Source organism: Pinus tabuliformis, chromosome X, assembly GCF_031772625.1.
Source record: "Pinus tabuliformis cultivar Carrire ecotype Pingquan chromosome X, CPIR1, whole genome shotgun sequence".
NCBI lineage: Eukaryota > Viridiplantae > Streptophyta > Pinopsida > Pinales > Pinaceae > Pinus > Pinus tabuliformis.
In genome coordinates this window covers 667708520-667780608 of record NC_142308.1, presented here as the reverse complement: position 1 = coordinate 667780608, position 72089 = coordinate 667708520, and the positions used below count along the sequence as shown (strand labels likewise).

The 72089-nt window shown below is 39.1% G+C and overlaps 1 pseudogene across 1 annotated transcript; it reads left to right on the top strand.

The window, feature by feature from the left end:
* Positions 1-56413: 56413 nt before the first annotated feature.
* Positions 56414-71208, top strand: LOC149141732 (65-kDa microtubule-associated protein 1-like; annotated as a pseudogene). The gene is made up of 12 exons (XR_016264191.1): positions 56414-56753; positions 57929-58071; positions 58487-58690; positions 58994-59248; positions 59519-59734; positions 68888-69043; positions 69197-69356; positions 69437-69588; positions 69926-70013; positions 70094-70167; positions 70341-70415; positions 70504-71208. The product of XR_016264191.1 is annotated as a 65-kDa microtubule-associated protein 1-like (transcript).
* Positions 71209-72089: the final 881 nt, after the last annotated feature.

The window sequence follows — 72089 nt, the reverse complement described above, 5'->3', positions numbered from 1 at the left end:
TGCAAGGGATTTAGCAGCATGCATGTCATTATGCACATGCATGCGATCCATCCCATTCAACACACTCACCAAGGCGAAGACAAGAAGCAAGTCCAACTGGAGCTGAGCATGTAGTTGAGAGTTGATGCGCATGACCACCAGCACACACTTAACGATCAACATGGACACTCTGCATCAATGTGTTGCCGGTTCAGCCGCATGTTAGAAAATTATATATTACAGAGCAATGGAACACATAAAATATTGTAGAAATATAAACACAGAAAACACATCAAAACAAGAGAGACACAGATATACGTGGTTCACCCAATTTGGGCTATGTCCATGGAGAAATAGCCAGTCCCTCTTCGCTCTCAATCTCCTCTCTCTTCCTCTCTCAGAATATAGATCTACATAGACGCAGTACAATTCCATTATATATAGTGAGGGGTTGCCTTCCAGGGAAAAAAACCCTAAATTAAACATAACTTCTACCGTCAGATCTTTGCCTAATGGACGGCCCAGATTGACTATGAAATTACAACATTTTACAAGCAAATTTTACATCTATTTTTAGCTTCCGGGGCACTACCCCCGATCCCCCGCCAGGGGGGGTCCCCCCCCCCCCTTGGACCCCCTTTGCAGCGTACATTTTACGGGTAGCGTTGCCTCCACATTACGAACTGGGGTCCAATGTGGCGATACCTCTAAATAAAGAAGATAATCAAGCTCCACACCCAACAATCTCCCACTTGGAGACTGATTATAGCAACTCCACTGTTGCTTCATTTGCTGGACAATGACTCCACTTTGGACCTAGCTATTTCTCATCTTATTCATCATACTTGAAGACCAATTGAAATTGATCAGAATCTCAGTTTCTCCCTGGTTACAACTTTTGTTAACATATCTGCAGGATTCTGGCTAGTGTGTATCTTTTCCAGCTTCAACTGTCCATCTTCCAATGCTGACCGTATGAAATGGTGCTTGAGTTGTATATGTTTAGTCTTGGAATGAAATGCGGAGTTCTTTGCAAGATGTATGGCACTCTTGTTATCATTGTATAACCTTCCCAACTCCTCCTTCTTACCCAATTCATCCAGAAACCTTTGTAACCAAATCATTTCTTTACTAGCCTCTGTAGTGGCAACATACTCTGCTTCCATTGTTGGGAGTGCAACAACACTTTGCAGTTTTGATACCCAACTGACAGTTGTTCCACCGACAGTATACACCTACCCTGTGGTGCTCCTCCTGTTATCTCTATCACCAGCCATATCTGCATCAACATATCCCTATAGAGCAATGTTTGAACCACCAAAGCATAATGCTTGATTTGTGGTACCTCTCAAATACTTGAGAATCCACTTCACTGCCATCCAATGTTATTTTCTTGGATTGTTCATGTACATGCTTACAACTCCCATTGCATGTGCAATATCAGGCCTTATGCAAACCATTCCATACATTAAGCTTCCAACTATTGATGCATATGGAACTTTAGACATATAATCCATTTCTTCCTGAGTCTTGGGACACATTTCCTTACTTCGTTTGAAATGGCTAGCCAAATGTATACTAATTGGTTTTGCATTCTGCATATTAAACCTTTTCAACACCTTTTGTATGTACTCACTCTGAGACAATGTTAATTTGCGATTCTTCCTGTCTCTAGTTATTCTCATACCAAGGATTTGTTTTGCAGCACCCAAATCCTTCATTGCAAATGAGTTTGCCAATTTCCTTTTGAGCACATTTATTTCCTGCATGTTAGAACCTGCAACAAGCATTTCATCTACATACAATAACAATATAATATAGCTACCATCATTTTGCATTTTGAGATAAACACAATGATCAGAGTGACATCTAGTATAACCTTGTTCAGACATAAACTTGTCAAATTTTAGATACCACTACCTTGGAGCCTGTTTTAATCCATACAAGCTCTTCTTCAACCTGCACACTAGTTTCTCCTTCCCTTTTACCTCATATCCTTTTGGATGTTGCATATATATCTCTTCCTCCAAATCCCCATGGAGAAAGGATGTCTTTACATCTAACTACTCAAGATGCAAATATTCAGCTGCTACTAGACTTAAAATAGTTCTGATTGAAGTCATTTTAACAACAGGAGAAAATATCTCATCAAAGTTTGTACCCTTTTTCTGTGCAAACCCCTTCACCACAAGTTTAGCTTTATACCTTTTTCTACCACCATCTTCTTCCTTCAACCTCTAAAGCCATTTATTATGCAATGTTGTTTTACCTGCAGGCAACCTGACTAAGTCCCAAGTCTAGTTATGTGCTAAGGAGTCCATCTCTTCTTTCATGGCTTGCTCCCACTTCTTCTTGGTTTCTACCTGCACTGCTTCTTCATAACATTTTGGTTCACCAGAATCAGTGAACAATACATAATATATTGAAGGAGAGTATCCTTCAGGGGGTCTACTTATCCTGGTAAATCTTCTAACACCACTTTCAGGTGTTTGAGGTGCTTTTTGTTGTGTTGTTCTGGCTGTTGATCATTATGATTTTCAGACACCTTCACTTTTTTTGTGATGCCATCAAGAACTGTGTATTCTCTGTTTTCTTTTTCCTGTTTCTTTTCTTGCATCTGATCCTTATACAAAACCTTTTCATTGAATATGACATCTTTTCTCCTAATGATTTTGTGTTTTTCATAATCATAAAAGCGATAACCAAAATCATTAACACCATATCCAATAAAGATACATTTCTTTGATTTTGCTTTAAGCTTTATTCTATTTTCTTTATTAATGTGGGCAAAGGCTTCACAACCAAAAGTCTTTAAAAATGAGTAGTTTACCTTTTTACCTCTCCATGCCTCCTCCGAAAAACCACCATCCAAGGAACTTGAAGGCCCTCTGTTTATTAGATAAACAACAGTATCTGCAGCATCTACCCAAAATTGTCCTATTCATCCTTTCTGACACACCATTTTCTTGTGGTGTTCCTAGAACTGTCTTCTCTCTACGAATTCCATTCTCTGAACAATACCTATCAAACTCTTTGCTGCAATATTCACCTCCATTGTCTGATCTGAGACACTTCAACCTTTTTCTTGTCTCATTTTCAACCAAAGCTTTCCATTTCTTGAAAGTATCAAATACATCAGATTTATTTCGAATACAATAAATCCAAGTTTTTTTAGTTGCATCATCAATAAAAGTTACATAATAATGAGAGCCACCAAGAGATGATACCAAAGCAAGTCACCATACATATGTATGCACAAGCTCTAATTTTTCGCTCTTCTTTTCTTTCCCAACTCTGAGGAATCTGGCTCTCTTCTGTTTTCCATAAACACAATTCTCACATAATTTTAAATCAACATGATTCAAACCTAGCAACAAATTTCTGGAGTGAAGAATCTGCATCCCCTTCTCACTCGTGTGCCCAAGCCTATGATGCTGCAATGTCATATCTTCTCCTGTAGAGGTTAAAGCATTAACATAATTAGAAATACCATTGCATAAATACAATGTACCAACCTTTTCTCCTTTTGCTATTACCAAGGCTCCTTTAGTGACCTTCCAGGTTTTATCTGTAAAAGTAGTTACATAACCTTCACCTCCCAACTACCCTGTTGAAATCATATTTTTCTTCAGATCTGGAACATGCCTTACCTCCTTTAATAGCCATTGATTTCCATTTTTTTGTTTTATGAAAACTATACCCATTCCAATGATTTTAAAGGGTTTATCTTCACCTAATCGAACCTGTCCAAAATCTCCTTGAACATAATCATGAAAATGTTTCCTATCAGGTGTCGCATGGAATGAGGCCCCTGAATCTACCACCCAGGCATCAATAATATTTTCAAATGAAATAATCAAAGCATATTGCAACATATCACCTATCACATTCACTTGATGATTGTTTTCTTGTTGTGCGTCTCCTTCTTTTCCCTTCCAAGACATGCAATCTTTCTCCAGGTGTCCTTTCTTCCTGCATTTCCAGCACACTATCCCCGATTTGGACTTGGATCTTCCTTTCCTTGACTTACTGCGATATCCTAGGCTCTTTCCTCTTTCCATTTTTCTTCCCCTAGTCTCTGCAGTCAAAGCATTACCTGATGTCTCACCGGAGCTTTTCCGTCGCATTTCCTCGCTAAGGATTTCAACGACAACATCATCAAACTTTAAAGTACTAGATCCAAAGACAGAGTTACCGATGGCTATAACTAAACCATTCCAACTTTCTGGCAATGAGCATAGAAATAACAGAGCCCTAACTTCATCATCAAAAGTAACTCCTACAAAACCTAATTGACTGGTAATTGTCACAAAGGGGAATGTCAAGGGTCACCCCACCCTTTGCTATAAATAGAACCTCATAACTCATTGTAAAGGCTTTTGGTCAGCCAAGCTTATGATAAGACGATCTTGGAGAGAGAGCTTGGACAGTATTGTAATGAACCTTGGCTTTTCCACTGCACAGAGCTAGTGCATCTCTTTGGAGGAGCAGGCGGTTGTGGTTGTAACGTTCCACTATTGGAACTAGTGGTGGACATGGATGTATTGTATGACCAAAACTTACACTTCTTAATATAACAAGAGCCAATACGTTTCATGCATATGATGTATTGTATTCTATGTTATTTGCTTTACTCTAAATGATATATGTATTTTCTTTCTTACACATGCATGTATAGACTATTCTGTATAAGTATGTATGAATCTTTCTAAAATGTGTTGTTGGTTTAACCATCACTTTGGATTTCTCGCTAACTTGCCTTCCATGTTGTGATGTATCTTTGCTCGTGTGTTCCCTTCCAAGCCGAGTGCTATCACAGGTTTCCAAGGGGCGCACTCACCTCACCCTCAATGTGTTAGAACCTCTCATGCACCTTCCTTGTCTTACTGTAGCTGTCACACCCTTGCTACCAACATAGTTATCTTACTTGCCTCTGTGCGAAATCGCGGTCAAGGCATTACCGTACAACCCACTGCTGGGACTCCTACACCAAACGGTCTGAGGTATAATTGGGACTTCTTACCGGGGATATCCCCTTACATGTTGACGGGTCCAACACTGTCAACATTTTGGCACTAGAAGGAGGGCCAGATGACAAGCTGAGTCCTCACATCTGTTTTGAATATCTACATATCTATCATGACTAACTACCGAGTTTCTCTTCCGGAGTGTATGTCTTATGGAAACGATTTCATTATCTTGGAAAAGCTCTCGGATAACTTGTCTCATAAAACATATGATGGTGGAGGCCATGTAGCCTTGATTAGGCATGCAGTCGGTGTTGTAGGCTCATGCGAAAGGCATGGAATCTTTAAATAATACATGACCTGCGTGTTATTCATCTACACACTTCAAGGGCACCCAATGCACTGGTGTGCCACGCTGCCCGGAAAATCTATTCATTCTCTTGCTCATCTAGTCGCAGAGATAGACCGTGCTTTCAATCACTTTAACTATAAAGCACTCAACAAAGAAATTCTGGAATTACAAAAAGCACCCGATGAATCCGTTGAACAATTTTACACATGATTTTGTAATCTTGCATACCGATTCCCCGAAGATGATATTGATTGGGAATTTCTCGATGGGAGATTTGAGTATTTGCTTTACATATATGAAAATCCGCAATTCTTGAAATCACTCAAGTCCCGCTCATAATCCGATGATGGAACTGCGCAATTACGAGTAGGAATAGTCATTGTCACAAGTGACTATCTGCCTTCACCTCATCAAACAACTCCACCACCGTGGAGTGATGTGGGATATCATGCACATACATCTGTTGAATTGTCACATCCTCCCACTCCACCTGCGCTTGATATTTGCGCAGATTTTGCTTGCAAGCCTATTGGTTTTCACGTGGATTCGTTCCCTCAACTTCCTTCCTTGCGTTCTATTGATCCTCTAGATTGTACTATCTTGTGTTCTTCCATTCTGGACTCCTCACCTGTTGTGAACGAGGATCAAGTTGTCAACGGAGTTGGTTTTATGCGGCCAACCTATGCCATCATTCATGATGAGTGTGTGCGGGAACCTAAAGAAGAAACCATGGTGAAAGATGACTCCCTTCCAGCCATGCCTCATCCGCTTTATCCTAACTTCCCTTGTGATTCTGTCATTGCTGATTTCCCCTATCAAAACCCTTTTTCAGACATTTCTACTTCTGATCATTCACAGGACACCTTGGATGTCAGTCTGTCATTACAGTGTGGAGAGGACACATCTTCCTCGGAAAATCCGTCCAATCTATCATCTATCTTTTCTGAAAACACAGAGGGTGAACATCTTTACTTCCCATCTACCCCTCTGCCCGATTCATCAAATCATGAGGATGTCGACGAACATCCTGAATATTATGATCTTGGTTGTCGTGATCTACCCACTTCCTCATCCGATCACGATGTTGATTCAATCATTGTTAATCTATCCAAGACACTGGTCTACGATGATTTATCTGTCAACGAAGTCGAAACCCCGCAAAATATCGAGGCACTTCAACCCGAGCTCATGGTTATGTTAGGCCCTCGCTGTCCTGAGGTTGGTTTCATTTCTGGTCAGGAAATTATTGAAACACTCAAGGCTCCTCATCACTCTCTGCTTTGCATTGAAGATCAATGAAAGACCCAGATTTCACTTCCTCCACTCGAACTACACAACCCCATTGCTCATGTAGTGGAGGAATATTACATAGCAAGCACACATGCACAATGTAAGTGGTCTACCTATCTCACGTTTGCTTGCATGTCACAATCAAGAGAATGCATACACTCAACATCTGCACGTAGTGTAGCACAACACCATTGTATCTCCACAGAATGCATGTCATGCACTTTCACTCATTTTTGTTTTGTGGACGCTTTTAAACTCGGAATGTGTTTCTCTTCACTATTAAATCTTTCTTGTTTGCTGGTTTGCACAGATCTCTTGTTCATGAACCATGCCTTCACCAACATGGGTCAACGAATGCATCGGTGGTTGCATTAGAAGTATCAATTCACGTGAAATGGCCCATGCATCGTTAGCTTAGGAGTAGGAGTAGTATTTACTTTCAGCCTATTTGCTTGTATGATTGTTTGCTTGCTTTCTTACAGTTTGTTCACTTACTTTCTTGTTTGCTTACTCGCTTTGCTTTCACTTTTGATTCTGCTTCTTCCTTGCTTCGTTTTTTGTTTGCTTGTTTTGCTTGTAGGTTAGTTTCACATGAAACCATGTATGACTCTTGAAACAAGCTGGGTAAAGTACGAGAGGACTTGTACAACTATCAACATTTGGTTATCTGTTGTCTGCTCTCTTATGTAAGAACTTGTTGTCTTCAGTCCATGATCCATTAATGGAAAATACGTATTGTTTGAAGTAAACCTTGGTGAAAACACAAAGCTTGCACGCTAACTAGTATCACCTACTCTAGTTGGTTGTTTTTGGGTTAATCCTTGTCAGCTCAGTCAAGTAGGTTAAGGTAAGGGGGAAAACCTTAATAGACACGTCAAAGGTATAATAAACTACTCTCTGCAGGAACAACCTCTTATGCTCTCCATAAGTTAGGATCCCTCTTCTGCCTCTGAAATGAATAAGTGTTATGCACAGTTATGAAGATGAAAAAATGAAAAAGTGAAAAAAGTTTGAAAAAATGAGAAATGAATAAGGCGAAAGAAGAGAAAGGCTTCCTGCGCAGAGAGGTGATGCAAGTAACTCAGCCAGGGTACTTACCAAACTCGCTGGCAACAAAGCCATGCTTTTGTTCCTATGTGACTCTGTCGGGGTACTCTCCAAGCCTGATGGCAGCGGAGCAACACCAGAGATGAAACTAAGACTCTGATGACTATACTGCTTGTGCACCAATATACCCCTCAACCCCAATCGAAACAACTGTGTTGTCTTGCCTTGGAATGTGTGTCAATTGACCAAGAGCTTGGCGGATGCTGCATCTTACAATCAAGCTAGTGTGAAACCAAGACAAGTTGAGAACTGAACAATACTTCCGGAGGTGTTAGAGTTGTTTTCATGAACAAGGTCCATTCAGAGAGCTGGAGTTCTACTAGTGTGTCACCAAATGTTGTAGTGGCTACAACCACCCTCCAAAATTTTGCCTTAGCTTCGTTTTGGAGCCTCCGTACCAACCTTTCACAGCAGCATGTCATGCTTCATCAAATACAAAAGCTCCAGTGATTTTCTTATAGAAAGATAGCCTGTCAATAAAACCTTGATGCATTCCCCTCCCAGGATTTTCATCCAAACTTGGTCCAGCAGCAAGCTGAGCAGCTCCTTCAAGAATTTGGGAAAATCTAGAGGGAAACCAACCTTCCCTCCAGAAATTCCACAATCTTGACCGGTAGCCTACTGAGCCCCAGAATTGTGCAATTCTACTAAGCAAGCTTCACCCAGAAAATTGTGCAATCCTTCCCAACTAGGCTGCTCAGCCCAGAATTTGCACAAATTTAGGTAGAAGTCAGTTGCTTTGTCCAGAAATTGTGCAAATATTTTGAGCAACCAACCCAGCTCCCAGCCAGAAATGCGCATTTTCTCCCAACAGTTGAGCAGCTGCTTGCATGTGCAGCTGAGTTGACCGGTTCCCTTTGGGACAGAGGAAAACAGACTTGCATGCATGGATTGCTTCTCCTTGGGCAGCATGCAAAGGTATCCCTTGTTTCAAGGATCTGTTTTTGGCAGTTGGAGGTTACATGCAAGGATCATTTCAGAAACCTCCCACCAAGTGTCGATTTCCCTAGATTTGTGGCATGCACGTCACAACCTCGATTTTATCAAAACTCATCAACCAGACATTGCAGAGCTCATTCCTCACATCAACCTTGCAGCTCTGACATCCCACATTGCATCTAGGAGCTGTCGGCACATTCAGCTTAGTTGTTTTGGGGTAAGCCTGCTTTCCATGTCTTGTGTTGCATTTCTGGCACTTTTTGTGTTTCACTTCGTATGAACGTTGTCTACTTGATTTCAGTGAGCGCTTGCTGTCGTTTTGATACATACTAGCTTGTACAAGCACCGTTTCAGTTTTCATTAACATCTCACTGTTGTCGCATGCATGAAACTATTTTTCATGAACGGTCGCTGATTCGACGACTCGCCTCACTCACATGCATGTTGTTCCATTTTCTGAATTTGTCATTCACCATTTTCATGCACAATCATTCACTTATGCTTACACTCAGTATCGCCATGCATCTGCATTCACTTTTGCTTTCAGTTGCCCATCGGCGAGTCTGGGCAGCCTTGGCCTGGACTCCGCCTCACCAAGACAGCATTGTGCAATCCTGAGAGGGAAGGCTCTATCTTCCTCTCAGGAAATGTGCATTTCTGCCCAGTGACTATCCTCCAGTATTGCATTGTGCAATTCTGAGGGACAGTGACTGCTGGCCCATAAAATTGCGCAATGCAGTCACTGAGCCTGCAACCATTTCCAGCTGAGATTGCACATTGCGCAATTCTAGCAGTTAGCAGCCAGACTGGACTGTGCATTGCACAGTTCTAGCAATTAGTCAACCTCCCAGCAGCCCAGACTGTGCCTTGTGTAGTTTTGGCACTTAGTCTCCCGACCTCCCGATCGAAATTACGTGACCTTCATAATCAGTCACACAAGTATGTTGTAAGTCAATTCTCAAGTTCATTTTGGTTTTCGATTGACAGATTGCTTGCCATGAGTGTTCCCATGTATCTAGGTATAGCAGGTGTTCATCTGCCTCTCAGCAATATAGGTACAATGGTTTCAAGAGAGAAGAGTCGAAGACACATTCAGAGCACACTTAGGGATGCAATCAATCAAGTGTCGATGAGCTTGCCTACTCACGAAGACATCAAGTTGTTCATAGACAAGGACATCAAGATATGACAACAACAGCATCACAACGAACATCATCATGAACAGCAGTTGAAGGCAGCATACCAGATGCAACGAATGCAAGAGGAAGGTTGTTGACAACATGGAGATGGAACAAAGTTGCAAGCTCAAGCAGATCCACTGATGATGAAAGCAGCTTTGGGACTCGGGCTATGAGGTGAAGGCACGATCACACGAAGACAGAGAATGGAAAAAAGAAGGGAGTTGCATGTGTTGAAGCAGCAACTCAAGGAAGAACATGAGTTGCATAGACAATCGAATTAGTTGCAGCAGGAACATGAATAGCAGGGGTCGTAACATACACTCACGGATGAAACTGTGCCTGTACAAGTTACAGATCTATCCCAACAGCTGGCACGGAGCAGACATGGTGAGAAGTGTTGTTGATCACATGCAAGGGATTCAACAGCATGCATGTCATTGTGTGCACACATGCGATCGAACCCATTCAGCACACTCACCAAGGTGAAGACAAGAACCAAGTCCGACTGGAGCTAAGCATGTAGTTGACAGTTGATGTGCCTGACCGCCAGCACACACTGGAAGACTAGCATGGACATTATGCATCAGTGTGTTCTCAGTTCGGCTGCACCCAAGAAGACCATGTGCATGTTAGCAGACGAGTTGGATGGAGGAGCCACACCAATGCACCTGGATGCAACAGAGGCAAGAGTTCACTTCAACAAGATGTCACCATGGAGTGCATGCACACCATCACGGACGACCAAGCTTGGCATCATCTCACCACCTTCACCATCACAAGCATGTCAAAGATTTGGTCTCACCACAACAGATCGAGTGTCAGTGATGTCTTGCATGGCTTGCTCAAGCCATTTTGTCTCACATGAGCACATGTGCATTGTAATGTAATGTCTTGTCAAGTGGAAGTTCAAGTGTCAATAGTTGGATGTAACAGTCATAGAGTAGATGAAGAGTCATGAGGGTAGATGAACTATCACAAAGGGGAATGTCAAGGGTCACCCCACCCTTTGCTATAAATAGAACCTCATAACTCATTGTAAAGGCTTTTGGTCAGCCAAGCTTCCGATAAGACTATCTTGGAGAGAGCTTGGACAGTATTGTAACGAGCCTTGGCTTCTCCACTGTGCAAAGCTAGTACATCTCTTTGGAGGAGCAGACAATTGTGGTTGTAACGTTCCACTATTGGAACTAGTGGTGGACATGGATGTATTGTATGACCGGAACTTACACTTATTAACATAACAAGAGTCGGCACGTTTCATGCATATGTTATATTGTATTCTATGATATCTGGTTTACTCTAAATGATATATGTATTTACTTTCTTACACATGCATGTATAGACTATTCTGTATAAGTATGTATGAATCTTTTTGAAATGTGTTGTTGGTTTAACCATCACTTTGGATTACTCGCTAACTTGCCTTCCATGTTGTGATGTATCTTTGGTCGTGTGTTCCCTTCCAAGCCGAGTGCTATCATAGGTTTCCAAGGGGCACACTCACCTCACCATCAATGTGTTAGAACCTCTCATGCACCTTCCTTATCTTACTACAGTTGTCACATCCTTGCTACCAACAAAGTTATCTTACTCGCCTCTGTGTAAAATCACGGTCAAGGCATTACCGTATGACCCACTATTGGGACTCCTACACCAAACGGTCTGAGGTCTAATTGGGACTTCTTACCGGAGAGATCCCCTTACATGTTGGTGGGTCGAGCACCATTAACACCTCCTCAAAGGAGCACTTGAGTAATAAGATGTATGCAAAGGATGTACCTTGGGGAAGTACACAAAATTCACATTCCATGATCAGGACAACAAAGCTCATGTAGTCATGGAAAGGATCCACTCTGATGTCTTTGGAACTTTCTCGATAACCTCCACTGCCAGACACAAATATTTTGCTATTTTTATTAATGACTTCTAAAGGATGCGTTGGATCTTCTTCATGTGGAAGAAAGACGAGACATTCTCCAAGTTCGTAAAATTCAAGGCATTGGTTGAGAAAGAAATCGGCAAGAAGGTGAAGGCTCTTAGGAGAGATAATGGAGGTGAGTACATGTTGAATGAATTCAAGAATTTATGTTTGAATGAAGGCATTTGACAACACCCCACAACCCACAACATAATGGGGTGGCTGGGAGAAAGAACCATAGCATTGTGGGAGAAGTGAGGGCGATGTTGCATGACCAAGGCTACCTCTACATTTGTGGGATGAGGCATGCAACACAACAATCTATTTGAAAAACCAGAGTCTTCATTAAATTTTGGGCATGATTATAGTAGAGGAGGCTTTCTCGAGGAGAAAGCCTGATGTGTTGCACTTCAGAAAGTTTGGAACTTTTGTTTACTACCATATCTCCAAAGAATCAAGGATGTGCAGCTGAGTTGACCGGTTCCCTCCAGGACTGACGAAAATAGACTTGCATGCATGGGATGCTTCTCCCTGGGCAGCATGCAAAGGCACCCCTTCTTCAGGGATCTATTTTTGCAGTTAGAGGTTACATGCAAGGATCATTTCAGAAACCTCCCACCAAGTGTCGATTTCCCTAGATTTGTGGCATACGCGTCACAACCTCGATTTTATCAAAACTCATCAACCGGATGCTGCAAAGCTTGTAGTGGCCAATCTAGGGTGCTAGATTAGACTAGATTTATTATCAACCAGGATCAGTAAACTTCGAGGCATGCGTCTACAGTCTATAGACATAAAGGATTCCTAACTAAGTGTTTATTGTGATAGGTCGCAGTACTTCTTTACAGAAGGTTAAGATATGTTTCCTCTCACCTTAACACTCAGATCACCTAACTTATCTAACCATCCTAAGGACACAACGCATCACTAGACTGAGATTTTGATCCCCTTACAGGGATGCTATGCATAAAAGCTCTATCTAGTTAACACTTGAGCATTCATGGAAAATCAAAAGCAATCAAAAGCACATTAAAATTTAAATGCATGAAAAACAGAGTTTATGGAGATGCTTCAAAATATAACGACAGATCAAATCTCTTACAAGATATGGTTCAATGATCTTAACGATGAAATCTTCAAGCTATCACCATAAATACCATTTGTGAGAATTTCAAATCAAATCAACAAAATCATAAGCATGAAAATAACATTAAACACTATGCGTTCTATTCAAATTCAAAAACTACTAAGGAAATGAAAATGACAGTATACCAATCCACGCAGGGCCCGTCCACGTTTCAATGGTACATTGAAGTAAACTCAAGCAACGAGAGATCTAACGCATAAACACTTCTGGAGTAAAACCGTGACTATATTCAAGTACTGTAGATTGCAATTACATACAAAAAGTTATGTTCTCAAACGATGTACATAGATAGTAATCATAACTGTTCCGTTAACAAAATAATACACAGTCTTATCTGCTTCTCCCTATCGGGATCGAATGTACATTCATTGAGCAGTTGTTTCCGCTTTTACAAAGGAATGATTTTTGGTCATTTCTAATCTAAACCGATTTCCAAAAAGAAAACAAAACGAAACCGGTTTGGGAAACTATGGCTTTTACTGCCTTTGTAACCAAAACGCTGAGGTTTGACCAGCGTGGACCGCATAACTAGGAGCTTTTGATTTGCTGTAGAATCGATTTTTCACCATGCTTGTACATTCTAGTTTTCGTCCCTATCCATTGCTTTGGCTTGCCTGTCATGCCACGTGTCAGATGATAAACCATTTACAGGATGTTGTGACTTCCTGTAACCTTTTTATTGAAAATTCCTAATTTCTAACATAAAAACTCATAAATTAACTTTAATGCAAACTAACAACTATAATGCTATTAATTAATCAATTTCAAGGATTATAAAAGATCTATGGAGGAAAAGGTAGACAAATGATGGTGTTTTTAGAAGAAAAAGATGGTAATGGAATGGTACCAACATCTCCCCCAAGCTTAATGAATTAGCATGTCCTCATGCTAATCCTGATGTGCTGCCTCTAAACTCTGTCCATGCCTGTACCTCTGCTGCTTTCAACAATGCATCTATGTTCTTCTTAGCTTGGGCATCTTTCTGAATTTGGAGCTCATGTTTCAAACTCTTGTATTTCTCCTTGAGGGCTTTCTTTTGGGTATACCATTTGGTTGCCCACTTGCAAATGTCAGTTTTTTCAGACTCGAGTTCCTTGATTTTCTCCCTCAACTTCTCATTTTTCTGTTAAGTCTCTTTACTCTGTGCTCTTAGCATTTCATTCTCTTTCTTGATGACTTTCTCCAGCATGTTGGCCTCCATCAGTTCTTCTTTTAACTTTTCAATTTGCTTTTCCAGCCTCCTTTGTTTCTTAATTGCGGGTGGTGATTCTTTTTCTTGCCTATTGTTGCTCTCAACCTCCATTTCAGCTTCTGGTCCAGGTTGTGAGTGAGCACTGCTCTCAATGTCCATCAGTGCAGGTGCATTTGATTCTGGTTGGTCTTCTTGTGGCTGGGTCTTTTGTGCTCTCCTGGATCTTCTTGTATATGTAGTAAAAATTTTATCTTGCTCCATTTTTTGGGCATCCTCTTATCTCATTTTTCTCGTCCTCACACTACTAATGGGTGGAGGGACATTACTTGATTTGCGCACAGGAATCTCTTCATCAATGTCATGCATAAATCCTGAGTGCTCTTGTTGTTCTTGCTCATCCTCTTCATCTTTGATTTGGTTGGTAGCCAAGAATTCCTTCCACGTTTTTCCCCTTTTCTGTAATTCAAATTCAATGAGGATTTTAATTAACCCAAAATGACATAAGCTTTTGTCTTCATTACCCTTTCTCTTTTGGATAGTTTTTGACATCTTGGTCAAGCTCTGCAAGAGGAAATATGGTAAACTAATGGTGCATTGTCCTTTTAGATGTAACAGGAGTTTGATATGGTATAAAAATACTATGCTGTAGCGACCCTCACACGTAACAAATTTTTGGATGATATACACCATTTCGTCCCATGGATGCATCAGCCAGCTCCTAGGGACACCCTTCTTCCAGTTAACAGATGAAACCCTCGACCTGGACATGAATTGGGTCCATGATTTTTCTTTGAATTGTTTTGTTTTGGAGTATTTTTCTCCTTCCGGGCTGATCCCCAATGATTGTGCTATGGTGTCTTCTGAGATCTTGAATGAAAAATTGCCTATCAATGCCTTCTCCCCATTAAATGTAAAGGCAAACTCTTTGGTTACTTCCTCATTGCTCCCATTAAACTTCTCCAAGAAGGATAGCCATTGTTTTTCTTTTAAAATTGCAATGCAGTCATCGTGGTACTGAGAACTGTCAAATGTGCTTGGCTCTACCCTATTAGTCATTTTGACAAAGAAACCCCTGCTCTAACCCTCTTCGTTTATGCTTACTAATTTAACAAGGGTATTTTGGTGTGTTACCTCTGCTTTTCGCTCTACACAATTGACCTGGTGGCGCCCTCTATTCTTCGAGATCAGCTCCTTCAATGGCTTGAGCAGTGACCGGGTGACTGTCCTTGAATTATGGCGGAGGTGGAAACTTGTGAGCCCAGTTACTGTGCTTTCCTTTCGTAGCACTTGCTGTTCTCGGCCTTTGTTTTTTTAAAATCACAGCACTTGAATTGCTTAGTATGGAACACCCTTTTTACAACTGAAAATGAAATAGAATTTTAACAACCGACTTGACCCATTTCGTTATAATGATAACAGAGCGTACTCATATTTCTATGACAGAGGAGTGACTATACTGGGTTGTATGAATATTATCATGAGAACGCCGCGAGCATGTATGGAGTACTGGAGTATAACAACGGATAGTTGTTTGCATGAGTCGACTTGGTCGAACAATCATGTTATAACTCAGCCAATTCAAAACACAATGAATGAAACCGTGTAACATTTGGCTTTGTAATAGTTCACCACCTGTCCCTTGCTCATTGGTATTTGGCCGAATAAGGAGATGTTGGACCGATAGTAAAGTTTGATGGCCGATAAGGAGTTAATAACAAGGCTGGGAGGGTGGTATAATAGAGGATTTAAAAATCATAGGAGGAGGAGTATGGGGATAGGCTAGAGTGTTGGGAAATGATAGGAATTAGGAATATGACGAGGGTGATGGATATGTGGGTGGTTTTGAAATTGATATCATAAGCAGTCATAGTCATCACATTTAACACTAAAGTAATCTAAGAATTTAAATGTTAAAAATAAAAATTACAATAATACATTACACTTTTATTGGTTGATCAAGAGTTGAGTTGGCATGCATAGATAGGACTAGTCTTTCTTGTTTAGATATGACTAATCTTTGCTGTCCATAACAGGTCCCTCTGAGATAAATTTAGATGCAACAGGTCCCTCTGAGATCTGGAGAATATGTGTGCAGCTTCTTTGAAATCTGGAAAAGAACTATATATGTGCAGGTTCCTTGATCTTTGGTGTTTGATGGAGCTTTGGTGACAAGCAACCTTTGAATCTCTGTTGAAACTTTGTTGAAGCTTTGCTGAAGTAGCTTGAGATATCAGTCTCTAACAGGTCCCTTTTATGTTTGCTGAACAGGTCCCTCTAATGTTGATGCTGGTAACATGGTCTTCCGAACAGAACAGGTCCCACTGCATAGTGCTTTTAAACAGGTCCCTCTGATTAGAACAAAGACAAAAATAACTTCTTTATTGAAATCTGAAGTGTTGAAACAAACTCTTTAAGAATTTACAATGAGGAGATGAGATAAGAACAAAATGTTGATACTTCTCCCCCACTAAAGCTTTGACTTGTCCTCAAGTCATTATTCAATCGATGAATCAAACAGGAAACAAAAAGAAAAGGAATTCTTACTAGCCAAAGAATTGGTTTTCAAGTAAGAATTCTGGGTTAGAGTGTGCCAGAGTCTGGTTTTCACATCTAACCCATTATTATTATTATTTTTATTTTTTATTTTTATTTTTTATTTTTAATTTCTTTTGAATTTCTAAATTGAAATGAAATGAACTAAGGCAGAGATACTACAGTTGAAGGCTGCAATATCTCAACCTCTCTTTATTGAGATACAGTTTGAAGAAAATTTTGCTTGTTGATGGGCCTATTGTAAAGTTTCAAGCGATGGCCATTGACAGTAAAGGAGTGGCCTTCTCCATCAATGGTAATGAGCTTGACTGATCCATTGTCATAAACTTGAACGATTTCGTATGGACCCATCTAATGTGTGGTAAATTTGGCTTTATGATCTCTGAATTTAGAATCAAAGAGTAAAGCCCAGTCTCCTTCTTTGAACTGCTTCTTCTTGATATGTGCATCATGCCACTGCTTCCTTTGTTTTTGCATGAGGAGTGTTGTCTCCTCTGCTTGCTGCCTCATTTCATCCAGCTGGTTCAACTGCTGAATTCTTTCTTGTTGTGCTTCATTAAGATCAATTCCCAAATCTGCAGCCATCTTAAAATTATGTATTTGAAACTCAATAGGAAGCATTACCTCTTTGCCATACACCAACTGATATGGTGTAAATCCTGTAGTATTCTTCCACGTGATTCTATAAGCCCAAAGTGCATCTTTGAGCTTCTCTTCCCAATTCTTTATGTTCATTGCCACAGTCTTAGTGATCATTCCTTCCAAAGTTTTATTTGTGGATTCCACCTGGACATTGGCCTGTGGATGGTAAGGTGTACTTCTTCTATTCTTGATTTGATATTTTTATGTGATGTCCTTAACTAACTTTGAAGTAAACTGAGTACCTTGATCAGTCACTATCTCTCTTGGTACTCCATACCTTACAAAAATCTCTTCAAAAAGGAAATTTACCACTGTTTGTTCAGTTGCTCGAACTAGTGCTCTAGCTTCAGCCCATTTTGTTACGTAATCAGTACATACTAAGATGTACTTCTTACCATTGGAAGTTGGATTAATGGGTCCTATAAAATCTAGAGCCCATTTTTCAAATGGCTCTAGGTGTACTTGAGGCTGAAGTGGCATCTCATCTGTAGCTGTTGGCCTACCCATTCTTTGACAGCGATCACAACTCTTCACGTACTTCTTCAAATCCTTAAAAATAGATGGCCAGTAGTATCCAAGACTAAGAATTTTGAATGTCGTTCGTTTAGCTGCAAAATGCCCACCACACGGTTCATCATGGCAAGATTTTAAAATATCAATTATCTCATCATTTCTTACACATCGTTTAATAATCATATCATAACCAGTGTAAAATAAATTGCCATTAATCCATGAGTATCGAGCACTTTGTTTGACTAGCCTCTTCTTTTCCTTTGGAGTAAAGTATGGAGGTGTTCTTCCTGTGGACAAATAATTGGCCAAGTCAGCATACCAAGGATTCACTATTGAAATTGCAAATAGATTTTCATCTGGAAAAGAATCTTCAACCAGAACAACCTCACCTTGATTTTGCAATCTAGAAAGAAAATCTGCCATCTGATTCTCCTTACCTGGTCTATCTAACACTGTGATGTTAAATTCCTATAACAATAATAACCATCTGGTAACTCTGCCACTAGTTACTGGTTTATTCATCAAATGCTTAATGGCAGAATGGTCAGTATGTACAAAAACCTCATAACCAGTTATATAATGTCGGAATTTATTCACAGCATGTATGATGGCAAGCATTTCTTTTTCTGTGACTGTGTAGTTTAATTCTGCAGGTGTTAGATTTTTGCTAATGAAATAGATGGCATAATGATAAGACTCCTATTTTTGGCCTAATGAGGCACCTACTGCAGTATCAGATGCATTTGTAAAGATGTGAAATGGTAGGTTCCAGTTAGGTCCTTTTAAGACTGGTGTGGTTGACAACTTTTCTTTGAGTGTTTCAAATGCTTGCTGACAATTCTCATTCCAGTTGAAAGGTGTATCTTTTGCTAGAAGTTTAAACAGAGGTGAAGCTATTTTACTAAAATGTTCAATAAACCTTTTGTAATAGCTTGCATACCCAAGGAAACTTCTTACCTCTTTTTGAGTCTTCGAAATTGGCAAATTGACAATGATCTGGATTTTCGATGGATCAACTTTAATGCCTTGAAAAGAAATATAGTGGCCTAATACTATCCCCTCATTTAACATCATAAAACACTTTGCATTGCTCAGGGACAGATTAGCTTCAATACATTTCTTCAAAACTTTTTCAAGGTTCTGTAATGCATGCTCAAATGAATCACCATACACTGAAAAATCATCCATGTAAACTTCAACACAATCATGAACTAAATCAGCAAAAATAGCTAATACAGCTCTCTGAAATGTAGCTGGAGCATTGAAAAGTCCAAATGGAAAAACATTATAAGCATAAGTGCCCCAGGGACAAGTAAAAGTGGTTTTGTCCTAGTCCTCTAAGGCTATCCTGATCTGGTTGTAGCCACTGAAACCATCAAGAAAAGAGAATGATGATTTCCCAGCTAATGTGTCTAGCACTTGGTCAATAAATGGTAGTGGGAAATAATCTTTGAGCGTTGCTTTGTTCAATTGTCGGTAATCAACACAAATCCGCCACTTACCATTTTTCTTGGGCACTACTACCAATGGGGATACCCACTGACTGTTAGAGATAGGATAGATAAAATTGACTTTCAACAGTTTTTGTAATTCCTCTCTAACAATATCCTGGAGCATGGGGTTCATTCGTCTCTGCGGTTGCCTCACTGGTTTGATATTACTATCGGTATAAATATGGTGAGTGCATGTTTCAGGGTGAATCTCGTGCATATCGGTGTAGTCCCAAGCAAATGCTTTCTGGTATTTTCTCAATAATTGAATCAATTTTTCTTCCTGAGATGAGTCTAGGTGAGTGTCAATATTCAAATTTTTTCTTGGACTAATCCCTATGGTCTTGCTCTGTGTGTTTGTGATAGATTGAATGGGAAAAATGTCTTGAAATGTTGTTTGCAAAGATTGAATGGTGCATGTTTCCTGAAAATTTTGTGCCAAAAGTTCATCTGCAGCATGGTATTGGTCATTTCTCAAATTTTCGGAAACATCAGGCTGAGAAAGGAACAACTCTACCAAATCATCATTATTATGTTCTTGAAAATCATAGATTTGGTTGATGCTAAAAACAGATTGAACTTCTTCTTTGTCATTGTATTTATCGTCAAGCCATAAATTGTGTGCTACTGTTGGTGATTGTGCTGATGGGTAAAGAGTGAGTTGTTTTCTTTCAGTTCCTCGTGAAATAATCATATTACCCGATCGACATCCTATGAATGCATCAGCAGTTGCTAACCATGGTCTACCAAGAATGATAGGGTGTCCTCCTAAATTGGATTTTGGTTGAAGAACTAAAAAGTCCACTGGATACTCCCAAGAGTCCAGTGAAACAATTATGTCCTCCAAAATCCCTTCAGGAATCACTTTAGACCTATCAGCGAGTTCTAGAACAATTGTTGTGTGTTGCAAATTTGTGAGCTGGAGTGTTTTCATGGTTTCAAGAGTCATGACATTTATTGCGGCCCCAAGGTCAATTAAGGTGTTTGGAATATGTATGTTGTTAATGATTGTAGTGACTCTGGGAATACCAGGATCAACATACTTTTCCATTGAGATGGTGTTTGTCATAAGGCCAGCTAAATGTCCAATAACATGAATGGTTTGTGGATCAACTCTTTTCCTAGTAGGCTTTTTAAGGCACAGTTCTTTGATGGCTTTAGTATATATGGGAATGTCTTTTATGGCTTGTAGTAGTGGAATTTTTATATAGACATTCTTTAGCTCATCTAAAACATCAAACTGTGGTATAGACATTGGAAGTTTTGTTTGGACCAATCGGTCCGGAAAAGGTGGTGGATGCAACGGTTGCATTTGTTTATTTTTGGTGTCATCGTTTTTTTTTCTTTGAATTGAAGTTTCATTTTCATTTTCTTCGTTTTCTTCTTGTTTATCAGCTGTTGGAGATTCTTTGTGAAGTACCTTACCAGACCTCAAATTGATATTTTGCAAGGGTAATGTGGGATATGAGGTTCCCTCATCTACATTGTAGGCTGGTCTCTATGCTCTGTTATTTGGATTTGGTATAGGCTGAGCAGGGATTTGAGTAGGTCTGGGAGGTTGTGAGTTATATGGAAGTTGTAATTGTGGTGGATTTATTGGTGGAGGAGCAGGCAATGCTTGTTGAGTGGGTTGAGGTTGATGTGGGTAAACAACTTGCTGCTGAGGATATTGCTGATATGGTTGAGGATATGGCGAGTATGGCTGATGATATTGTTGATATGGTTGCGAGTATGGTTGGTATGGTTGAGGATATGAATGATATTGTTGAGAGTATTGCTGATATGGTCTCCATTGTTGTTGTGGGTAATTTTGGTGCTGCCATGGCATGGGTACATTCCACGAATTCTGAGCATATATCTGATCATGTACAGGAAATTGCAAATTGTGGTTTGGGAACATACCTTGAGGTGCTGGTTTTGGCTGCCATGGTCTCTTTGCGCCCATGTAATACAGATTTTCCATATCTACATTAGCTGCCACATTACAATTCTGCAAAACCTTGACTTTAGAGCAATGAAATATATCATGATTTTCAGTACAAAAGGCACAAACTTGAATGTTTTCTAATGGGCAGTGTTTTAAGGCATGTTTCTTCCGGCATTTTGGGCAAAAGATAGCCATCATCTGATCTTCCTCTTCTTGTCTCTTCTTAGCTTTTAAAGTGTCAATTTGAGTTCCTAAGGTACTTAATAGATCTGTTTTGAATTCCTCTAACAGGTTCCCTATTTCAGCCCTTGTGACACTTGCTAAAGCAGATTTTGTGGCTTTGGATGATATGGTTCTTTTTCCAATTTTGGCTTTGCTCCTAGAATACTTTTCACATAACTCAGCAATTTCTTCAAAAGGTAAAGTAGAAATATCACCTTTGCCCATCAAATTAAGATCATCTAAGTATTCCTCTCGAATGCCTTTCAAGAATATTGTTCGAATCAAATCAAGAGGCATGGTTCGGTGTTTTGATTTTTGTAAATTGTAAACAAACCGCTCTAAGTACTCCTCTAAATTTTCATCCTCTTGTTGGTTCATCCTAAAGATATCATCTTTGGAATCTTTCGATCTACAATAAGGTTGGTATTTCTTTAGGAATATTCTTCTCATGCCATCCCAATCAGTTATCGCATGTTCACCAAGCCCCATGAACCATCTTAATGCTGATGCTTTTAATGTTGCTGGGAAGAGTCTAAGCCTATGGGCATCATCTGTGTAACCATATGTTCGACATACAATGTCAAACTCGAACAAGAATGAATCTAGGTCTTCTGAAGCCATGCCATAAAAGTTTTATAGCACGGATGGGGGTATGCTTTTCATTTTTATATCATCATCCTCCTCTGGTTCTTGGATAGGAAATTTAAAAGTTGACTCTTCCTCTTGACCTTGATTTGGTGGTCCTCTTTCTGATCCATGTCCTTCTTCAGCCATTTTGATAGGTTCCTCTGTTCATTTAATTTCTTGTTCAGTGTCACTTGTTTCAAAGAGAAGTTCAAGGAAAGATTGTTGAGTTACTGTGTTACTTTCTCCTTTTATAGAGGATTCAGGGGAATGTTTCTTCTGTAATTTGTGTGCTAATAGAATTTGCCTCTCGATTAGTGTGAGTCTTTGCCTTGATTTTTGTTTATCCTCTAACTTTTGTATGGTGACTTCCTCAGCTGATGTTGTGTGTTCAACGTTTCCTAAAGGGTCTGCTCCTGATAGTAGGTTAGTTTTTGGATGGGGGGTTTTTATGAATCTACCTTTAATATCTCTAGATCTAGGCATAAGTAAACATGACTTCTAAATCTATGTTTTTGCTTGTTTTTGTTTATTTAATTATTATTTTTTTTAATTGTTTTTTGAAACCCTCTAACTACGCCTCCCCGGCAACGGTGCCAAAATGTAGTGGCCAATCTAGGGTGCTAGATTAGACTAGATTTATTATCAACCAGGGTCAGTAAACTTCGAGGCATGCGTTTATAGTCTATAGACATAAAGGATTCCTAACTAAGTGTTTATTGTGATAGGTCGCAGTACTTCTTTACAGAAGGTTAAGATATGTTTCCTCTCACCTTAACACTCAGATCATCTAACTTATCTAACCGTCCTAAGGACACAGCGCATCACTAGACTGAGATTTTGATCCCCTTACAAGGATGCTATGCACAAAAGCTCTGTCTAGTTAACACTTGAGCATTCATGGAAAATCAAAAGCACATTAAAATTTAAATGCATGAAAAATAGAGTTTATGGAGATGCTTCAAAATATAACGACAGATCAAATCTCTTACAAGATATGGTTCAATGATCTTAACGATGAAATCTTCAAGCTATCACCATAAATACCATTTGTGAGAATTTCAAATCAAATCGACAAAATCGTAAGCATGAAAATAACATTAAACACTATGCGTTCTATTCAAATTCAAAAACTACTAAGGAAATGAAAATGACAGTATACCAATCCACGCAGGGCCACGTTTCAATGGTACACTGAAGTAAACTCAAGCAACGAGAGATCTAACGCATAAACACTTCTGGAGTAAAACCATGATTGTATTCAAGTACTGTAGATTGCAATTACATACAAAAAGTTCTATTCTCAAACGATGTACAGAGATAGTAATTGTAACTGTTCCGTTAACAAAATAATACACAGTCTTATCTACTTCTCCCTATCGGGATCAAATGTACATTCATTGAGCAGTTGTTTCCGCTTTTACAAAGGAATGATTTTTGGTCATTTCTAATCTAAACCGATTTCCAAAAAGAAAACAAAACGAAACCGGTTTGGGAAACTATGGCTTTTACTGCCTTTGTAACCAAAACGCTGAGGTTTGACTAGCGTGGACCGCGTAACTAGGAGCTTTTGATTTGCTGTAGAATCGATTTTTCACCATGCTTGTACATTCCAGTTTTCGTCCCTATCCATTGCTTTGGCTTGCCTGTCATGCCACGTGTCAGATGATAAACCATTTACAGGATGTTGTGACTTCCTGTAACCTTTTTATTGAAAATTCCTAATTTCTAACATAAAAACTCATAAATTAACTTTAATGCAAACTAACAACTATAATGCCATTAATTAATCAATTTCAAGGATTATAAGAGATCTATGGAGGAAAAGGTAGACAAATGATGGTGTTATTAGAAGAAAAAGATGGTAATGGAATGGTACCAACAGAGCTCATTCCCCACATCAACCTTGCAGCTCTGACATCCCACATCACATCTAGGAGCTGTCAGCACATTCAACTCAGTTATTTTCGGGTAAGCCCGCTTTCCATGTCTTGTGTTGCATTTCTGGTGCTTTTTGTGTTTCACTTCGTATGAACGTTGTCTACTTGATTCCAATGAGTGCTTACTGCCGTTTTGATACATACTAGCTTGTATAAGCACCATTTCGGTTTTCATTAACATCTCACTGTTGTTGCATGCATGAAACTGTTTTTCATGAACGGTCGTTGATTCGGCAACTCGCCTCGCTCACATGCATGTTGTTCCATTTTATGAATTTGTCATTCACCGTTTGCATTCATGATCATTCACTTATGCTTACACTCAACATCGCCATGCATCTGCATTCACTTTCGCTTTAAGTTTCTCGTCGATGAGTCTGGGCAGCCTTGGCTTGGACTTTGCCTCACCAAGAGAACATTGCACAATCCTGAGAGGGAAGGCTCTGTCTTCCTCTCAAGAAATGCACATTTCTGCCCAGTAACTGTCCTCTAGTCTTCCATTGTGTAATTCTGAGGGACAATGACTACTGGCTCAGAAAATTGCACAATGCAGTCACTGTGCCTGCAACCATTTCTAGCTGAGATTATGCATTGCGCAATTCCAGCAGTCAGTAGCCAGACTGTACTATGCATTGCGCAGTTCCAGCAGTTATTCAACCTCCTGGCAGCCCAGATTGTGCCTTGCACAGTTTTGGCACTCAGTCTCCCGACCTCCCGACCGAAATTGCACAACCTTCATGATCAGTCACATAGGTATGTTATAATTCTGTTCTCAAGTTCATTTTGGTTTTCAATTGATAGATTGCTTGCCATGATTGTTGCCATGTCTCTAGGTATAGTAGGTGTTCATCTACCTCTCAGCAGTATAGGTACAATGGTTTCAGGAGAGAAGAGTCGAAGACACCGTTCAGAGCACACTTGGGGATGCAGTCGATCAAGTGTTGATGAGCTTGCCTGCTCATGAAGACATCAAGTTGTTCATAGACAAGGACATCAAGATATGACAACAACAACATCACAGCGAGCATCATCATGAACAATAGTTGAAGGAAGCATACCGAATGCAACGAATGCAAGAGGAAGGTTGTTGACAACATGGAGGCAGAACAAAGTTGCAAGCTCAAGCAGATCCACTGATGATGAAAGCAGCTTTGGGGACTCAGGCTATGAGGTGACGGCACGATCGCGTGAAGACAGAGAATGGAACAAAGAAGAAGTTGCATGTGCTGAAGCAACAACTCAAGGAAGAACATGAGCTGCATAGACAAGCGAATGAGTTGCAACAGGAATAGGGACATCAGGGGGAGTGACATGCACTCACGGATGAAATTGTGCCCATACAAGTTACAAATCTATCCCAGTAGCTAGCATGGAACAGACATGGTGAACAGTGTTGTTGATCACATGCAAGGGATTCAGTAGCATGCATGTCATTGTGCACACACATGCGATCGAACTTATTCAACACACTCACCAAGGCGAAGACAAGAAGCAAGTCCGACTAGAGCTGAGCATGTAGTTGACAGTTGATGTGCATGACCACCAGCACACACTGGAAGATCAACATGGACACTATGCATCAGTGTGTTTCCGGTTCAGCCGCACCCAAGAAGACCATGTGCATGTTAGCAGACGAGTTGGATGGAGGAGCCACACCAATGCACCTGGATGCAACAGAGGCAAGAGTTCGCTTCAACAAGATGTCACCATGGAGCGCATGCACACCATCATGGATGACTAAGCTTGGCATCAGCTCACCACCTTCACCATCACAAGCATGTCAAAGAGTTGGTCTCACCACAATGGATCGAGTGTCAGTGATGTCTTGCATGGCTTGCTCAAGCCATTTTGTCTCACATGAGCACATGTGCATTGTAATGTAACATCTTGTCAAGTGGAAGTTCAAGTGTCAATAGTTGGATGTAACAATCATAGAGTAGATGAAGAGTCATGAGGGTAGATGAACTGTCACAAAGGGGAATGTCAAGGGTCACCCCACCCTTTTCTATAAATAGAACCTCATAACTCATTGTAAAGGCTTTTGGTCAGCCAAGCTTCCGATAAGACTATCTTGGAGAGAGCTTGGATAGTATTGTAACGAGCCTTGGCTTCTCCACTGTGCAGAGCTAGTGCATCTCTTTGGAGGAGCAGACAATTGTGGCTGTAACATTCCACTATTGGAACTAGTGGCGGACATGGATGTATTGTATGATCGAAACTTACACTTCTTAACATAACAAGAGTCATCACGTTTCATGCATATGTTGTATTGTATTCTATGATATCTGGTTTACTCTAAATGATATATGTATTTGCTTTCTTACGCAAGCATGTATAGAATATTCTATATAAGTATGTATGAATCTTTCTGAAATGTGTTGTTAGTTTAACCATCACTTTGGATTGCTCGCTAACTTGCCTTCCATGTTGTGATGTATCTTTGCTCATGTGTTCCCTTTCGAGCCGAGTGCTATCATAGGTTTCTAAGGAGCACACTCACCTCACCCTCAGTGTGTTAGAACCTCTCATGCACCTTCCTTGTCTCACTATAGCTGTCACACCCTTGCTACCAACAGAGTTCTTTTACTTGCCTCTGTGCGAAATCACAGTCAAGGCATTGCTGTACGACCCACTACTGGGACTCCTACACCAAACGGTCTGAGGTCTAATTGGGACTTCTTACTGGAGAGATCCCCTTACATGTTGTTGGGTCCAACATCGTCAACACCTCCTCAAAGGAGCACTTGAGCAACAAGATGTATGCAAAGGATGTACCTCAGGCAAGTACACAAAATTCACATTCCATGATCAGGACAACAAAGCACATGTAGTCTTGGAAAGGGTCCACTCTGATGTCTTTGGACCTTTCTCGATAACCTCCAATTCTAGACACAAATATTTTGCTATTTTTATTAATGACTTCTAAAGGATGCATTGGATCTTCTTCATGTGGAAGAAAGGTGAGACATTCTCCAAGTTCATAGAATTCAAGGCATTGGTTGAGAAAGAAACTTGCAAGAAGGTGAAGGCTCTTAGGAGCGATAATCGAGGTGAGTACATGTTGAATGAATTCAAGAATTTATGTGTGAATGAAGGCATTTGACAACACCCCACAACCCACAGCAGAATGGGGTGGCTGGAAGAAAGAACCATAGCATTGTGGGAGAAGTGAGGGCGATGTTGCATGACCAAGGCCTACCTCTACATTTGTGAGCTGAGGCATCCAACACAACAATCTATTTGCGAAACCAGAGTCCTCATTAAATTTTGGGCATGGTTACACTAGAGGAGGCTTTCTCGGGGAGAAAGCCAGATGTGTCACACTTCAAGAATTTTGGAACTTTTGTTTACTGCCATATCTCCAAAGAATCAAGGATGTGCAGCTGAGTTGACTGGCTCCCTCCAGGATCGAGGAAAACAGACTTGCATGCATGGGATGCTTCTCCCTGGGCAGCATGCAAAGGCATCCCTTGTTTCAGGGATCTATTTTTGGCAATTGGAGGTTACATGCAAGGATCATTTCAGAAACCTCCCACCAAGTGTCGATTTCCCTAGATTTGTGGTATGCGCGTCACAACCTTGATTTTATCAAAACTCATCAATCGGATGTTGCAGAGCTCATTCCTCACATAAACCTTTCAACTCTGACATCCCACATCGCATCTAGGAGCTGTCGGCACATTCAACTCAGTTGTTTTGGGGTAAGCCCGCTTTCCATGTCTTGTGTTGCATTTCTGGTGCTTTTTGTGTTTCACTTCGTATGAACGTTGTCTGCTTGATTTCAGTGAGCACTTGTTGTCATTTTGATACATACTAGCTTGTACAAGCATCATTTCAGTTTTCATTAACATCTCACTATTGTCACATGCATGAAACTGTTTTTCACGAACGGTCGCTAATTCGGTGACTCGCCTCACTCACATGCATGTTGTTCCGTTTTCTGAATTTGTCACACCATTTGCATGCATAATCATTCACTTATGCTTAAACTCAACATCGCCATGCATTTGCATTCACTTTCGCTTGCAGTTGCCCATTGACAAGTCTGGGCAGCCTTGGCCTGGACTTCGTCTCACCAAGACAGCATTGCGCAATCTTGAGAGGGAAGGTTGTGTCTTCCTCTCAGGAAATGCGCATTTCTGCCTATTGACTGTCCTCTAGTCTTGCATTGTGAAATTCTGAGGGATAGTGACTGCTGGCCCAGAAAATTACGCAATGCAGTCACTGAGCATGCAACCATTTCCAGCTGAGATTGCGCATTACGCAATTCCAGCAATCAGTAGCCAGACTGGACTATGCATTGCATAGTTCCAGCAGTTAGTCAGCCTCCCAACAGCCCAAACTATGCCTTGCGCAGTTTTGGCACTCAGTCTCTCGTCCTTCCGGCCGAAATTGCGCGACCTTCATGATCAGTCACACAGGTATGTTGTAAGTCAGTTCTCAAGTTCATTTTGGTTTTCGACTGACAGATTGCTTGCCATGAGTGTTGCCATGTCTCTAGGTATAACAGGTGTTCATCTGCCTCTCAGTCGTACAAGTACAATGGTTTCAGGAGAGCAGAGTTGAAGATACCGTTCAAAGCACACTTGGGGATGCAGTCGATCAAGTGTCTATGAGCTTGCCTACTCACGAAGACATCAAGTTGTTCGTAGACAAGGACATCAAGATATGACGACAACAGCATCACAACAAGCAACATCATGAACAACAACTGAAGGCAGCATACCAGATGCAATGAATGCAAGAGGAAGGTTGTTGACAACATGGAGGCGGAACAAAGTTGCAAGCTCAAGCAGATCCACTAATGATGAAAGAAGCTTTGGGGACTCGGGTTATGAGGTGACGATGCGATTGCGTGAAGACAGAGAATGGAACAAAGAAGGAGTTGCATGTGCTGAAGCAACAACTCAAGGAAGAACATGAGTTGCACAGACAAGTGAATGAGTTGCAGTAGGAACAGGAACAACAGGGGGCGCAACATGCACTCATGGATGAAACTACGCCTATACAAGTTACAGATCTATCCCAGCAGCTAGCACGGAGCAGACATGGTGAGCAGTGTTGTTGATCACATGTAAAGGATTCAGCAGCATGAATGTCATTGTGCGCACACATGTGATCAAACCCATTCAGCATACTCACCAAGACAAAGACAAGAAGCATGTCCGACTAGAGCTGAGCATGTAGTTAACAGTTGATGCGCATGACCACCAACACACATTGGAAGATCAACACGGACACTATGCATCAGTGTGTTGCTCGATCGGCCACACCGAAGAAGACCATGTGCATGTTAGCAGACGAGTTGGATGGAGGAGCCACACCAATGCACCTGAATGAAACGAAAGCAAGAGTTCGCTTCAACAAGATGTCACCATGGAGCACATGCACACCATCACAAACGACCAAGCTTGGCATCTGCTCACCACCTTCACCATCACAAGCATGTCAAAGAGTTGGTCTCACCACAATGGATCGAGTGTCAGTGATGTCTTACATGGCTTTCTCAAGCCATTTTGTCTCACATGAGCACATGTGCATTATAATGTAACGTCTTGTCAAGTGGAAGTTCAAGTGTCGATAGTTGGATGTAACAATCATAGAGTAGATGAAGAGTTATGAGGGTAGATGAACTGTCACAAAGGGGAATGTCAAGGGTCACCCCACCCTTTGCTATAAATAGAACCTCATAACTCATTGTAAAGGCTTTTGTTCAGCCAAGCTTCCGATAAGACTATCTTGGAGAGAGCTTGGACAATATTGTAACGAGCCTTGGCTTCTCCATTGCGTAGAGCTAGTACATCTCTTTGGAGGAGCAGGTGGTTGTGGCTGTAACATTCCACTATTGGAACTAGTGGCGGACATGGATGTATTGTATGACCGGAACTTACACTTCTTAACATAACAAGAGCCAGCACATTTCATGCATATGTTGTATTGTATTCTATGATATTTGGTTTACTCTAAATGATATATGTATTTGCTTTCTTACGCATGCATGTATAGACTATTCTGTATAAGTATGTATGAATCTTTCTGAAATGTGTTGTTGGTTTAACCATCACTTTGGATTGCTCGCTAACTTGCCTTCCATGTTGTGATGTATCTTTGCTCGTGTGTTCCCTTCCAAGTTGAGTGCTATCATAGGTTTCCAAGGGGCACACTCACCTCACCCTCAGTGTGTTAGAACCTCTCATGCACCTTCCTTGTCTTACTGCAACTATCACACCCTTGCTACCAACAGAGTTATCTTACTTGCCTCTATGCGAAATCGCGGTCAAGGCATTACCGTATGACCCATTGTTGGGACTCCTACACCGAATGGTCTGAGGTCTAATTGGGACTTCTTACCAGGGAGATCCCCTTACATGTTGGTAGGTCTAGCACCATCAACACCTCCTCAAAGGAGAAATTGAGCAACAAGATGTATGCAAAGGAGGTACCTTGGTGAAGTACACAAAATTCACATTCCATGATCAGGACAACAAAGCACATGTAGTCTTGGAAAGGATCCACTCTGATGTCTATGGGCCTTTCTGTTAGGTTGGGCGGACCTAACTATGGTTTTGTGCATGGTTTTCGCACATGGTTTTGGACGCGATGGTTTTTGGTCCATGGTTTTGGACACAATGGTTTTCGGTCCATGGTATTGGATGCTTCGGCATGTATAAATATGTATTGTAACATTGAAAGGAACATAATGAAAAATCAAGCTAGTAGTCTTGATTTTGGGATCTAGGGGAAAATCTCTGTGTATATGTATTTTATGTGTTATGCTCTCGCATTGTTTATTTTCTATTCTTAGAATTCGTATGCAAGTAATTTTTGTACGGGGTTAAAACCTACATTTGGTATCGGCGTTGTTTTGGCTTCAAGGGGACGCCTTTATTGCTGAGGGGTTTCGCTCAGGCCTGTGGTAGACCTTGTTCAGTGAGAGATCTGCGAGATCGATTCTGGTGGTGAAAGAAGATGGAGAGCAGTGGAAAGATAGATATCGAGAAATTTAATGGTCAGAGTTTTGAGTTGTGGAAACTCAAGATGGAGGATCTATTGGTGGATAAAGATCAGTGGATCGCAGTAGATCCGGGTACTAAACCAATGGGAGTGTCCGATGAAGAATGGAAGAAGTTGGATCGGAAGGCAAAGAGAACAATATGATTGTGTGTCTCAGATTTAGTATTGCTAAATGTATCAAGGGAAGCTATGGATAAGGCTTTGTGGGACAAGTTAGGGACTTTGTACCAATCTAAGTCTCTGGTTAATAAACTGCTCCTACGGAAAAAGCTGTATAAACTGAGGATGAAAGATGGAGACTCAGTGATAGAGAATCTGAACGCATTTAATACTATGGTAAGTCAGTTATTATCTGCTGATATTAAAATTTCAGATTAAGATAAGTGCATTAGTTTGTTGTGTTCTCTACTAGATTCGTGGGATAGTCTGGTTATTGCAATAGGTAGTAATGCAACCGCCTTGTGGTTAAATGAAATAGTCTCATCCTTGCTGACAGAGGAGATGAGATGGAAAAATATGGAGAGCCAAAATGGTGATGCCTTGTCTGTATGAGGAGAGTCCTAGAATAGAAACAAAAATAAGTCATCGAGTGGGAGATCTAAATCTCCAGGAAAACCTATAAAGGTTGTTTGCTGGAAATGTGGAAAGGAAGGGCACTACAAAAATGACTGTAAATCTAAATCTCCTAACAAAGGAAAGGGAACTAGTGATGCTCCTTCTGTAGAGGCTAAAACCACCTCAGATGAAGGTGGGGATTTGTACTTGGCTTCTTCAAGTACACATGTAGATCATGAGGCATGGTTGATTGACTCAGGTGCATCCTTTCACTTCACTCCCGATAGAGAGTGGTTCTGCGAGTATGAGAAATACGATGGTGGTGATGTCTTCTTAAGGGATGATAGGAATGCTAGAATCGTTGGTCGCAGAAAAGTAAAGTTGAAGTTGCAAGGTGGAAGGGTTAGAACACTTTCGCGTGTTCTGCATATTCCTGCATTGGCCAGAAATCTAATTTTTGTAAGCAAGTTGGATGATGCAGGTGTAAAAATAGTGTTTAAGAAGGATACCTACAAGATGGTTTGGGGAGCACTGGTATTGATGCGGGGAGTTTGGATTGGAACTCTATACAAGCTACAAGGTATTACTGTTGTTGATGGGTGCAATAGTTCTGTGGTTCCTGAAAGTGGAGAAAAAAATCTAGTTCTCTCTGGAGAGAAGACCATGTTGTGGCATCAAAGGCTTGGACATATTGGAGAGAAGGGCCTTCGAATACTTCATGGTAAAGGTATGGTAGAATGTATGAGTAATATCTCTCTGGATTTTGATTTCTGTGAAAATTGTGTATATGGCAAGTAGAATTGGGTGAGTTTCTCCTTTGGTGGTAAGAGGGCGAAACAAATATTAGAGCTTGTGCACAGTGATGTGTTTGGACCTATGAAGATTCCATCATTGGGTAAGTCTATGTACTATGTATCATTTATAGATGACTTCTCAAGGAATACATGGATATATTTCCTTAAGAAGAAATCTGAAGTCTTTGACAGGTTTAAAGAATTTAAGGCTCTGGTGGAAAACCAGACAGAAAAGAAGATAAAGGTGTTGAGGTCAAATAATGATGGAGAGTTTTGTAGCAAGGAATTTGAAGAATTCTGTAAGAAGTGTGGTATAGCACGGCAGAAGACTACTCCATACACACCTGAGCAAAATGGAGTTGAAGAAAGAATGAACAAGACGTTGATGGAAAGGGCAAGAAGCATGCTCAGTGGTGCCGGGCTAGGACAAGAATTTTGGGCAGAGGCGGTGGAGACAACATGTTACATAGTCAACAGATCACCTTCATCAGCGTTGGAGGATAAGACTCCACAAGAGGTATGGACTGGTAAGAAACCCTCTCTTTCACATTTGAGGGTATTTGGATGCGATGGTACATGTTCCAAAGGAGAAAAAAACCAAGTTGGATAGTAAATCTGAAAAGTGCATCTTTATTAGGTATAAGGATGGTTTAAAGGGTTATAAGCTTTGGAACCCAGTAACAAGGAAGGTTGTGTACAACCGAGATGTGGTGTTCAGAGAGGTGAAAGATTTTATTAAACATGAAATCCAACCAAAGGAACTTGAGAAGATAGAGTTTGAGCTTAAGGAGGAAGAATCAGACTCTACAGCGAAGGAGGAATCAAAAGATGAAGAACCATAAACTCTGGGTTTGAGAAGATCAGTTCGAGAAAGAAGGCAACTAGAAAGGTATAGTCCATCTGCTTTCTGTTCAAATTTTGCTTTATCTGTTACTGATGATGATCCCAGAAATGTGAAGGAAGCAGTAGATTCAGAGGATGGCAAACTCTGGAAAGAGGCCATGGTTGATGAAATGGCATCTTTGCATAAAAATGAGGCTTGGGATCTGGTGGAGTTGTCAGCTGGAAGGAAACCCATTGGCAGCAAATGGGTGTTCAAGAAGAAGACAAATGCAGAAGGAAAGGTGGAGAAATACAAAGCTCAGTTGGTAGCAAAAGGTTATTCCCAGGTGTTGGGAATTGATTTTGGTGATATTTTTTCTCCTGTTGCCAAGGTAGCTTCTATTAGATTACTTGTATCTGTTGCTGCTGCTTTTGATTTTGAGGTAGAACAGATGGATGTGAAGACAACATTTCTTCACTGGGATCTAGAAGAGGATATCTACATGAAGCAACCTGAAGGCTTTGCGGTGACGGGTAAGAAAGAACTGGTATGCAAGTTAAAGAAGTCTTTGTATGGGTTAAAACAGTCACCAAGGATGTGGTATCAGAAATTTGATACATTTATACGGGGACTTGGCTTCACCAAAAGCAAGGCAAATCACTGTGTGTATTTTAAATTAATTGGTGACCGTGTTATTTATCAGGTCTTGTATGTGGATGATATATTACTGGTTGGAAATGACAAAGAAATTATCCAGGATTTGAAGACCCAATTGTCCTCCAAATTCAACATGAAAGATCTTGGTGCTGCAAACTATATTTTGGGCATGGAAATTAAAAGAGATCGGGCAAAGAGGGGCTTTAGTTAAACTAGAGGAAGTATGTCGAGACAATATTGCAAAGGTTTAATATGCAGATAGTAAACTGGTGAAGGTTCCTATTCCTGTAGGTGTAAAGTTATCTGCTGAACAGTCTCCCAAGACACAAGAAGAGGAAGAGGATATGTCCCGTGTTCCATATGTAAGTGCAGTCGGTAGCCTGATGTATGCAATGGTCTATACTAGACCAGACATTACACATGCAGTGGAAGTATTGAGTAGGTTTATGTCAAAACTAGGGAAGCGGCATTGGACAACAATGAAGTGGGTTTTTAGGTATTTGCGTGGCACTAGTGATTATGGTTTGAGCTACCAAGGAAGACCAGGATTGGACAGAGTTTTGGATATCCGTGGCTTTGTTGATGTGGACTGGGCTGGAGATCTGGATCAGAGAGGATCTACAAGTGGGTATGTGTTTAACCTATTTGGAGGTGCAGTCAGTTGGATGAGTAAGAAATAATCTTTACTGGCACTGTCAACTACGGAGGCAGAATACATGGAAGCCACTCATGCAAGCAAGGAAGCAATTTAGTTACAGAGATTGTGTTCAAGTATGGGGTTAGTACAGGGAGCTATAAGGATAGACTGTGACAACCGAAGTGCAATTTTCTTGGCAAAGAACACTGCTTACCATTCAAAGACAAAGCACATTGATGTCCAGTATCACTTTGTGAGGGATATGATAGAAGACAAAAAGGTATTGCTGGTGAAGGTGGACACTTTGAAGAATACTACAGATGCATTGACAAAATCTATGAGCTCTGAGAAGTTCTCTTGGTGTAGAGAAACAATGGGTGTTTCGGGGCTGGATAAATGACTAAGCTCTCCTATGGCTCCTTGTGCAAAGAAAACAACAAGTGGGAGAATGTTGCGTTGTGTTATATTCTTTCCACGACTAACTGACGTAGTTAACCGGGGGGTTAGAGGGGGGGCGGAGCCCCCTCTTCGTTGCGCCGATTGCGCAGTAGGGGGTCACAAGGGGTTTGAGAGGGGTGGGTAGCCCCCCTCTATGGGGTCCGGGGCAGCGCCTTGGGGAATTTTTTTTTGGACCCTATATTAGGTTGGGCGGACCTACCTATGGTTTTGTGCATGGTTTTCGCACATGGTTTTGGACGTGATGGTTTTTGGTCCATGGTTTTGGACGCGATGGTTTTCGGTCCATTGTTTTTGACGTGATGGTTTTTGATTAATGGTTTTGGACACGATGGTTTTCAGTCCATGGTTTTGGACGCGATGGTTTTCAGTCCATGGTTTTGGACGCGATGGTTTTCAGTCCATGGTATTGGATGCTTCAACATGTAGAAATTTCTCTCTAGATCAGCTAGCTCTGATACCATGTAGAAATTCTCACTGTAGATCACCTGATAATGCAATATACTAAAGAAAAATACTTGATCTACTTCTACAAACAAACTTGCGGAAGCTTAATCGATTTTGAGTAAGATCAAATAGAACACATATAACAGAGAATAAGAAATCAATCACTCATGAACACAGAAGAATACTCTGGGGAAAGCCTCAGCTAAAAACCCCACTATCTATATTATCATACAAGTGGAAATATCTCAAGATTACACAAAGCTTTAGCTCACAAGCTATCCATCTCTCAATACAATCCCTCACTGCTACTCATAGACAAAATAGACAACACATATGCCTTCCTTTAGTCCTCCAAGCCTCCTATTTCCTTGCGCAGTTTCTCCTGGGTCCTCTAGCTGCAACCTGTGTGAATAATCCTCTCACACACAACACTGACCTCTGAAATAACTGCGCAATCCTGAAGGAGATAATTCCTTCTGCATGGATGAGTTTCCTATATAGGAAAATTCCTCCAACTGATAGTACAATGTCCCTTCCTTTAATCTCAACTGGGTCTTTCTCTGAACTGACATGCATGAGTTATTTATGAGAGAATATTCAGTTATCTGGAGAACACTAGTTGCATGCATGCATTAACTAACTAACTGAACTCACAATTAGTTCCTCCAACTGTTTGGAACTAATTCAACTGAACTTAACTCAGTTAACTGAGCTAACTAATTACAACTCAAATACAACTGATCCTTATCTCCTTAATTAAGGGCTAACTTCCTCAATCAAAGGGATAATTGTTGCATGTCTTCACAAAGACTTCATGTTTGATTTTCTCCAACTAATTAACTCAAGATGAATTAATTAATTATTTTTCAAATAGCTAGTGAGACTAAATTCGAATTTTAATTCAGGGACTAATTAAAATTGGAATATATCATGAAATGATATTTATAGCAATGTTACTTTTAGCATTTCTATTTTATCATTCCTTGTTGCTATTTTCAACATTGGTACCTGAAATGCTATTTATAGCAATGTTATTTATAGCATTTCTATTTTTAACATTTCTTATTGTTATTTTCAACACAACATGTATAAATATGTATTGTAACATTGAAAGGAACATAATGAAAAATCAAGCTGGTAGTCCCGATTTTGGGATCCAGGGGAAAATCTTTGTGTATATGTGTTTTATGTATTATGCTCTCGCATTGTTTATTTTATGTTCTTAGAATTCGTATGCGGGTAATTTTTGTACGGGGTTAAAACCTACACTTTCTTGATAACCTCCACTACCAGACACAAATATTTTTCTATCTTTATTGATGACTTCTAAACGATGCGTTGTATCTTCTTCATGTGGAAGAAAGACGAGACATTCTCCAAGTTCATAGAATTCAAGGCACTGTTTGAGAAAGAAACTGGCAAGAAGGTGAAGGCTCTTAGGAGCGATAATGGAGGTGAGTACGTGTCGAATGAATTCAAGAATTTATGTGTGAATGAAGGAATTTGACAACACCCCACAACCCATAATAGAATGGGGTGGCTGGGAGAAAGAACCATAGCATTGTGGGAGAAGTGAGGGCGATGTTACATGACCAAGGCCTACCTCTATATTTGTGGGCTGAGGCATGAAACACAACAATCTATTTGCAAAACTAGAGTCCTCATTAGATTTTGGGCATGATTACACTGGAGGAGGCTTTCTCGGGGAGAAAGCCAGATGTGTCGCACTTCAGGAATTTTGGAACTTTTGTTTACTGCCATATCTCCAAAGAATCAAGGAAGAAGCTTGAGCTGAAAAAAAAATAAAAAATTTGGGGGTATTTTTTGGTTACACATAAACTCCACACAACTACCATGTGTACTTTCCATCCCTCAGAATGACAGCTGTGTGAAGGGATGTAAAGTTTGATGAGGAGAAAGCCACGCAGTGCTCTCTTGAGAGGGAGATTCAGATCCTACCAGAAGAGGAGATTTTTTCTCCAAAGGAGGAGGCTCAGGAAGTTGTGGGGCAACCAAAAATTGAGGAAGCAGAGAGTGGAAACAACCACTCAAGCAAAACCATCTAGATAAGGTAGAAAAATAACCAAGGAGGTTGAGAGACTTGTGCAAGATGCGAGGGAGAATGTGGGTGCTCCTTCAAATTTGCGCACGAAGAGAAGGTCACCTGATCGGTATGGTAGCTACATGGCTCTAATGACTGACCTTGTAGAGACTAAGTTATGCTCTTTTAAGGAAGAAGTTGAGCAACCTGTATGGGTTGATACAATGGTGGAGGAATACGAATCCATTGTAAAGAATAGTGTTTTGGAAGTGGTACCAAGACCAATAGATAAATCAGTAGTGGGTTCGAGATGGATCTTCAAGGTTAAGCAAGTAGCAGGTGGAAGCATAGAGAAGTATAAGGCTAAATTTGTGGCCAAGGGGTACTCTCAAGTTGAGGGAATTGACTATGAGGAGACCTTTTCTCATGTAGCAAGGTAATCATCCATTAGATCAATTATTGCACTGGTTGCACAAATGGGGTGGAAGATCCACCAGATGGATGTAAAAACAAAATTTATCAATGGATTTATTGAGGAGGAGGTGTACATAAAGCAACCATAATATTTTGAGATATTTGATCGAGAGTCTCATGTGTGCAGACTCAAGCGAGTGTTGTACGGTCTCAAATACGGACCTCGTGCTTGGTACACCCGAATCGATAGCTATCTCACTGGTTTATGCTTCACCAAAAGTGAAGTGGATGCAAACCTCTATCATATCTTGGTCGAAGGTAAATTATTTATTATTGTCTTATATGTTGATGATTTTATTTTGAATGGTGATGAGCAATTGATCAGATCTCGTAAGGAGGACCTTGCAAGGGAATTTGAAATAAAGGACATGGGTCTCATGCACTACTTCCTTGGGTTGGAATTATAGCAAGGCGATGGGGAACTATTTGTCTCTTAAGGAAAGTATGCAAATGAGATACTACATAAGTTACGGATGGAGAGTTATAAACCCATGGAGACACCTCTAGCAACCAACTAGAGGATGGAGGATGCCACTGTAGGTGAAGAAGTGGATGCTACCCTTTATCAGTAATAAGTGGGTTCACTAATGTATCTTGTGAACACACAAATGTATATGTGTTATGCAATCAACCAACTGAGCCAAGATATCGTTAGGACAACCAAATTATTTTGGAAGGCAACTAAGCATGTTTTACAGTACCTCAGAGGTATTACCCAGTTTGGAACGATACAAATAGACAAAGGGAGTGAAGTTGTGTGGCTTCACAGATGCAGATTGGGTGGGGAGTCCATCAAACCGAAAGAGTACATTAGGTGAAATTTTTAGTGTTGGGTCCGCAGTTGTTTCCTGGTACAGCAGGAAGCAAATATTCGTGGTGCTCAACTCTACAAAAGTAGAATACATGGTTGCAAGTCAAGCAACATGTTAAGTGATCTGGATGAGAAATATACTTGAGGGACTATTTGATCGAGTGATGGATCCAACTGTGATCTACTGTGATAATCAAAGTTTCATCAAGCTCTCTGAGAATCCTATATTTCACGATCGATCCAAGCATATAGATATCTGATATCACCATTTATGGGACTGTGTAGAGGCATATAATGTTGCTACAATACATTCCGACAGAGGAACAAGATGCTGACATTTTGACAACGACCTTGTCAAGAGGGAAGTTTGAGTTCCACAAGTGCAAGATAGGGGTGGTTGATAATCCCTTTCTTATTGAGAGGGAGTGTTGAAAAATGTAGCAAATAATTCTCAATTTGATTTTGCCTTGATTAAATTGAGAAAATTTGAATTTCCACATTAACAAACAACTTGGATGCAGTTAACTTGTGTGAAATGGCTTGTGTCACCCAGTTTACTCTGTAAATTCGAATTAGAGGGCTTGGAGTTTAGTTAAGCATGTGTGATTGCTAATTTATAGCAATCAAGGTTAGCTATTTCAAGTTGTTTTCAATTAAGCTAGTTATGACTATTGGAGGAACTAGTGGAAGGTCAGTTGTGCAATGGGACTTCAGTCAAACTCAATGATCATCTAGTTAGCTGATCAATCAACCCAAAATAGCTAGTGCATGTAGAGAATCTAAGTTCCCGAGCTCTGGTGGAGATTCCACGACAGTGTAACATTAGTTGTAGACTAGTCTTGAGTGTATAGGTGTTGCATGTAGTTAGATGATCAACCTTGGGAATTGCACAATCCATTTTGGAGAAATTCCTAAATAATAGGGGCCTAATTTCTCAGGAATTGTGTAAGGAAATAGGGGCTCAAGCAGAGGCAGAAATTGACTAAGTCTAGGTTAGAGCTTCTTAGTGAGCAAAGAGATAGGTTATTCACTTGTAGGTTGTGCTCAGTTGAGCAAAGAAATTGTAATACATCTTTATTCATCAAATTAATGTAAGTAAGCATTGGGGTTTTTAGCATATTGCTTTCTCCAGGAAAACTACCGTGTTCATGTGTGTTATTTCATATTGCATGTTTGAGATTTTTGTTCTAAATTGTGAATTAACTTCCGTAAAGCAGTAGAGTAGGTTTGTGTCTTGTGATTTTGATTAAACTTCATGAGTAGTTGCAAATCTACACCATAATTTGTACATAATGAAGTCATTGACACTTTGGTAATCCATTGCTACTTTGGTAAAGCCATAAATTGTTGAGGAAATGGATAGAGTAAATCATGATGGATAAATTATATTTTATGTTGATGGTCGATGAAACTATTGACACTTTAACTATTATTTTGACACTTTATAGGTTGCTTTGTAGATGACATGGTAGGGTCCACGTGGAAATATTGGTGATGACATAATAGAATCCACAATTTCATATGGATGATGACATGGTAGAATCCAAAAATTCATATGGATGGTGATATGGTAGAGTCCATGTGGCGGTACATATGATCATGACATGGTTGTATGACAATGATGTGGCATAACCATGTGGCTATACTACATTAATGTTGATGTAGTTGTACACATGCTAACATGGGTTGGGAACATGGTAGGTCATCAATACATTTCAAAAAAGTTTATTTGTGGTTTGGCATGAGAATTCATTGACATTTTGCGTAATGGAAAACTTTCATATTTTTGCCAAAGTGTGGTGGTTGGGAAAATGGATTAAGTTAATATAATAGTACAAATTGCACATTTTGCCAAATCTTGATGAAATCATCATTGATTAGGGAAATGCATGAAGTAATCACACTATACACATCACAATTTTTTTCAAATCCCAATGAAGTCATCAACACTTTAACAATCCATCGACATTTGGTAATCCATCAACACTTTGGTAAAGCCATCAATAATCGAGGAAATTGATAGAGTGAATCATGATCAAAAAATTATATTTTTTGCTAATGTTAAATTAAACTATTGACACTTTGACTATACTTTCAGAAATTTACAAGTTGATTTGCAGATGGAGACAAGGCTGTACACAAGCCTTTTGAATAAAAATATAAGGCTAGAGAGATAGAGGAAAACCCTATCTCTCAACCTCTTGAGCATCCTTGATGACTGGTTGGGAGTGGAAGACTACCAATGGGTCTCAAATATGAGGGTCGGGCTTGCATCAACCATGGAAAGAAGTTTTGGGCATGTTGCTCAAAGGTAGCTTGTCCATATGGATTCAGAAATATGATTTTAAGAGTAAAATCCCTAGTTTTATGGTGAAGACTACACAAGAAAAGTCTTTAGAGAACATTTGAATTAATTGTTAAAATATTATGTAAATAATCCATGATATTTTGTAACATGTTTGAGGAGTTGAATTGAAGGCCCTCAAGTCTTCCAGATATGCTATTTATTATAAGTACTTTTGTGTAGATTGATGTGGTGTTCATATAGCTAGAATTTATTTCATCAGGGGTCAAGAAGACTTGAAGGTATTCTTTGCAAAGGTGTTTTCAAGACTAAGTAGCCTCGAAGCAATTTGGCCCTTATGGCCTCATACAGATTTAATTGATATAATCTAGATTATTGGTTTTAATGCATACAAAACAATCATTTTTATTTTTCCTTGTGTCTCTTCATCATCATGGGCAAATTCTTGGTTCTATGTGGCTTGAGACATTGGTTATGCATGGAAAGAAAACTCACATACTCTCTCTGTCAGTGTGTGTGTGTGTGTGTGGACAGAGAGGGGGGGGATATATCTATATATCACCTAGATATATTCATATACGTAGATTTGCATTTATATTGAAGATGTGGTAATTATGGGTAAGAATTTGGTTATTTACCATAATTGAATGAGTTCTTGGAATAATTTAGTTTTGAAAATAGGAATTCATAATTCACACATACTCGTGTGTTAAGTCTTGCATGAATATTAGGGTTTGAGTAATCATGGGTAAGATTTATTCATTAGCAGAGTGTAAGAAGCCCGTTGTAGAGAATGGATTTCTCATAGATTTAATAGTCTCCTCTAAGGAATTTAATTCTTCTCGAGCTTGTAAAAATCCTTTCCTGATTAGCTTTAGAGTAGTGGTAAATCTTCCTTGCAACTGTTGAAGAATTTGTATTATCAATAATCAGGCTTTTGATAAATGAATACACAATGGATGATTTCATATTTTTGCCAAAGCTCATTGAAATCATCAACTATTAGGGAAATTGATTAAGTTATATCATTGTACAAATTCCAAAATTTTCCAAATCCTGATTAAAGTCTTGACAATCAGGGAAAGGCATGAAGTAATCACATCATACAAATCACAATTTTTTCCAAAGCAAAATAAAGCCATCAACACTTTGGTAAAGACAACCATGGTTGAGAAAATGGATAGAGTGAATCATGATGGACAAATTATATTTTTTGTCAATGGCCTATGAAACTATTGACACTCTGGCTATTCTTTGGACACTTTACAAGTTACATTGCATATGACATGGTGGGGTCCACATGGCAGTGCAAGTGATGACATGGAAAAATCCAAAAGGTTGTATGGCTGATGACATGTTAGAGTCCACATGGTAGGGAAAATGACGATGATGCGGTGGTGCAACAATGGCGTGGCATAGCCATGTGGTTGAACCATAGTGGTGATGTGATCATATAGACGATGACATGGATCAGGCACATGGAACATAATTAATACTTCTAATAAAAGTTTATCAAGTTTGGCATGAGAATGCATTGGCATTTTGCACCAATGATTGATGGTTGCATTAATGATTTACCTAAGTGTTGACATAATGTTAAAGGATTGTTCTGATTGACGATGGTCATGTTGGTGATTTACCCCAGGGTTGACACACTGAAAAGGATTATGTTCATGGCCAATGGTTGCATTGGTGATTTAATCGAGGGTTGGCACAATGTCAGAGGCGATGGCAAATGATCACATCAATGATTCACTTAAGGGTTAGCACAATGTCAAAGGATTGCACTGATGGTCAATGGTCTCATTGGTGATGCAAGGAAGGGTAAATATTTAATGTGGATGTTGACATGGCATGATATGTTTGCCACATGGGCATGCTAAGCTATCATGTGTTGACGTGGCAGGAGAGAAGGCTCTTAGTGTAAGCTTTGGAGGGCCATAACTTTGTGCATGTAACTTGGAATTTGACAAAATCACAGTCATTGGAAAGATATTAAGGAGTATAATATGAATATGAGATGAATATTGACTTTAGAGTTATGTTGAGGACAAAAAATTGGATACCCTATCCCCTTAATGCCACTTAGGGGGTTGGGTAGGTTACATGGTGGTATCAAAGCCTAAAATTTGAGGTTCAACTTGAGTGGTAAAGGCACATTTTTTATGACCCCCATCTCCTTAAGGTGACCTAAGAGGTTGGGAGTGGTGTGGTTGTTATGTAATGTTTGCAAGGTTCCCAAAGAAATTCTCAATTGATAAATGTACCTAAAATATAGAGAAGATCCCACTTATCCACATAAAGGAAGGAACCAACAACCACAAAGTTTGTAGAACTTTAAAAAGATTTCCTAAATTTGAAATGCCCCGACAATGATACAGAGAAACTCTCCCTTGGAGTAGACTAAATAGAATTACTATGAAGGATATCTCCATTTTCCCACTTATGCCATGAATTAATTGGAAAGGTGATTGATTAAACAACTAATGTGGTATCTTGTTGTGTGAACTGTGAAGTACTACCCATAACCTTTTGCTGCAAATGAAAGAAAGAAAGAAAGAAATTTATTTTAACGTCAACGTCTCCCAACTTCTCGACAAACCCCTCGCTAAATAGATTATCCCAAGAGCTAGCTGCCAGAATATCTGCATAACTTTCCCTATTGTCTTTGAAGGCTTCACATTCTAAAATGAAATGCTTTTTTGTTTCCACTTTTCCGGAAGAACAAAAAATACATACTCTTTCCTCCCACACTTCTTTTGGCCTTTTCCAGCGCCCTGTTTCACAACAGAGTTGATGAGAATTAGTCCTTAACTGAGAAATAAGAATTTTGGCTCTCCAAGAAATATTGGCCTCTATGTACGCTTTTTGTTGATGATTATGAGTGGGATTAAACACTTCAATATAGTACTCTTTCTTTCTCCCTAGCTCCTTATCCCAAGTATGCTTGTGGAACTTATCCATAACAAAAGCTTTTATCTCTTTACTGTTTATGGGACACGTGTTCAAGCAAATACCCCATTTACTAAACCATTTGTTATTTTGCTGCATCCAAGTATTTTTTCTTTTGCACAATATGTCATTAAAGACAACCTTAGGCCATCTTCCCTCTTCCATTTGCTCAATTTTTTTCAAATACCTTATGACTCGCACCATAGCAATTGCTTCAATAGGAGCAACCCCTATTTCACTTAACAAGATAGCATAAGGAACTACACTTTTAATTTTGAATTTGTTTGTAATCAAACGCTTCTGAATTTTCTCAATTTGTTTCCACTGCATGTCGGATGTACTACTAACCCACAGTTCATAGCCATAGAGAATCACTAGAAGTCCAAAAAGAGTTTGAGTGGTTTTCCAGTCCCATAATTGTGCCTCTCTACACCTATTTTGAAAAGCATAAAATGCTTTCCAACCCCCCAAAGTTCTTTTGTTTCTACAGCAATGCCACCTTGGATTTTTGTTGAAGTCAATTCCAAGGTATTTGTAATCCACAACTTCTTCCAGAATGTTGCCTTCAAAGTAGAACTTATGCTGGTTATGTTTTATTTTTTTAGAGAAAACCACTACTTTCGTTTTGCTAATATTGACTTGCATCCCTACCCTTCTACAAAAATGCTCAAGGGATAGTAAGTGCTCTTGCAAACCAAGAGCAGATTTAGTAATCAAAATAAGGTCATATGCATAGAAAAGAAGCCTTATAACAAATTTTCCCAAACAAAGACCATCAACACTTTGCGAATTTAACCACTCCTCAAGCTTCTTGATATATAAACCAAAAAGCGTAGGAAATAATGGGCAACCTTGCTTGGCCACGATATTGCTTCTAAAACTTTTAGAAATGCTTGCTGAAGTTCTAATTTTAACTTTCACATCTTCATACAGCCTATGCACAACTTCTCTCAAATGTTTAGGAACCCCAAGTTCCTCCATTCTATGCCAAAGCTTATCCATAGGAACCGTGTCAGACACTTTTCTAAAATCAACAAAGCAGCAAAAGACTTCCTCCTTTTTCTCCCAAACTTTTTCAATGATGCGCCTTAAAGTTATGCAATGATCAACTGTGGAATGTTTAGGTCTAAAACATGATTTCCATTTAGCACACTTATCTCTTTCATCTACCCACTTGTTGATATTTTCTAGTTTTCTTCCAAATAACTTTGCAAACAAAGGGTTTATCATTGTGGTCCTATAATTGGAGGGATTATTGACGTCACCACTCTTGAAAAGACGTATTTCAAACCAGTTTTTCAATATGTGGGGAACCCCTATTGTATGATGTTGTTGAAATTTTTTGTAATGTGAGGTGAAAGAATCTTTGATACCCACTTTAGATACTTTGCTTGGAGTTTAGTTAAGTCTTTTACTTTTCCAACACCCAATTTCTTGATACCCATCTCTACCTCTTGCACTGTGAAGAGCTCAGTATCAGTGTTGACCAAGGGGGAGGGTCAACCTTGGGATCCTGCTCATAGAGTTTTCTTGCACAGTCAAACCATTTAGAAGCTGTAATACTATTTTCAGTTTGCATCTTTCTTTGTTGGAGCTCCTTCCAAAATAATTTGGGATTATTTTTCCCAAGGAAGATTAGTTCTTCCCTTCTTGAAACCATGAAATCAACATTTTTCTTTCTTAATATCTGCTTGTAAGCTTTGAACTTTATGTTATCCTTTTTTGACTCTTTCCACATTCTCCTTGCCTTTTTGCATTCCTTGTCAAACCAAGAATTAACTAGAAAGCAAATTGTTTCAGACTTAATTTTTGCTCTTTTGCACTTTGCAAGTGCGCTTTGAATTAAATGTATTAATTCGTGAATATGCAGATCGTGAATTGGGATTTTCTCCTTCTCGAAGAGCCTCTCTAGCGTCATTTTGAAGGTATTACAATTTTCTGGAGTCAAAAGAATTCTGCCCTTTGGGAGATTGTTGGGTCCCTATAATACTAGTGATTACCCCATTACTATTGTAGTTATACCCCCTATTTATATTGTTGTGCCCCTATTACCCCCATATTGTTATTTCTGTGCCCCATAGAATCCCTCTATTGTTATTTTTGTGGCTTTATATTATTATTGTTAGGTCGGCTGGATTATATTGTGACTCCTTAGACTCCTATATATAGAAAGGAGGTTTTGTCATTTGTATCATACAAGAATTGTTCATTTATGTAATGTAAAGGAGGTTGCCCCCTCGAAGAGGCTGAATTCTAAGGCGTGGATCTCTCTTTTCTATCTTTTTGTGAGCTGGTTTCATAACATTTGGTATCAGAGCTTTGGATTCTAGGGTTTCGCTGCTCCAAACAGGTCATCGTGGCATTTTCGCTATAACTTTTTTTTTGTGACGTTTCAGAAGTCGTAAAAAAAACCCATTTGAGAAGAATTGGCGCTGAACCTTGGGTCCAAATTTCAGAGCTTTTCGCGCGATATTTTCGGAGATATGATCTGAGGAAGTTGGCCTTTTTGCAGACTCCTGAATTACATTCAAAACAGGTGACCTGGGGAAAATCGTCATAACTCTCTCTCTGAGGATCGGATTGAAATTTCGTAAAAAGGTACAGAAAGAGGACGGACTGTAGTTTCTTGTATGTGTGTTTCAGATTCAAAGGTTGAAACAGTGACTCGTGGCACGTCGTACAAGTTCGCTCTACTGAACCAGTCTAAAAGCAAGTCACTGTGGGAGATTTCACATAACTCTTCCTTGGAGAATCCAATTTGGCTCAGACTTGTGGCATTGGAAAGAGGACACAGAAGGCTACTACAGGTATCAATTTCAGAACTGGATGATTCGAAATTACAGAGATACATCAGATTCAATATCAGGCTTCTATAAAGTGAAAAAAGGTGTGTAGTCTTTTTTTAAATTTTTGTGTAAGCTTGGTTTAACGGAATTCAAAGGGCATAGTAAAGCATTATTATCGGTAACTGATGCCCCGAGGAAAGAAAATGCAAACACCTAGTAAGGAACCTGAAAGCTCTAGCATGACTCATGAAGAAGAAGAAGAAATGCTACATGATATATCAAAATTACAAGAACAAGTGCAACAAATGTCACGCTCACAAAAGCTAACAGAAGCTAAGATGGATGGCATGGAAGCTAAGGTGAATGGCATGGACGCTAAAATTGATGGCATGGATGATAAGATGGATGAATTGAAGAAGTTGCTACAAGAAAGGGTCACTAATGGTGAAAAGGTAGTAAAGGAAACTCATGATGAGAACAAAAGAAATGTTAATCATGATTCCATAGACTCTAATGTTGGATCGAAGACTCACCATGTTCCAAAAATCGATATGAGGAAGTTTGATGGCAAGGATCCCGCCACATGGATATTACAGATGGAGCAATTCTTCGATCTCAATAATGTGCAAAACACACAAAAGGTACGTATGGCAACTTTATATTTGGAACCAAATCAGTTTGTATGGTATCAATGGCTTTGTTCTCGTAAACAATTTATCACTTGGGCAATTTTTACGGAAGAATTGATAGCACATTATGAGGATACAAAAAGCAACACTTTTTTTAGCCAATTGATAAGTCTCAAACAAAAGGGTTCAATAATGGAGCACATTGAGGAGTTCCAAAAATTGAACATAAGGGTAAAAGATATTCCAGAGGAGCATAGGATTGATGTGTTCATAGGGTCTTTAAAGGATAATATCCAACATGATGTGCGCCTTTGGGAACCTGATTCATTAGAGAAGGCATTCAGGTTAGCAAGAAAAATGGAAAGCAAAATTATGGCAACTAGGAAGCATACCATTCACAACTATAAAGACGGAAGTGTTGTTGCCCATAGTCTTCCACAACCTACAAGGTTGACACCACAACAATTGGAAGAAAAAAGAGCAAAAGGGCTTTGTTACAATTGTGATAGCAAATACACAAAAGGTCATAAGTGTGCTGAGAAGAAATTATTCTACATAGATTGTGAAGAGGAAGAAGAAAAGGAGCAAGAAAGGTCAAAAGAAGAGGATATATTCCAGGAACAAAGCCTAGATGAAGAACAAATAAATCCGACCATATCTTGTAATGCATTGGCGGGAATTACCACTCCTCAAACCATCAAGATAGAAGGACAAATCAAGAAGAAAAAGGTAATAGTGTTGATTGATTCAGGAAGCACCCACAATTTTATTCATTGTAGGGTAGCAAAAGAATTGAATTGCTTCCTATATCCAGCACCAGAGTGTCAAGTGATGATTGCAAATGGAGGAACAATAAATTGTTCTGGAAAGTGCCATAATATCAAGCTATCCATGGGAGAATATGTATTGACTAGCCCAATGCTTTCCATTCCAATGGGAGGTGCTGATGTTGTACTAGGAGTCCAATGGCTACAATCCTTGGGTACAATAGCTTTTAATTTTCAAGAACTTTTCATGAAATTTTCTGTGGAAGGAAAGGAAGTTGAATTAAGGGGTATTGCAGGGAAACCAGGAAAGATAATCAGCTCTAATGGCATGACAAAGCTTCTAAAAAAGGAGCAAAGAGGTGTAATTGCACAATTATGTTCGCTAGATGTTTCCACATTGGAATCATCTATTTCTCCAGATCTCCAAAAAGTCCTGGACAATCATTCCAAGGTATTTGAGACTCCCAAAGGTCTCCCACCTATGCGTGATCATGATCATGCTATTCATCTGATTCCAGGAAGTGTTCCTCCAAACATCAGGCCGTACAGATATCCCTATGTCCAAAAAAGTGAAATTGAACGTATGGTTGCAGAAATGCTAGAGGCTGGTATAATTCAACCGAGTCAAAGTTCTTTCTCAGCTCCAGTAGTATTGGTGCACAAGAAGGATGGATCATGGCGCATGTGTCCAGATTATAGGGAGCTCAACAAGCTCACTATTAAAGATAAGTTCCCCATTCCTGTTATTGATGAATTACTGGATGAATTGCATGGATCAATTTACTTCACCAAGTTGGATCTTCGTTCGGGATATCATCAAATCAGAATGAAGATTGAAGACATTCCGAAAACAGCATTTAGAACTCATGAGGGTCATTATGAATTTTTGGTCATGCCTTTTGGCCTTACCAATGCACCTTCAACATTTCAAGGTTTGATGAATTCAATTTTCAAACCATTCCTTAGAAAATTTGTGTTAGTATTTTTTGATGATATACTAATCTACAGCAAGTCTTGGAAGGATCATGTTGAACATGTTGACAGGGTGCTACAACTATTGGAGGAGAAACAATTATATGCAAAAAGATCCAAATGTTTCTTTGGAGTCCAGGAGGTGGAATATTTGGGTCATATTGTATCTCATGAAGGAGTTAAGGTAGACCCTAGCAAAATTAAAGCCATTAAGGAATGGAAAATCCCCACATCCATAAAGCATCTGCGAGGATTTCTTGGGTTGACAGGGTATTATCGCAAGTTTGTTAAGAATTATGGGAGAATAGCAGCACCTCTAACAACATTATTGAAGAAAGATTCATTTTCATGGACTTCGGAAGCAACAAAGGCCTTTGAACATCTTAAAGAGGCAATGTGCCAAGCACCGGTCTTAGCTACACCGGACTTCACAAAAACCTTTATTGTGGAATGTGATGCTTCAGGAAATGGAATTGGTGCTGTTCTAATGCAAGATGAAAGACCCATTGCTTTTGAAAGTCGTCCAATCAAGGGAAAGTTTTTAAGCAAAGCTATTTATGAGAAGGAAATGTTGGCAATACTCCATGCACTTAAGAAATGGCGACCCTACCTAATGGGAAGACACTTCAAGGTAAAAACGGATCATGATAGCCTTAAATACTTTTTAGAACAAAGATTATCCTCTGAAGAGCAACAAAAGTGGGTCACAAAGATGTTGGGTTATGACTTTGAAATCATCTACAAAAAAGGGAAGCAAAATGTGGTGGCAGATGCACTCTCAAGAAAGGATGAGGATGTGGAAGCATTGTTGTGTGCCATTTCTATTATCCAACCAGATTGGATAAACGAAGCAAGGGAGGAATGGAAGAATGACGAAGAAGTGTGGGCACTTATTCGAAAGCTACAACAAGATTCCAGTACTTCTGATACATTTAGCTGGCAAAATGATTCGTTATGGTACAAAGATCGCTTATACCTCTGTAAGAATTCCCAGCTAAAACAAAAGATTCTTATGGAATTGCACACTTCTCCCTTAGGAGGGCACTCAGGATTTTTAAAAACTTACCACAGGGTTAAGAAGGAATTTTTTTGGGATGGCCTTAAATCAGATATTCAAAAGTTTGTGGCGGAATGTTTGGTTTGCCAACAAAATAAAGTTGAAACAATTAAGACACCGGGTCTATTACAACCTTTATCCATTCCAAGCCAACGTTGGGAGGAGGTTTCAATGGATTTTATCACAGGTTTACCCAAGTCTGAGGGAAAGAGTGTCATCATGGTGGTAGTTGACAGACTTACCAAGTATGCACACTTTTGTGCATTATCACATCCATTTAAAGCCAGTACAGTTTCTACTGCATTTATGGAAACAGTTCAAAAGCTACATGGAAACCCAAAGATTATTGTAAGTGACAGAGATCCCATTTTCACTGGAAATTTTTGGACAGAATTATTTTCTTGTCTTGGTACTCAGTTAGCTCATAGCTCATCTTATCATCCTCAATCTGATGGGCAAACTGAGATAGTAAACAAATGTTTGGAAGGATATCTTCGTTGCTTTGTATCTGATAAACAGACACAATGGGTCAAATGGTTGCCTCTGGCTGAATGGTGGTATAACACTTCCTTCCATACAGCAACAAAAATGACCCCATTTATGGCACTTTATGGGTATCAACCACCATCCATCACATCATATTTAAGAGAAAATTCTAAGGTTCAGGCAGTGGAACATCACATCGAACATCAACAACAAGTCCTCCAACTCTTAAAGGATAACCTCGTGTTGGCACAAAATAGAATGAAACAACAGGCAGATCAACATCGCAGTGAAAGAAGTTTTGATGTAGGTGATTGGGTATTCCTACGGCTACAACCATATAAGCAAATGTCCCTAAAGCAAGCTAAGAAGGATAATAAATTATCACCAAAGTATTATGGTCCGTACAAGGTGTTGCAAAAGATTGGTACTATGGCATACAAATTGGAGCTTCCTGCAGCTTCTCGATTGCACCCAGTTTTCCATGTTTCATGTTTAAAGAAGGTTATAGGTGACAAGCTCCCAATTCAAACAATATTGCCAGAACTTGACGAGGAAGGAAAAATTATATTGGAACCGGAAGCAGTCACAGAAACAAGAACTCGACAGCTACGAAATCGATCAATTTCAGAGTATCTTATCAAGTGGAAGAACTTATCCGCTGAAGATTCCACATGGGAGGATGAGAATTTTATGCAGAAGTATCCAGAACTACTCAAGCGTTGAGGACAACACTTTTTTGAAGGAGAGGGGCATGTTGGGTCCCTATAATACTAGTGATTACCCCATTACTATTGTAGTTATACCCCCTATTTATATTGTTGTGCCCCTATTACCCCCATATTGTTATTTCTGTGCCCCATAGAATCCCTCTATTGTTATTTTTGTGGCTTTATATTATTATTGTTAGGTCGGCTGGATTATATTGTGACTCCTTAGACTCCTATATATAGAAAGGAGGTTTTGTCATTTGTATCATACAAGAATTGTTCATTTATGTAATGTAAAGGAGGTTGCCCCCTCGAAGAGGCTGAATTCTAAGGCGTGGATCTCTCTTTTCTATCTTTTTGTGAGCTGGTTTCATAACAGAGATTTTGTTGAACACACTGAGTTTTGACTCTATGTGCTTCTTTCCAGTCCAAGAGAAACTTAAATAATTTGATCTGTGATATGATTTTAAGTCCCAAAGGTGATCTCCAATAAAAAATTCCTCCATTTTCTCACACAAATCATGTGAGCAAATTACATAATCTACTACACTTGTTCCATTGTAAGTATTGCAAGTGAAATTACCAGACTTTGTCCATCTAATCAAGCCATTACACATGACTAAATCGAAGGCCCCACATAGAGTAAGCAATTGTTCACCAAAGAGATTGCAACCCTTGTCCTATGAAATTCTTTCCCACTGATGATTACTCTCTTTTGTAAGCCAAATAGGGTCGCAGTCTTCTTTATAACAAAGAATGCTAGCTTGCTCAATTGCAGTCCTAGCATTGAAATCACCCACTATAAGGACTTCACCTAGCTGAGAATATGTTGCAATGTCTACTTTTAATGCTACAAAAGGATCTTTGTGGTCAAGCCCTCTACTTTTGTAGATTTTTGAAACTTGCGACGCAAAATAACATGCTGCAATTCTGATGTGATTTCCATTCTTTGATATTTTAAACCAAATGAATTGCTTATTTGAGTCTTCTCTTTCTAACTAAATGAGATGAATTTCTTTTTCCCTCACTTATAGCATGATACCCCCGTGTCCTTCGCCATTCCCTGCTACCTTGTTCTACACTACCATCTTCCAACATCCTTCAAACAAAGGTGTCTTGCATCCTTCATGCTCATGTGTTTCTATGAGGCAAATTATGTCTCTATCTTCCATAATAGGCCCTAACCCAGGTCCTCGTTTCCATGGGTAACCTATGCAGTTCCAACAAACTAATCTTAAGGAAACCTAGGTATGACTTGATTGCTATTTATTTTGACATGCAAGACTCATAGTTGAGTCTTTGTCCCTACTTTCCCATACCGACCTTGCTTCCTAATTTCCTGTTGAATAGTTTGGTGCCTCTTCTTTATTACCATATTGCTGCCCTGTTTTGGAAGGAGGTCCAAATTGCGCTATCACAAATTTACCTTTATAGATCCATGCTCTCTTTCCTTCATCTCTTGCTGCCCTAACCTTTAACATTTCCTCCCTCCTTTTCTCTTGTTGTCTTACAATTAAATCTTCTTCTAGAAAAAAGCGAGAATCCCTCAAGAGATGCTTCTTGCTGAGAATGATATATTTATCATGCAAGCTGGGCATTATGACTTTTATGGGCCTTGCTCTCTCACCGTTAAACTTACCCAACCTCCATGCTTGACATATATGTCCTTACCATAACAACTTATCTTTCAAGAACCCCCTTGCAAGATCAAGAGTAAATTCATTTTTCCCATAGTCTTTCACCCCTTTAATAATTATGTTTGCTGCTCTATTTTGTATTTCCTTGCTTTCTATATCTTGCATATTGTCAACCCGAATGTTTGTTTCTCCTTCCCTATTAGCAGAATTGCTAATAACTTGAGCCCAAGTTTTGGAAACTTTTGTGGAATCTCCCTTCCTTTCTTCTCTTGCTTTCTCTTTATGGTTATCTATTTGGGAAACCTCTTTCCATTTATCTTGGGATGGTTTCGCATTCACCACCTCTGTACTTTCCACTACAAATTTCTTTATGTTTTGCACATTCGCCTTCTTGCGTTGCCATTCTGTCTTCCCTATCAGGAGAGCTTCCTGTAGCAATGCCACTTATTCTTTCAAAACTTTATTACTTTACGCTAAAGCCTTATTCTCCGCTATTATTATATGAATTTTATGATCTCTTTCCTACTATTTAACTTCTAAAACCTCCAACCTCTGTTTTGCATTTAATAATATTTCATATAAATATAAGATAACTAGGTGAGAGGTGTGGATGTGGGACTATAGAAGGCAGAATCATCAATGATTTCTCCTCTGGGCTTGTTGTTGCCACATGCTTACAGAGGGGACTTGTTTGAATGCTTATTGCGAAGGGTCCGAGTACTTTCCCTTTGAGACCATTTTTTCCTTGTCTTCTCCCATTTTAGATAGGCTAGTCTTCGTTTTAAAATGCCCCGATACTGTTTGGCATTGATCCAAACCCGCTTCTTGTTGATTTGGGGTAGCATTGGATGTGCTCTAGCCACAAAATTTGGTGGAGAGGTTGGGGCACATGAGATCTTAAATACCCAGAAAGGGTTTGGACAGATTCTAAACAGTTTGGGAGATATTAAAATAATTAATATTTTTAATGGAGTCCCTAAGCCTAAACTTAGGGAAAATAAAATATTAATGTGTATTAATATGAAACTGTGTTAGAATGGTCCAAAAGACATGGATCAAGCCAGATCTAATCTTAGCTGTTGATTAGGGACTTAATCTCGGTCGTTGATATGTCAACGAGAAAAGTATAAGAGGAGGCTTGAGGGTCGCTTGGAGGACACACCAGAGTGATCAATCATTCTATTCTCTAGAGCGAGGCTTGCTAAGAGAGATAGAATTAGTGATCGGGAGTTGCAACTGAGGGGCATTGAGTATAAAGAGACAGAGAGGCAGAGATAGTGCCAGGAGAGCAGCGCAGTAGCCGGGGAGAGTGACGCAGAGTCAACTAGAGCTCATGCAAGGCCATGCAGAGGCAGCCAGGAGCTGCGCAGAGCCTCAGAGAGGCCAGCGCTGCTGACGCAGAGGGCCAGAGGGTTGACGCAGGGCATCCTAAGGCTAACGCAGACCCATTCGGGGTGACGTAGGGCCAAAACTGGGCAGAGAGGGGCTGACGCAGTCCAGAAAAGGCTGGCGGTGGGGTTTTTGGGGCAGATTGGTGCTGAGGAGCTGCTGGAAGGGTTATTCGGGGTTCCAGCCAGGAGATTTGTCTCAAATTGAGAGGTATTACTGCCAAGGAAATTCTTTGTTGGGTAGGCCAGTTTCGACACCCAGATTGTACTCTGATATTGCTTAATAAGAAAACCCTTAGATAGCTGCACTGGTTTTCCCACATTGGGTTTTTTCCGGGGACATTGGTCCAAAAATAATGGTGTCATATGGTGTGATTATTTCTGTTTCTTTCAGTTGTTGATCTGTAATATGTTGAGCATGCACTAGTGCTTATTTTCAATATTTACATTGTAAATAACTCGTTAAGTAACGAAACAAGTAGGTAGGAATAAATCAGTTAAAGTGCATGGAGGGTTTCTAACTAAGTAGACTTAGAAACTTCAACACTTCCCAACTTTGGCAGATGAGGCAATTTTCACTTGTCCTAAATCATTTGTTTCCACAGGTTCTGAAATTTGTTGTCCCATTGTCACGTTTGAATGCATTTCTAGATACTACCAACAAAATTATTGGCAAATTTAGACGGCCGATCAAGCGGTAAACGCACGTGTTTCCTTCACCTTTCACTTCATTCAACGATGACTCAATGTTGTGTGCGCGATCCTCGTCAAAAGTGATTAGGGGGAACTTGCTTTTTTACCTTAACAATATTGACGTTCTACCTCGATTGTTGTCGTTGTAAGTGCCTATGCGTATGGAATTCAAATGATGCTTGTGCATTTTATCTCTATGAATGTGGGAATCATAGAGATGGTTATCCCACTATACAATGTGTACACCTTAGTTACTTCATAAATTCCCTGATAATTTTAATGCCCTCAATTTTTAAAGAAATTTTGCTCTTCTTCATTTAATCAAGGAATAAAAAGTCTTTTCTAATCTTAATTATCCCTCATGATTCTTTATTCTAATTTGTGGGTTACATTCTTCCAATTAATTACTTTGTAAACCAGATAAATTCAAGATAAATTCTACTTTTCAAATCTGGGCAAAATGGTTCTTGAAAAACCATTTAACTGTATCTATGACCTCTTCTCAAATAATTATTAGTTCGATCTCCAACTTTTCATTAATTGATCTCAACTCCAAAAACAAAACAAATACTTCATTTGGGGTTTTCATTTCCCTATTTTCTTTTAAGATCAACTACCATCCTTCTTGCTCCCAATGCCCAAGACTTATCACAATTGAACTTTGAAATTCTCCTACCATTCTTAAATATTAATGCACAATTGAACTTTGAAGTTCTCATTCCATTCTTTGATATCATAAGTTAGCTAAAATTGAGAAAGATGCACTAAAACCAAGAGCCATGTGTCACTCTTGTGCTCTCCATAAAAATGAATTGACACCACTCAAAACCAAGAGATGAGACAAGGGTGTTGAAATATGCACTTAAGTTGGAAAGATGATGTCCTACTTCATCACCTTCTATGATGTATGTACATACATACATACCTACCACCTTCACCACATTCTTGTTGAAGTGATGGCCAAAATTCCTTTGGTGCGGACCCTCAAATCTAGGGGTGGGCTTCGTTTCACCGCAATGACTTCACAGAAGGGACTTCACCCACTCTTCACAATCGCTCAAACTTATTAACATTTAAAAGCCCGATGGCCTCCTAACCCTCGCCAGGTAGGCACGTGATACAAAGCCTGCACATGCACATGCACATGGCCCATGGATAAACCATTACAGTCAACATGGTACGACCAATACCAGAATACTGTCCTATCATTTTTAGCTTTATATATTTTAATATTTTTATATTTTTCGACGGGCGAGAAGACTGTGCAGATTGATTTTCGAATATAAAAACAGAGTGAATTAATAATATTTTGCCTTGGCATGGGCAGTGGGTACCCCTTTACCGGGGAGGTTATATTATTGCTATTAAATTTAAAACGGAAGGAATTAACTATAATCCGGGGAGGGAACTCTATAGTGGTCGGACAGATTTCGTCAAATATTATGGGTTGGGTTACTTTTTAAAAATTTAAATAGTGATTTCGGTTCAGGTATTTCCATTTGGCACACACAGGGCAGATGGCAATGATATCGTTCGTTGTGTCTAATATATAGAGGAGAAAAGTACAGCGAAGTGGGAGAAAACGACGAAACAGTGCCGCTGTACACATCACATGGTAGTTAGTGGCTGTAAATTTGTTCTAAGCGAAGCAGCCGCACAGAAGGCAAAGGAAATAAGGCCAGGCAAGTGAAATCTTCTAATCTTTGTTTTTCTTTTTGCATATTATTAGGTGGAAGAGAGTGTTTTGGGGTTTGACTGGCAGGAAATCGCTCAGGCTGCTCAGGGACATGTTTGGAAGGCGTATTGTGTTTGAGAAACCAGGTAAAACATTTAGATTGAGTCAAGAATACTTCATTTTAGCAGCGAATCTTCGTTTTACTGGAGTTAAGCTACCAGCTCACACTAACGTGGCAGATTATAGCTGATTTTGTCGAGATGTAGACGGTGGAAGGATATGTCAGCGGACTGTGTTAAATCTTGTTCTAAAAGTTTAATAATCGCAGGGTTTACTCTTAAAATGCGTAATGTGAGGTAGTAATTTGTGCATTCACGAGTTTTTGAGGTTTGAAGTGGAAATGAAAATGAGCGACGAAAATAATGTAGGCCAGTCGCTAAAAATCATATTTACGATTTTGTAAGGTTGCGTTAGAATATGCTTCATTTATTGCAGATATATACATTATTGCTGTCGAAACAAAAAGAAACCATGTGCGGGCATAAAAAGACGATAGAGTAGGCGAAATAGGTATTATGTCTGGCCCTCCGCTTGTGATCAGGTCATCCACATTTTTTACGTTTTTACGATTTTATGGACATGCTAGGCCAGGCCGGGCCCTCGTAGCAGAGATTTGGATGTGCTGTGTTTACAGGCATTTAGCTAGTATTTTATGTATCTTTACTGTCACAGCTGCCGTGGATTTGACAGCAGTAGCCTTAAAGACCATAGGGTGAAGTCGGTAGTAAAAGCGAAAGATCAAAAGCAGAGCTCGGCAGTTTTTAACATTTCTTGAGCATTGACCGGCATTGACTACTTGAATTTGTTGATCGGTAGCCGAGAAGTGCACAAGGATTTAAGTAATAAGGATCAAACTTCCAATCTCCATCTGGGGGCAAACGAAGTTCAGATTGTAAGGAGTATATTGTGTAATCTTACGGATGACAGAGAAATCAGTAGTTGTAGTGACCGTCTTCACTGTTTTTCAAGAGATTTAGTATATATTATTATTATTACTATTAACAAGGAAGAAAAAGTTTTCTCTGGAATCTGCAGGTAATGATAAGCTATGGCATACAATGTGGAGTGGTTGCTGCTTTAGATTCAGTTTCTGATCTTTGCATCTTGATCTGCTGTTAACAGGTTTCTGTAGCTCGTGCTAACATCCAAGATCTCTTCAGATTCAATCATATATTTCTAAAGACAAGTATCAGGTCGCGCGTACTGAAATGCAGAACCCGTTAATCGTTGAAACGAGCTGTGGCTCCTTACTGCAGGAGCTACAGGTGTGCTTTCCTTCCCCTCCCTTCTTAACTGTTATTTTAGGCTTTAAGGGTACTGTTAGTGTATACATACTGTGTGGCTCCGCTAGGCTTATATCATGATCGCAATGGAACGGATTTTGCATAAAGATGGAACTTTTACGAAATGAAATATTTTTTTGAAAGGAAAGGAGAACGTCTTCAAATAATGTAGAAGCTTCATTGCAGTTATCTGTCTTATCTGCAAGGCCGCTATCAATGTCACAGAAGTCCGCACATAAAGCTGCAATTCCTTTTGAATTCATATCTATAGCTTTCGTTGATGTTAATGTTTCTAGATCCCCTATTATTATGATGGAAAATTGTCTCTCTGCATTTTCCTGAAAGTTAATCTTCAACATTTCAGTGATGGTCAAGGAATAATTGGTAATGCATGCAGCAAATATGGGACGAAGTAGGAGAAAGTGATGCGGAACGAGATAGGATGTTGCTTCAGTTGGAGCAAGAATGTTTAGATGTCTACAAGCGGAAAGTTGATCAAGCCACCCGCTCAAGGGCTCGATTACTTCAGACCCTGGCTGATTCCAGAGCTGAACTCACCAATCTTCTCTCTGCACTTGGCGAGCACTCTTTTCATGGCCTTGTAAGTACTGTTTTCTGTAGAAACACACTCATGTCAGGTTGAGATCCCAGTGTGATTAAGCCTTAGATTCCCATATTGAGTACATGCTGTCAGTGCTATTTCAGCAACTTTGGAAAAGTGACTTTCTGATTAATATATTAGCAGACATTTTTTCTTACCATGACCAAAATCATCATGTTTTCTGTGGACAGTTATAGTGCGTCCACTATAAATCTTTAGTTTTCTGGGGAAAAAATCTTTAGCTTGCAACTTTGGTTTTTGTTTAGCTACTTATGTCAGTAAATTTGTTCACTGTATTTCTAGCCTGAAAAGCCTACAGGCACCCTGAAGGAACAACTTGCTTCTTTTACACCACCTTTGGAATAGCTTTGGCTGCAAAAGGAAGAGAGGATCAAGCAATTTTTGGATGTTCAAGTACAAATTCAGAGGATTTGTTGAGAAATTTCTGGAAAATTGCAACTCAATGAAGCTATAACTCCAAAACTTGATGATCAGGACTTATCATTGAAAAAGTTTGATGAATTTCCTCTACAGTTTCAAGAACTTCAAAGAGAAAAGGTGATATTTTAATTGGTGCTGCAAATAAGGTTATCATCTGTTATATATTCCCTTATGGTCTGGACTTGGCATTTGATTTAGAAATCATCTTTTAGCCTTTTTTCATTGATTTAGTTAAAGTTGGAAGGGGTTATAATCATTTCTAAGTTAAATGAGACAAATGACAAATCCTTTTCATTTGATCTAAACATACATCATATGGGATTTAATTATAAACTAGATTGTTTCTTGGTACTTCATACTTTAATTAATATATGCAATCCTTGGCAGAGTGATCAGCTCCACAAGGTTCTTGATTACGTTAATATTGTACGTGATCTTTGCGCTGTATTGGGAATGGACTTTTTTAATATCATTACCGAAGTTCATCCTAGCTTAGGTGATTCGGTGGGGATTCAGTCAAAAAGTATTAGCAATGATACCTTGGCCAGGCTAGCCAGAACAGTGCAATCGTTAAAGGAGGAGAAGAAGCAGAGGTTGCAAAAGGTAAAGCCTTTATTCTTAAAAAATAGATTATTTTCTTGATTCCCACATGTTACTTTGGAGTCTGAACCATTTATTTTTGAATGAGCTGACTTCTATATTAAATAGAAATACCTGGCAGAGAGAATGTGCTCAGTAGTCTGCATTGAGGTTAAAGTGCTATTCTGAGAAAATATTATATCATTATACATGTTTAAGTAATCCTGGCGAGATTTAACTCAGGAGCCATGTGCTATATATTAGAAAATAATATGCTGAGAGGATTTCCTCAAAACTGGGTGTAAGCCAGTGCCATTAGATATGTTATAAAACTAGAAAATTTTGAAGTTTGTAGTATCTGCATGAATAGTCCTAGAAATCCAGACGGAGTTTTATTTCTAGTGTTCAATTTATTTTTATTTCTTCTTGTATTTCTAGTGTTCTACTTAGAATCCAGAGTCTTATTTAGTTGTCTATATCTCAGAGCTTTGGAGGAGATAAATGCAATGTTGCACTGGTTTTTTGGGATGGGGAATGGCAGGGATGGGGGGACGGGTCTCCAAGATGGCTGGAGGGCATCCCCAATCTTTTTGGGGATGGCATGTTGAGGACAGCAATACTACTACTACTAATAATAGTATTAACAGTAATAATAAATATTAAAAATATTAAGTAAATAGTGAAAAAATATAGAATTCACCATAAACATTTGTAGCTGCTTGTAAGCACAATAGTCTGCACTTTTTAGTATTATGCACAGCCCTTACACTTGCCAGTTCTGAAAAATCTTGGGCAATTAATAAAGGGGCCAAGTGACATTCCATTATTGGCATTTGGTAATGAGTGAAATGCAGTTTGGCTTTAGAAAACTCAAGTGTAGCTATTTTCAATTTGCAATAAGTTTCACGAAGGGTCCATGAGATGAATGCTGTCTCTATAACAGTTTCACTTTCCTCATATTTCTTCCTTGTGATGTTTATGTTAAATGCATTCCTTTCTCCATAGGTTCTGCTGACTTTTACAGTTGTGCTTAAGCCACTACAAATAACTTTGGGATATAAGTGCATGCATTTTAAAGAGATTTGATTCTTTTTCATATTAAGAAGGTGATTGAATAGGAGTTTATTCGAACATGTAGTACCCAATGTAAATATGTAAAATATAAGATAACACTAAAAATGAGAAGAACAAGAGCACTGATCACAAGGATCACACCTTTAGGATGTTCCATTTCACGGTCTGTTGACATGGAGGATCACGGAAAATCTAAATCAAAACCTATCATACAAAACCCATGGTTTGAGCTGCAACTTGTACAGGTTTGGTAAAATATAAAAAAAAAATGGAAGGGAAAAGTGATCACATCGTCCAATCAACAATGCCCATTGTCAAAATGAAAGATACACGGCAAGAACATCATCAAAATCTTCATGGAACTCCCATTCTGCCTATAATGTCCCCAAAATCTGCCCAGAACATCACTGAAATCAGCCTGGAACGTCTTCTGGACTGCCAGCAAGTGCCTGAGTCCCCAACGAAGTCCCCGGCAGTTGCATGTATGAGTCCCCATGCAACATAGGATAAATGTAAATTTTGCCCAGGAAATTATGCACTTTTTAAGGTCAAAAGTTTCCAACCTTAATTTGTTGCCAGTAACTGCATGTTTCTCTCAAACACCCATTTTCTTGAGCATATTTACATGAGTTTTGCCAAACACTGATGTTTGTTTGAGGATGACAAGTGAGAAACATATTTTACAAGCTACATGAAATGCAAGGGGAAACATCAGTTATACAAACAGGTTAGATTTTAGAATACACATCTGAATAATTGAAAATGCTATAGAATATATAGGCCAATTTTATACTTTATAGTTAACATTTTATGGTTGGAGAAAATGGCTTCCACCATTACTTGGACAGGGCCGGGTTCTTGGTGATCCAAAGTGAAGTTGCACTGGTCAAGACTCAAGATGTTTCGTACTATTATTTTCTTGTCTAAAATTGGATAATGTATTCCACAAATAAAAGGAATAATTGTTCTTGTAAACATTGGGATCATATAGACCTAGACTAAAGCACAGACTAAACCACACCTCTCTCTTCGGGGGGATGCAAGCATGGGAGCAAGGTAGCTCCTTTGCCATCCAAGCCAAAAGGCTGCTCATTTCAATGCATCGTTGGATGCCTAAATTTAGGATCTGTGACAGTATGGCTACCTAGGTGGAGCAACACCCAGAGCAATCTTTGGGTCAGGTCGACTAGATACTCAACAATTGGCAAATTAAGCTGTTAGCTTTGTTCTATGCCACCGTTCCTTTCCTTGTGGGCTGGGTGTATGCAAATGTGCATATCTATATAAAAATAAGTGGAGTCCTAAGCATGAAACCTCTAGCCTTGACTTTTGGCAAACAAACAATATCCAAATCCTTCAATGTCTGGCACAACCATCTGACATTGTCTTTACATTAGGGGTTTGAGAGACCTTTCTCCTACCTAGGTCCATACTACGATCTTCCTCATTAATTACCCCAAATGAATTGGATACCAGTGCCAGAATCAATGGAAAAACTTCGTGTAGTGTCTTAGGTTTCTTTGGAGGTGCTTCACCTTCCTTGTTTTGTCTGTGTGTTGATTGAGCAGGTTGGGCAGATATGGAGCATACCTTTGAGCGTTATTGTGGCTTTGACAATCTGCCCAATCATCTTGGCTAGCATTTAAAGCCAGAGGGGCCTACTAAAGAGCTTGAGGTTCAGGAACTATAGTCTGCAACTTAACCATAAGGATGCAGTCTTTAATATGGTGCTTCAGGCTTTGACAATAGAAACAGGTTGGTCAAATTGGTAACTCGGTTATTCCTACAGATCCAGGTCTTGCAGCCTTGCACTGCATGATAGTCACAACTAGTGTTGATAATATCGGTATCGGGAAAATATTGGCGAGGGTCCAGAAAATATCTTATCGGCAATATCGGCGAAAATATCGGAAAATATCGGCAAGCATAAAAAATGCATAATATATTCATTTTTTTTCAGATTTCTAAACATATAAAGCAATAACAAGATGAACTAAACACATTGGCACATAAATATGAAAAAGGCATTGATATATATGATGTCAAATAGAAATGATACATCAAACTTCAAAGGCGATACCAAATCCTGCTGATCCCTGATAATTGTCCAATCAAGGACTCAAACAAAATAACATCACATATCCTGCTGATCCCTGATAGTGATAAATTGATAATTGTCCAATCAAGGACTCAAACAAAATAACATCACATATCCTGCTGATCCTTGATAGTGATAATTGTCCAATCAAGGACTCAAACAAAACAACATCACATATATAAAACTTTAAAAGTATTTCATCATCATGAGTTATAAACTTATATGTAGCAAAAGTTGCAAAACAATAAAACTAGCAGCTATCTATCTAAGACCATTGGCCTCCCCCTAGCAGCTTTCTTTCTGTCTTGTTCAGCAATTGCTTCACGAGCTTTTTGTATAACCTCTGCACTAGAAACCATACAAGGCATCACATCTGCATCATATGCAGAGAGTTTAGCCAGATGGTATTTCAATCGTGTAATCCCTCCTGACATCTTGGTCCCACACAAGTTGCATGATATATATGCCTGATTTGCCCCACCAACAGCCTCCCCATACTCCCAAAATGGGTCCAAGGCTTTTGGCATATTTGACATTTGTAGTGAACTAATTCAAACCTAGGGCACAAAAAAAAACAAAAAATTGGCATTAAACCCCCTAACACAAAATGAAAAAATAATAAGTAATAACAACCTCATTCAAAAAAAATTACTACATTATTTGCATTTTGCAATGTAAATGAAAAATGGCAATAAGAGGGTGCATAAGAAAGTTGAAAAAAAAAATGAAGCTTGCTCTCCAAATATGGAGAAAACCCTTGCATTGGTTCATGGGCATGAAAATCATAGCAAATGGAAAAAAACAAAGAAACAAAATGTTGGTAGGCAAAGAGGCAAGCAAGCATAACCCTAAATCTATGAAAAAATCATTAACATAGGGGTTTTTAAGAACATACCTGCTAATGGAAGAAATGAAGTTTGTCTCACTATTCTTCAATCTTTGATCCACAAAAAAATCTTAATTGGTGGTGATAATCGTCGTTTGATCTTCAAACCCTCCTTGACAAGCACCACAAAACTCTTTCCCTTTCTTCTCCAACACTCAGAAACAGAAATGAAGAAAAAAAACCAATTTTCGTTTTTTGTAGCCGCGGAAAAACACGCCCGGCGATATTTTATATCGTCGCGCGATATTTTCGAAAATATCGCCGATATTTCGGAAATCTCGCGATATTTTTGGGAGCCGAAAATATCGCGATATTTTCTCGGCGATATATCGGCTCGCTGAAAATATCGCGATATTTCCGATATTCGGCGATATATCGCCGATATTATCAACACTGGTCACAACTTTTGTTATTTCATTAGAAACCTAAACATAAAAACCCCCCTGTTGCTTTTGTCATGCTTGGGAAATGCCAGCCAAATGGATCCTGGGCTTCTAGAATCCAAGCCCAGATCATGTTCTTAGAGGGGTTGCAACTGACAAACTATCCAACAAGGTTATGGCTGCCATATTCCTAAAGTATCCTTATATTCATCAGAAGAAATTTTAACTTGAGGATGAACAAAGCAAACCAAAATATGACCTCGCGGTAACCTTGGGGACAGTTGCAGGCCTTCTTGGGTGCCCATCTTCTCCAAGGTCATCTCAAGGGCCAGGCAGCTGATTGAAAAGGCATACCTACTGACACTTGAACCAAATGCACAGTAAGGCCAGCAGATCTAAAGCATGCAAAACACAATAACAGTGAAAGCAGGAATAAATTCGACAGGACTACCAACAAACCCTCCTAGGTCATGATCCCCACCAGCGGTTGTTCATTACTTGGAAAATTTGAAAAAGCTTATCAAAAACGATGAAGACCACCCTGGATTTTGGCTTTAGCTTGTGGGTGGAAACTTCATTGATTTAATTGTTCATGTTCTTTGATCGGCTCTTTTATTAACAATGTTTTCCAAATTTGCAAGGCCTGAAGCTTTTCCTCATATTGTATCTGAGAATTTGACAAAGAGGTATTTATGGTCTGATTACATCTGGATTCCTTTTTTCGGTAGTCTCTTGTTTGCCTAGATCTTTTGCTTCCATGGTGATCCTTCCCTCTGGATTTCAATCGATGTTGTTTCAGAAGAGCTAACTAGCTCGTTTCCTAGGTATTTTGATTTTTCCCACCAGACTCTTCTTCCTCACTTTGTGAAACCACTCAGGTATGTGGTAATGCAAAATTTTCCTCCTGTTTGTTGCAACCTTTTTGGACACTTAGCCATCTGATTGTCTGTTCTGGTTTTTTGGAATATCTTTCATCTAAAAGGCATATTTTTTAACCTACACGCTGCCTCAAACCATCCTTGAGCTTACATTTGTCAGGAAGAATGCAATTATCCAGAGTATTACCAACTACCATGCCAAAGATGCAAGGGAAGTCTGGGAAGCCTTACCCACACAGGGGTTGTGTATATGACATGGAAATTGGATCAAAGTCTGGAAATGGTGGTTTCATAAAAGACCAGCTCTACTTTAGACCCATGGTTCTTCCAAGATTAGCTTTCTGCCTTTTGGGTTCTGAAAATAATCTATGAAGAAAACCTTTGGCACATAAGTTTACCACAAGTCTATAGATCAGTTTGCAACAATTTAGACCACAAGTGCCGAACAGCTTGGCTAGAAGCCATTGAAACAACAGACCAAGGCTCTTTCCTGTCTCAGGTCATACTGGAATAAACTTGCACCACTGGAGAGAGTTTATTAGTTAGCGACGTGAGGGTTAGTCCAAGGACCAAGACTCCTAACATTTTAATACACACAGACCATGGACACACAAACATGGCTTTTTCATATTTTCATGAACCAGATGTTCGGATGGCATGATGCACGTGGAACATCACCCTAAAAGTGAAACATCTCTAAAATGGAAAAATGTCTGCGAAGTGGTTTGGGTGATAGGTATTGGTTTGTCTTATAGATGCTAATCTACGAAAGGGGTGAATGCCACATGAATCAAAACAAAAAATAGGTCACATAGCTGAAGGAAACAACAATATCACCTCCTTAACCAATGGATCCAGCACATTGAAATGTCTGGGATGCTAGTAAAACTTTGACAAAAGACAATTAGTTGTAACCAACTCTTCTTTGTAGCATGTAGGTCAAGGAAACTTTCAAACACATAAGGTCTCCTACCTGTAATTCCAATTTCAGACTGGAGACAAAAGTGGTCAACATGCAACTTATTCTCTGAAACCAGAAATAAAAGGTTCTTTCTCAGAAAAACAAGAATTATTGGATCTAAAGAAGGTTGCCCCTCACGAAGAACCTTAGGAGCTAAAGAGTGGATGTCATTTAATAATAATATTCAAAATTAAGGACCATCTACTTGTACATTAAAGTGGTCACATTATTCATGCAACTTGGCATGCTTTAAGAAGAAAATTTCATGTTTGGCCTTTCGAAGGTCAGATTTGTACCCTTTGATCTTTGAGGCCACTTCAGTAAGACTTTCGTGAGAATTTGGTTTCTACTGACTGAGCAGGCTACAGAAATATTGGTGTTTTCCTGGCCTCAACCTTAGTGAAAGGTTACTATGTAGTTAGGCCGAGTTATCCAAATATGCAACTTTAACAAAAAATGCATATTGTTTGTTTAAGCCTGCCCCTGAAGAACTTTTAGGTTCCTTTCCAAAACCAAAATGTAATAATGTTTCATTTGGTATATCATTTTGTGCACTTGAAGTTTAATTTTCGGCTACTTTTAGTATGAATTATATGGAATGACAACAATGGTTTAAGCAGTTCAATTCCTTTTATCACTTGAAGATTAGGTTTAGCCTTTAGGAGACTTCCTATTGGGTTTTGCATGGATCCTGTAAAATATACAAGGATATTAAAGCTTTACATTGCTCATATGCAACATGTTGAAGGTGTTATATATTTTCTCCCTTTTAAAAGTTTATCTTTAGAATGATAGAAATGAGATGCACTAAATTTATATAGTTTATAAGCTTTTTTTATCCATAAGAATATGCATTTTTCATAGGAGAGGAATTGTGTATGCTTTACCAAAATATGGATCAAGAACATGCATATAAAATATTCCTAATTTCAATGTTTAAGTTGTTCAAGCACCCAAATTGGCTACAACCATGAATTTCAATCCTTCTGTGGGCCTTTAAGCTTTAGGCATAGGGGACTTGTGAAAACAATTCAATAGATTCTGCACAAAATATATCTTAATAGACATTGCATGACATATGTCTTATGATTTATCTAAAACTTTGCAATTGTGCATTGATCTCCTGTGATGTTCGAGCATATAGAATTTAGTCAGTATTCAGTTCACTTCAACTTTACCATAGTACACATTTTGTCAAACAAAGATAATCACAAAACTACAAATTTCTGATTAGGGACAGGATGCAATGAAATACTGTGACTTACGAGAGAGAAATTGGCAAATCAGAAATTCTTGTAAAAGTCAACAAGGGAGAATTTGTGGTTCATATCCTTAATAATCCTTGTAAAATTCAAATTCTAGGCAAGAAATTTTGACTTGCCTCCATGTTGTCAACACTTATGACTTAGTCTTTGAAAAATTGGGAGCATTTTGTGACCAATAACACAACAATATTTATATTTATTTATTTGTTTTTAAGACTAGCTACTTTTATTCAGGTGCAACAAGTTCTTCCTGCTCCAATCTGGGTGTACTACATTTATTGAGCCAGCTTGCAATATTCAAAGCAGAATATTTTGACTAAGAAGCCATGAGGAGGGTTACTTATTCTGCCAAAGTCACATCCAGGACTTGCCCCTATAGCCAACTGCAAACAAAAGCACAAGCACTAATCCAAGCACAACCACAAATAGCCCTTAAGGGGTAAACGTGTTGCTGGGGAGACTTAAAGAGGGGGCAATAACAGCACCCTGCCAAAGTCACATCCAGGACTTGCCCCTATACCCAACTGCAAACAAAAGCACAAGTACTAATCCAAGCACAACCACAAATAGCCCTTAAGGAGTAAACGTGTTGCTGGGGAAGACTTAAAGAGGGGGCAATAACAGCACCCTGCCTTTACAGACCAGTCAAGACCCCCATTAACTCAAACCATAAATTATGCATAATGAGGTGGTTTGTCGGCTGCAAATACATATTTGAAACCTGAAAATTTTAATAGAGGAAATACAGTATAAAGTTGGTAGCATTATACAGCAAACTAATTATTCAATTTGCATATGTACTTTTACTTTGAACTTCAGCTGTTAGAAGACTCACAGATAACTACCAGTGTAATTAGCAGGTATGTTCAGGCAAAGTATCCTTAAAGCTACAGTTTCAAGCATTGATGATGAAAGGAAAAGATCAATCATTGATTTTGATAAGCATATTTCGTTTATTTATGTAGGTGATAACTAGCATCCTTAAATGGATGCATGTACCAGCACAATATGATTGTATGAATGGAAATAGTTCCCATGTAGTTTAGATATATCCAACAGGTTGTCATTTGCTGCCATAGTGAAGATCCACCTTGTCTTTTTGTAAGTATAAATGGTATCTATTGTAAATGGTTGAAGAAATGTTCTGTTTCCTGGAAAAGTTGGAAGCATAAATAGTGACACCAATGCAGTGCGTTGGAACCAAGCATGTACACATTTTCTCTCCTTTGTAAACCATTTGTCTTTGACGTTATCTAGCAAAGGTATATATCAATAATTGATTCACATTAGTGATGTATCGCCAATCTCCAACCAAGCAACTATTGAAACTCAGAGACTCTAAAGTCACAACTTCAGATTTGAATACATAGAAAATTGCTCCAAAATTGTAATTTAATTCCTAGTTCACTCTGCACCCATTTAAACAGCAAGTAATTTCTTTCTTCTAAGTATTCCACATGTATAATGTGCCGTCAAAATGTGATGCTTAGAGCTGACTATGGGATACTGGAATTGTTAGGAAGATTGGATGACACGAGGATACTAGAATCTTCAAGGAAGATGGATTGCTCAAAGATGAATAGTTTTGAACTAGGATAATGTCTGACATTAAATTTTCTGGTTTGTTTACAGCTTCAAGAACTAGGAACTTCACTGACAGAATTGTGGAATCTAATGGATACCCCTATGGAAGAACAAAATTTATTTGATCATGTGACTTGCAACATTTCAGCATCTGTGGAGGAGGTCACGGTCCCAGGTGCACTTGCTATTGATATTATCGAACAGGTGAGCCATCTATATCCCACAAGTTTTTTTGGGAATTTGGTAGTTTTGCAACATTGTTTTTGTTCTCTGGTACACGTTTTGCTTGTTTCAATATTTTCTTACCTTCTTTGGTGAAAGCTAATCAGTATTACATTTATCTTCCCATTTGTTCAGGCTGAGGTAGAAGTTGAAAGATTGGATCAGCTAAAGGCTAGTAAAATGAAAGAGCTTGTGCTTAAGAAGCAATTAGAGCTTGAAGAAATATATAGACGGGCTCACATGGAAGTAGATTCTGAGTCTGCGCAAGAGAAATTAATAGCTTTGATTGATTCTGGTTTGTCTCCTTCAACCTCCTCACGTGTAACTTCTTTCTTTACTTGTCTGGATGCTGATTTAATTGCATCTTTTGTGAAGGTAATGTTGATCCTTCGGAGCTGCTAGCTAGCATGGATGACCAGATCTCCAAAGCAAAAGAAGAGGCATTTAGCAGAAAGGAAATAATGGAGAAGGTGGAGAAATGGATGTTGGCTTGTGAAGAAGAAAGCTGGCTTGAAGATTACAGCAGGGTAGGGTAATTTTCTATGTTATCCATGTTTTACTTGTTTTTATTTTGAAAGTTTTATCAAGGTTTTCCAGGGTAGTCTTTTACATTTTACTGTTCTTTTAATAAGATTACGGTAGTCTTTTACATTTTACTATTCTTTGAATAAGATTCTTTCTCTAGTTTTCTTTAGATATGAACCAATATCTTTAAAAGCTAGACATTAGGGTTGGAGATCTACCCCTGAAGGGCGATTTCAGTTTTATCTTTTAATATTTTACTTTGACAGAAGTTTGCCGGTCGAATTGTCCATTGTTAGTTACTTTTAAGGGCAAGTTTCTTACCTCACGATCTGTATACAGGATGATAATAGGTACAATTCCAGCAGGGGCGCTCACATTAATCTCAAACGTGCAGAACGAGCTCGAGTAATTGTTAACAAAATTCCTGGTAAGTGTTGAGAACAAATAATCTGTTTGAATACTTTGTCCGGTACATACAAATAACTAGACTGCTTTTTGGATATGTAGCTCTTGTGGATTCCTTGATTGCAAAAACAAGGGCTTGGGAGGAGGAAAGGTCGACTACCTTTTTATATGACGCAGTAAGGAAACGTTCATTTTTTCATTTTTTATTTTCTTGCTGTGGTTATAATAAAAAATACCATCTTAGTGTGGACAAATTTGAAGCATAGTCAAAATCATTGGAAATCTAGTTGCCTCCCGTCGTGAGCTACTGATTGTTTACCTTCCTTCTTCCTGTTTGAGAACTGTACAGGTACCCCTCCTGGCGATGTTAGATGAGTACACTATGTTAAGGCATGAAAGAGAAGACGAGAAACGGAGGCTCAGGGTATGTGACTTTAAATTTGAGATTCCATATCACGACTCTCTGTATTATTTGTGTGTTGATTTTTAAAGCCACCCCTTGCTCTTGTCAGGATCAAAAACGTTTTCATGAGCAGCTGACAACCGAGCAAGAAACATTGTTTGGTTCAAGGCCAAGTCCCAACAGGCCACAATCTTCAAAGAAGGGTGCAGGCCCTCGTGCAAATGGTAGTAGTTCAGGTGGCACTCCTTTGAATCGACGCCTTTCACTCGGTGTGCAGCAATCTGGAACAAATGGAGTCACACCTGTTAGGCAGGGCATGTCTTCCAGCAAGGAAGGTAAAAGAGAGTTGTCTCGGCCAGTGGCCCCTGTCAATTATGTTTCTCTTCCCAAAGAAGACTCTGTTTCACAAGTTTCTGAGAATGAGTCCACTCCTTCCACCCCATAACTGAATAATGGCGATGACGATGCTATCTATTATACAGTTAGCGGTAACTGTTGTTTCTGCTGAACTGACTTTGAAGATAAGAAGATATGTCAGTATATGTTATTGCTGAGAATGCTTGATAATCTATTTGAGATTATCAAGCACTGTTCACAGCTATTTCTCATATCGTGCTTAGAGACAACTATGTGTAAAACATATTTCATTATAGCTATTTCAAATAATGTTGTAGGTTACGGGTTTGGTTCATACCCCTTATTAAAATGACCATGAGTAGCATGTTTCCAGGCTAAACTTATTAACTTTAAGGTGTATAGTTAATTTAAGATTACTCTCATGTAATACAAGTCTCCTCTAATTTTTATTTTTTTATTTTATGCAATGGAGTAACGAGCTCCAATTTCAGGTCTTTGTCCACATTGCCGCTTTGTTTTGAATTTGGGAAGTTGTAGTAAATTAGTTTATCTGTTTCTGGATTGGGAATTTTGTGTAATTGTTATTTAGACATATCTATCTTAATTTTTTTAAAACTTATTTTAACCTGTCTTAACAGGTGGAAACTGTTTTTGTAAAATCATATAATCTCTGATCATGTTCATAAATCCTTGCAAATTCTTTATTGCATGGCTTTATCTCATATATTTAGCATGTTTTTTTGGCTAAAGCTGCGACATCGTGCCACAGGAATTGAAGGATAGCCCTTCTGATATGATCTGTAGAAATTGCGGGTATTATCTGCATGGATTGCTAGATTGGTTGTCAAAATAAATATTTACTTAGTAAAATACACATGGAAGTTTATAAAGGATGGCCATAGGTTCCTAAGTTGATTCAAACAATTCTACATTGTTTTTCTCGAAGAATAGCCCTTCTGATATGATCTGTAGAAATTGCGGGTATTATCTGCATGGATTGCTAGATTGGTTGTCAAAATAAATATTTACTTAGTAAAATACACACGGAAGTTTATAAAGGATGGCCATAGGTTCCTAAGTTGATTCAAACAATTCTACACTTTTTTTCTCTCTTGGTTTCATATGCCCTAAATTAATATTTCTAGTGTCATTATTTCAAATCTATGATTCCCTCTAGTTTATTATTACGGGAAGAATAAAGTAGATGCACACCATCTTTCATAGGTGATCGAACCACCTGGACTTTATAGAATGTACACAACATTTACATGCATGATACTTTCTGTTACAAGATCTATGATTTCATTTTATATGAAACACGTTAGTCTGTTACAAGAT